The sequence below is a fragment of the Equus przewalskii genome, chromosome 1 (assembly GCF_037783145.1).
Source record: "Equus przewalskii isolate Varuska chromosome 1, EquPr2, whole genome shotgun sequence".
Classification (NCBI taxonomy): Eukaryota; Metazoa; Chordata; class Mammalia; order Perissodactyla; family Equidae; genus Equus; species Equus przewalskii.
The window spans coordinates 1,809,216-1,870,163 of record NC_091831.1 but is presented as its reverse complement, the minus strand read 5'-3'; the positions used below and the strand labels follow the sequence as shown (position 1 = coordinate 1,870,163).

General features: G+C 49.0%; 1 protein-coding gene, 2 long non-coding RNA genes and 1 pseudogene across 3 annotated transcripts; 2 read left to right on the top strand and 2 right to left on the bottom strand.

The window, feature by feature from the left end:
- Positions 1-7,334: 7,334 nt before the first annotated feature.
- BNIP3 (BCL2 interacting protein 3) lies at positions 7,335-21,556 on the bottom strand. Its single transcript, XM_070560543.1, has 6 exons — positions 21,272-21,556; positions 13,270-13,420; positions 12,556-12,640; positions 10,591-10,697; positions 10,368-10,517; positions 7,335-8,366 (listed from the first exon to the last, which is right to left on the bottom strand). The coding sequence occupies exons 1-6, from the start codon at positions 21,462-21,464 to the stop codon at positions 8,321-8,323; spliced, it is 732 nt and encodes a 243-aa protein (XP_070416644.1). The 5' UTR covers positions 21,465-21,556; the 3' UTR covers positions 7,335-8,320.
- LOC103548631 (uncharacterized) lies at positions 8,273-11,182 on the top strand. Its single transcript, XR_544317.2, has 3 exons — positions 8,273-8,413; positions 8,555-8,743; positions 9,682-11,182. It is a non-coding gene; the product is annotated as an uncharacterized lncRNA (long non-coding RNA).
- A 3,417-nt stretch (positions 21,557-24,973) lies between the features above and the next one.
- On the top strand, positions 24,974-25,512 carry LOC103548633 (bublin coiled-coil protein pseudogene; annotated as a pseudogene).
- Positions 25,513-26,144: 632 nt separating this feature from the next.
- On the bottom strand, positions 26,145-30,670 carry LOC139073932 (uncharacterized). The gene is made up of 2 exons (XR_011523148.1): positions 30,491-30,670; positions 26,145-29,211 (listed from the first exon to the last, which is right to left on the bottom strand). It is a non-coding gene; the product is annotated as an uncharacterized lncRNA (long non-coding RNA).
- Positions 30,671-60,948: the final 30,278 nt, after the last annotated feature.

Sequence of the window (60,948 nt, the reverse complement as noted above, 5' to 3'; positions counted from 1 at the left end):
CACGGACCGGCAGCATTGCAGTCACCAGGGGAATGTTGGAAGTGAGTGAGGTCAGAGGACGGGAGCCCAGACTGGGGAGGGCCTGGGTGATGGCATCTCCGTGGCCACTGTAGGTGAAGGAGAGTCGGTGCCCGCTGTGCAGGCCCTCATTCTGTGCTGAGCCCTGGTCTGACACTGGGCTCTGCCCTGGCATGATGGCAGGGATGTTGGCCGGGGGTGGAAGTCAGCTCCCTTATGAAGTGCCCCGTAGGTGCTGTGTCAGGGGAGCCTGGGGGCCAGATGCGAGTTCTCATGTGAGCTGCTGTGATGGATAACCAGGACTCCAATCCTTGGGTGCTCCAGGTGGAGAGCAGATGCAGCTCAGAGGGAGAGACTGGTAATGGCCCACAGACACCAGCCTTTGGGCATCTGCCTGCTGACCTCAGGCCCCTTAACTCACTCCAAAGGCCTGTTGGTGTGGGCAGCACAGACCTGCCTGGCCGGGCTCAACTGTGTTCCCTTGGGTCCCATCCTCTGCTGCAAAGGGGCTCACTTGTGCCCACAGCAGGGGCTGCCTGAGAAGGCTGAGCACGTTACCCCACAAGGGCCTTCTGTACACAGGTGGTGCTGGAGGCCACATGTGGGTGCGGTGTAGACCAGCTTTGCCTTCACATGTGTACGCAGGCCTGTCACTTGCCTGGCCGTAGGGAGTGGTGGGGTTTGACTGGTGTGGGTGATAAGGAGATGGTAACAGTAATGGTGACCACCCCCTTCTGGGTGTGTGCTGTGTGCAGGCACTGGGCTGAGTCTCTGTAACACCAATCTGGTGGTGGCTAACAGGAGGACACACTGCTGCCCACGGTCACCGGGGTGGGGTCGGGTTGTGGTTCGGTGCTGCACAGTGGACTGCTGGCGAGCGCTGGTGCTGGGCAGGGCGCCGCTCGCACACCATGGAGCTTGACTTGGATGTTTTAGGAGCTGCAGTGCCCCTCAGGTTGCGAGGAGGGAATCATCGACTGAAGGACGTGCGTGGTTGGTGTTTTCTGGGCCTGGAGTCTGCTTCAGTTGTCCGGACCTCTTGTCCGGCAGTCAGACCTCTACACACGACCTGAGGTAGGTGCACCAACTGTGTCCCTGAATTCCACATCCACGTCCAGGGCAGGTGGCAGTCACACTGGTGGAGGCTGGACGGGTAGCTGTTTGACGTCACACAGGAACCCGCATTTGGCCGTCCTGCTTTCTGGCTCTTCTGAAGTTAGTGGGGCTGCTGGACCCCGGGCCAGTGCGACCTCCCTGTCCGGTTTCGTCTCGCGCCTCTGCCTCAGAACTCACGCTCTCAGGACTGTTAGGGCACTGTTCTAAGAAAGCGTTTCTTCACCTCGAACTCCACGCTGTTTCAAGACCTTGTGAACAAATAAAACTTGCGGTTGCTCGATGATGACAGTCAGTGTCTGCTAAGTCACTGCAGGTGACTTGTTCAGTTGTCATTTTCCATTTGGTGGTTTGAAAATAATTTTGATAGTGATACAGTTTTCAGTTTTGCAGATCTCATCTCAGGCTTTGTAGCTCTCCTTTACTTAATGTCTCTGAGATGTCACTGACATTGCTAACAGGCTCTGCTCCTGGACCAGGAACTCCAATGGAGACTGGGGCCCTTGCACATTTGCAGGCCCCCCCTCCGTCAGAATGGATGCACCCTGGTGCATGGAGGCACCCCACCATGGCCTGCCCCGGGCCCACTCGAGCTACCCACTGGGCCACAGCCACAGAGGAGTGCAGCTGAGGCCCAGAGGTTCATATAGGACTCCTCGTGGAGTCCTCATTATGTGACATCCAATCCCTAGTGAACCTGTCGGATGTTTCTTTTGGGTTTACTGTAGCTTTCAAGATGACCATGCCCAGAGAGAAATCACTTGTCTGCCTGAGAGTTAATTGTTATTAGGAAATTATCTTTGGGAATCTTGAGACACCTCTAAAAAATGTGTTCCCTAGGAAGAAAAACATTGATTTGTTATTAAGAACTTTCAGGGAGGGGCCGGCCCCGTGGCCGAGTGGTTTCGGTGGCCCAGGGTTTCGCTGGTTCAGATCCTGGGTGCGGACATGGCACCACTCATCAGGCCAGGGTGAGGCGGCATCCCACATAGCACAACTAGAAGGACCCACAATTAAAATATACAGCTATGTACTGGGGGGATTTGGGGAGAAAAAGCAGGAAAAAAAAGATTAGCAACAGTTGTTAGCTCAGGTGCCAATCTTTAAAGGAAAAATAAAACTTTCAGGGAAAAATTTTTTCTCTAAAACCTAAATATCTGAATGCACTATAACTCTGGTTCTTTTTAGAGATGTTTTTATTTTTTTTTAATTGAGGTCTAATTGACATAACTACATTAGTTTCAGGTGTACAACACCTGATTCCTATTTGTATATATTGTGAAGTGATCACCACAATAAGTCTAGCTAACATCTGTCACCACACACAGTCACAAAATTTCTTTTTCTTGTGATGAGAACTTTGAAGATCGATGCTCTTAGCAACTTTCAAATATGCCGTACAATATTCACTATAGTCACCATGCTGGACATTGCATACCCAGGACTGACTTGTTTTATAACTGGAAGTTTGTACCTTTGGACCCCCTTTACCCATTTCACCACCCCCCCCCCGCCCCCCGCCTCTTGCAACCACCAATCCGTTCTCTGCATCTATGAACTTGTTTGTGTTTTGTTTTTAGATTCCACATGTGAGATCATACAGTGTTTGTCTTTCTCTGACTCATGCACATAGCATAATGCGCTCGAGGTCCATCCATGTTGTCACACATGGCAAGGTTTCATGCTTTTTTATGGCTGAATAATATACTATTCTCTCTCTATCTATACACACCACATCTTAATCCATTCATCTGTCAGTGGACACTTAGGTTGTTTCCCAGATCTTGGTGGTTATAAATAATGCTGCAGTGAACATGGGGTTGCATGTATCTTTTCAAGTTAGTATTTTCATTTTCTTTGGATAAATACCCAGAAGTGGGATTGCTGTATCATAGAATAGTTGTATTTTTAATTTTTCAAGGAACCTCCATACTGTTTTGTTTTGTTTTGTTTGCAGGGAAGGATTCGCCCTGCACTACCATCTGTTGCCAATCTTCCTTTTTTTTTTTTTTCCTCCCCAAGTTCCCAGTGCATGGTTGTATATTGTAGTTGTAGGTCTTTCTAGTTCTGTGTGAGCCACTGCCACAGCCTGGCTACCAACAGATGGGTGGTGTGGTTCCACGACCTGGGAGTGAACCCAGGCTGCTGAAGCGGTGAGAGCACTGAACCGTAACCACTAGATCAGGGCTGGCTCTCATACTGTCTTCCATAGTGGCTGCACCAGTTTACATTCCCGCCAACAATGCACGAGGTTCCCTTTTCTCCACATCTTCTCCAACACTTGTTGTCTTTTTGAGAAACAAATTTTTTTCCTTAATGAATGTAAGTTTTGAACTGGTAATGCCTGTACAAATTTCAAAAATCTTTAGAAGAATCACAGGAAAGTCTTGCCCCTGCCCCTGACCCCCGTGGGTAGTTTTTGTTACTCTTCTCTCAGGCATACTTTGTTTTTCTTACAGAAACGCTTTCTCATTTCTTTGGTGCACACAGGGTAGCACACGTGCACACTGCTGCATCTCTCCCTTTCCACCACAGTCGTCTTGGCCATCTCCCCACTGCAGTTCATGGGGAGCTTCCTCTGCTGTTGGGAGGAAGCATCCAGCACCAAGAAGTAGGCTCAAGGGCTGGCCAGGCTGATGCTGATGCCGCTAGTCCAGGGACCGCGCTTGGAGCAAAGGTATCAACTGTTTATCTTACTTTCTCAATATGTTTTATTTGAAATGATTTTAAACCAGTTGGAAAACTCAGAGAGAGTTCCTGCATAACCTTCATCCACTTTCCCTTATGTTAACATCTTACGTAGCGTGTTGATGTATGGAAACCTGGAAAGTAACATCAACACAGTCTATGAGCTCATCTACAAGCCTTTGGATTTTCCTGGTTTTCTTAGTGACGTCTTTTTCTTGCCCGGGGTCCAGTCAAGGATCCGCATTGCATTTAGCTGCCATCTCTCTCCATCTTCCGATCTCCAGCAGTTCTTCAGTCTTTCATGACCTTCACCCTGGACACTGATTTTGTAGATTCTTCCCCAATTTAGGTTTTCTTGATATTTTCTTTTGATTAACCTGCAGTTACATATTTTGGTTAGAATAATACAGAAGAGATGTTGTGGCTTCCCCACACATCATCGGGAGGTAGATAGTGTCTGCTAAGTTTCTTCATTGTGAAGCTACTAGTTTTGTTTCCGTAATTCCTGTTTCGTGGGGAGACAGTGAAACTACTATTTTTCATCAGACCTTCGCCCACTAACTTTAGCATCCACTGATGGTTCAGTAGTTGTGGTGTTTGCCTAATGAGGACTCCTGCTGTCACCCCTTCTGTATGTATTAGCTGGAGTTCTTTAAGGAAGAACTGTCCCTTCTCCCACTTGCTCGGTGTGTCTGTCATTGTGGACCTGTGAATACCTGCCTTAGTCTATGGGTAAAAACCCATTACCGCCACGATTTTGGTACTCATCTGGCCCAGACAGTCTGGGCTGTTGGGAGTTCCTTCACCTTGGCTCCTTAGCCCTTTCAATGTGCCATCATCTTTTGAGCACATCCTTAACTTTCTGGCATCACAAATGTTCCAGACTCATATTGCCCTGGAATCAACCACTTTTCCAAGGAGCTCTGGAGAGTGTTACTAGAAACCAGGATGAGGGGGTTGGCCCAGCTCATGCTGTTGAAGTGTCGTTACTCCTAAGCCTTTTCACTGAAGAGCTAGTAGACGTATACTCACACACACTTCTCTATTTCTGTATGTCTCTGTACATGTGAAACCATGAGTTAATACGAACACCTCCAATTCACAACCTCCCCCCGCTTATGTTAACTCCTCTGTCCCAGTGAGACCTCCTGGCTCTCACTGCCCATGAGACTCACATGCTCTCTATTAGCATACACGCAAAGCGGCTTCAGAACTGCTAGCCCACAGCTTCATGACAATCAAGCTTACTGGCCAGAGAACAGTATGTGCATTCACTTTTCCTTTCGAGAATGCAGTCCAGATTTGTTCCCAAGGCACTCAGGCTAGTGCTTTCCTTCCCACCCCTTCCATGTGGCTTCACTCATGTCTCACTCATGTGTCACAGCTAGGCCCCCTTCCTGTTTGTGTTCCATTTTTGGATTCCCCCCAAATGTTGGCTGATCTATGGATTTGGGCATGAGTCAGTCATACAAAGAGCACCCTAGTGCCTCCCCATTTCCCCCCTCGTCCTACTGTCACCACCCACCCCTGGAGGTAGCCAGTGTCTTTCATTTCTGGCAAATGACCCCATATTTCTTTTGCACAAATGAGCAGATGCGTAAACGGCAGCATACCACATAGGTTCTTTTTTTTCCAAACACTTTATTTTGTTCACCAGTCTACAGTTTGGGCTCAACAAGTTCAGCTCCTCTCTCCTCCAAACGGTATCAGCTGGGCTGCCTCATCTGAAGCCAGAGGATCCGTGTCAAGCATGGATCACCCACATGGCTGGTGTCTTCCCCAGGTGGGCTGCCTTCCTCACAGCATGGTGGATGGGTTCTAAGAGACAGGCTGTAGCTGCCAGTTTAAGATTGGGCCCAGAGAGAGGCCAGCATCACTGCTTCCTGCTGTTGGCCAAGCAGTCCGGAGTCCAGGGGAGGGCACAGAGAGGGGGCCTCTGATCATAGGGCTGACCATCAGAGAGCTCACCATTAGAAAGCCCCCCATTGCCAACTCTGTTTCCTGTGTGTTGGGGATACGTAGACACTTTGACACCATGTTTTTTGGGTTTTGCTTTTGCTGAGTAAGATTCACCTGCGCTAACATCTGCTGCCAGTCTTCCCCTTTTTGTGGGTGGGCCACCACCACAGCATGACGACTGAGAGGGGAGTGGTGTAGGTCCATGCCTGGGAATGGAACCCAAGCACGCCAGACTCAACCACTAGGCCACAGGGGCCGGCGTGGTACTCCGTTTTGTTGAATTACCACAGCTTATTCAACCCGTCTCCTATTACAGGCACTACAGTTGTTTCAAATATCTTAATGTTATATTTAGTTACGTCCTTGTGTGTATCCATTTTCAGATCTTTAGAGATTTGTCTTCAGGGTAGATTCCTAGAAGTGAGTTGTACATCAAAAGGAACTTGAGGGGCTGGCCTGGTGGCGCAGCGGTTAAGTTCGCACATTCCGCTTCAGCGGCCCGGGGTTCACCGGTTCAGATCCCGGGTGCGGACATGGCACCACTTGGCACGCCATGCTGTGACAGGCGTCCCACGTATAAAGTGGAGGAAGATGGGCATGGATGTTAGCTCAGGGCCAGTCTTCCTCAGCAAAAAGAGGACTGGCAGCAGATGTTAGCTCAGGGCTAATCTTCCTCAAAAAAAAAAAAAAAAAAGGAACTTGAAGGGATAGTTTTTGGCCCAGTTTCCCACCAGAGAGCTGTGTCCATTTGCATTCCTTCTAGCAACGTACAGGTGTCACACTACAGTCTGCAGACTCAGACTCGGGTTAGTGCAAACATCAGGATCAGGAAACTGTGTCTAAAAATAGCAGCCAAGTATTCAAATTTTTTTAACCCAAAATTGGGATTATGTTAAGTATTTTGTAAACCTGCTATTCAGTGAATAAAATGATTAAGGTGCTGTTTGTAAAACAGCAGAAAGAAAGGCTATTTGAAAAGCTCAATTATATACACCCATTTTCCTGAAAGATAAAATACACATACATACATAACAAATATACATACATGTTTTAAGTGGACCATTTTAAATGAATAAGATGTCTGATGTAATGCTGGCATCTGAAAAAAGCCTCTTGAAAACCAGAGTTGTGATCCCCCAGCTCATTTGTGTGAAGCGCTTTTGTAACCACCACTGATACCTCCAGCCAGTCTCCCTCAGGGCTCAGCTGACGCCATCGATGAGAGGGACAGATGTGACTTTGTCAAGGGCCCCAAGTCGCCTGAGTCATGGGTTCAGACGGTGATAGGGGACTCACTGAGCTCACTTTAAGGGGTGCTAATTCTGAGGACACTCGAGAGAAGCAGAGGAATGGAACCCCTTTGTTTCTGATGAAAGACACATTTACTGTACCAAAAGGGAATTTGCTTGGCCAGAGAGATTCACTGTGACCTCCCAGGCTTTCTCTTTTTTAGAGGATAAACTACATAAAGAATTCAGATGCCATCCAACCAGCTGTCTCCAAATGAAAGAGCTATAAGCTACTACTTCCAAGGTAACTTTAAATATCAACAAAGATTTAAAAAATTAAAATGTTATTTATTTTAACACAACTAATTTAGTGTGGAAAAGTGAAACAAATACCCAACAGCATATATACAGTACATGAAAGACGCAGCCTTTTAAAAATCATGCTGTAGAAAAGATAAAGAATGTAACAAGGGAATAAGCCTGGTTTCCTCAAAAAGCTTATGACGTTTCATTTTAAGCCATGTGTAAGTAATCTCAGAAGGGTTTGGCAAAGGTTTATTTTTTTCTATTTCCAGTCTTTTGTAGACAGATTTGCTAGAATGAAGCCGATGCTAAGAGCACGCAAATACTGAACACAAAGGATGAGACTAAATTCAGCAACGTAGAGTGATAGAGTAACCGTGGCTACTGACCACGTGGGGTGGTTACTGACAGCTGGAGACTGAAGTCATCACCCTGTGAAGCAAGCAGTCCAGTGTCCGACGACAGGGAGTCTGTGCACCTTGGCTTCTCTGCACAGCCAACAGCAAGCAGAGCTGAGCATTCTGTGCTAGACAGCCTGCACCCCTCGAACACAGTCTTTCCTACAGTAGTGTGAGTATAAGGCCACAATATTTATTTGGGATAAATCCCTTATGTAGTCATTTTAATATCAACATTGTTCATTCTTCCAAAATATAAAGTGTTCTAACTAAGGTTGCAGATAATTTTTGTTAAAACACTACATACATCACAACTAGTATGTTAAAGTTATTTATACTTAGATACGGAAAATATCCAAAGAAAATTTACTACCAAATTATTACAGTAGGAATTAATGACATGCTTATTAATTGATCCCATAGGTATGACTATAGATTAGCATGGTTTTAGTGTCTATTCTTTCATTTTACTAAATTAGGAACTCAGCATTTACAGAACAAAAACACACAAATGGTGCAGCCACTCAAGGCCTGAGATCGCTCTTCAGTTAGCTATGCTGCGAGCTCCGATACACATCCTGCTATGTGGAAAAAGCCGCGTTCAGTGCTTCATCAGAAGGTGCTGGTGGAGGTCGTCAGACGCCTTCCAATGTAGATCCTGAACAGAAAAAGCAATGGGCAGTTACCGCAGCCTCTCGCGCTCAGGTGATTTCGACAGGGCAGCTGACGATGGTTACAGCTCGTGCGAGGGGAATGGCTACCTCACACCTATTTTTAAAAATCTTGTGATGAATCTATCTGCAATCTTACCAAGCGTTTTCTTCTTCATTGGTATGCATTTTATAGTCATCTAGCGTAGAAAACATCCAACTGTGCTCTACCAGTGCAGCACACTCGGTACTAGGACCACAGAGCCTGCTAACCCGCCTGAATCGCTCTCGCTCCACACAACGCCTGCTGCCTTCCCTCTGCTGTGTGTAACGTGACCCAGGACCACACTGCTGGAGGAAGTCCCCTGGGGCCAGGTGACACACTGTAAGTTTAGCCCCAGCCTCAAAGAGGCTGTCACTGAGAATGAAGCCCCTGCCCTCACACAGTCTAAGTCTGGAGGTGGAAGAGGTGCCCGGACCTAAGGGCCATGGGCGTCAGAAGGCTTTCCTGGGAAGACAGGCTCAAGCTGATGCCTGCAGAGCAGGCACTCGGGGAGGGAGGGTGCAGGAGGACATGCCTCCTGGAGAGGGGGCAGAAGTAGAGGAGCCTGGCAGGCTCGTGGGCAGTGGTGAGAAACAGCCTGCAGGCCCTGCTGCGGGAGCTTCTCAAGACCAAGTGAAGAGGGTGGGAAGCCCTGAGGTGTCTGGGGCAGGGAATGACACCACCAGGCCTTGGGAGGATAAAGGGCAGGGACACTAGCTGGAAGCCGGCTGCAGAAAGCCACCCTGAAACCAAGACCTAAACTAGGTATTTAAGACACAGGTTACTGGCCCTGCCCCGCAGAATCTGACCTGCTAGTTCTGGGGGAAGCTGCAGAGAAATCAGGATCTATAAACTCCCTGGGTAAGACATGCACTGCTGTGCATCTGACTCCAAAAGGCAGTGGCCAGAATCCAGACAGTGGGGCTGTGCTGAGAGAACAGCTGAGACAGAACCCCCAAGAGAGGGGAGCGAGATGCTGGGCTCAGGCCCAGGACACTGGGTGAATTTCATTTTGGTTATGCTGACTTGAGCAGCCACCGGCTCATCTAGGAAGCCATTTCCACAGGCTGGGCGAACTGTGGTCTGGGCTCAGGTCAGGAAGCTGACTCCACTCCTACATCCCACGGGTGGGAGGGCTGGGGTAACGTGCAAGACCCACAAGCTCCTATCTGCCCCAAGACTTAGGACAGACCTGGTCTCATCTGCCACACTCAGGGAATCTGGGAAAAGGGTGACTGTGCTACAGCGGCTTTTTCATCCTATTTCCCTCTGTGCCCTAGACGTGAGCCCTGCAGCCAAGTAGCACCCACAAAATCAGAAGCCCATCTTGACAATCCAGTCTGTCCAACGAGCTGCAGCCACAGAATGCTGTCACACACCAAGACTAGTGAGACCACCACCCACCTGGACAGAGAGTGAGGATGAGCCAAGAAAAAAGAGCAGCCATGGCTTCCCCAAGCAGCGTGCTCTGGCTCCTCAACACCGTTCGGGCTGAACGGCGTTAGGATCCATGGCCGCACCTGATGGTCTCTGCACAGTCAGTGCAAGAAGCCTGAGAACTGAAGACCTCGCCTGTGTCACTGCTGAGAGTGAACTACAGCAGTCCTGTCCCAGAGGAGGTACAGGAGCTGAGCCCACCCATCTGCAGAGAAAGGGACGGTTAGAGCACCCGCACAGCGCGAGGAGGAAGGAAGGTGGCCGACTGCAGCACACAACAGACACAGCCCCATCTGCGGAAGGGGAAACACGGGCTAACTAGTCTCCAGAGTCAGAGGTCAGCCCGGGGCTGCCCCATGGTAGGGCTCAGTGACTGGTGGGGGGACTTGCTTCTGTCCCTTGACCTGGGCAGGTTTGTTTACACACTTACATTAGCTGTGACTTACGATCTGTACTTCAGTAAATGTTTAAAAATAAACTACCGAGACCCAGAATTTTCCCAATGCGTGTCATGCAGGGAGTCACTTACCCCAATCCGATGGCCAGCAGATGAGACAGCAGCAGAGACGGAAGAAAAACTTTCAGAAACTCTGCTGAGAAAATGCCCCCTTTCTTCATAACACTCGTGTTTCTCATGCTGAGTGTGGCCGTGCGCTTCGGGTGTCTGAAGAGGAACTCCCTGGGGAAGAAGGAGCGAGGATGAGTCGAGTGCTGAGTCAGAGACGACCCCGTGATACTGAAAATAGACTCACTTGGGGGGGACATTTTCTGGCCGACTTGACCAATCCCATATCCAGTCTGAATTTTTCTTCAAGATGCTTTCAACTTCTTTCCTTCTCTCAATATAATCTTCCTCAGACTAAGAAAAAGGAAACGTTGAAGGTATATTAACCTACCGCATCCAGGCCAGAAAGCACCCAAGCCCAGAGCCCATGGCCACTGAGCCGAGCCACTCCAAGGGCTGCACAGAGCAGGGCGGGCAGCTGCCCTCCTCTAGGGACAGGGAGACCACTCCAGTGACATCCCAACTGTGAGATCCCGGTCCACTATGAAAAGCAAACACTGTCCTTGGGAAGCAGTGTCAGGCGAGCACGAAGATGTCCACACACAGATGCTGCCCTGCCTGCAGCATTAGAACAGAAGAAAATGAAAACCACCTAAAATGGCCCCAGACTGGGGGGCAGCTCAGTAAATGGACACCGTAGAGCAAACGAGTCGAAAAGAAAGATACTCTCATGTTACGTAAGAGGGTAACAACCAAAACCTATACAGACCTATGATTTCAGCTATGTTTTAAAAATTCTGTAACACTAATTAAAGCAGACTTTAAAAATTAGGATTATACATGTTGTTCTCTACTTTTTTTGTTGTTGTTAGGGAGACTGGCTCTGAACTAATGTCTGTTGCCAATCTTCCTCTATTTTATGTGGGACGCCGCCACAGTATGGCTTGACAAGTGGTGCTAGGTCCGTGCCCAGGATCTGAACCTGCGAACCCCAAGCCACCAATGCAGAGCATGCGAACTTAACCACTGCGTCACTGGTGGCCGGGCCCTACTTTTTTGTATTTTAAAAATTCTGTACCTGAGCATATAAATCCTTTTTAAAGGAATTATATAAACAGTATAAACAGGAAAAAAGCTGTTTAAACTTTTGGAAATACTCCAGAATGTTGCACCAAAGCTGGACGTGGAGCCGAATATCTGGGAGCAGCCAGCTGCCCTGGGGCACACCCCGTCCCCGTCAGGGCTCCTCCTGAGCTCTGGAAGCCTCGGAGTCTGGCTGGGGCCAGAAGCCTTCCTTGAGAGAGCCTGGGGTAGCAGACTCCAGATTCCTTGGCGAGGGAGGCTGAGGGGAGACTAGCCTGGGAGAGCGTGTGACTCAGTGGTACTGGCTGTAAGACATGCTCTGTAAGACACACAAGTAAATTCAACTGTCATGTCACCATGACTAAAGTCACCCAAGGAGACACTTCTTGGGCATCACTGTGTGCCCAAGACGCAGCACCACCAGACAGAACACTGCCTCCAGGTCCTCTGGTGGGTGGACCAGAACGGCAGCAGGACACTCGGGCCACAACGTGGGGGGCACTTGTTCTCACAGACGGAAGCCTCCAGGTTTTGTGGCCTCACAACAAAGCTTAGTGCCTGACATGTAAGACCCCTTAAATATCTGTGGGGCAGATGTTACAAGCGACCTCGGGCTGAAGGACCAGCCTGGCTAGCTCCTACACTGAACTACCCAGGCACCAGCTGCACGGCCTGAGGCAGTTTCTGGAAGCAACTACAGCGCCCAGTGAGGGAGGAGCGTCAGCACTACAACGATGATGGCAGAGGGTCCTGAAGGGCCCCGCAGGTAATGCCAGGCCCCCAAGCAGCTAGATGTTAAAACCCACTCACTGCCCGACCGACGGCCACAGAGACTGCTCCCACCTGGCTCCCTCCTGGCCTTCCCACTGCCACTCCCGCCCTCCCCGGGCAGAGGACCCTCCCACTCCGTCGATCCCCTTGTGTCCTTGGATGGGGGCCTGTGCTACACACCCTAATCCGAGCCTGAACCTCCTCTGGTCGGCTCAGTGTGAAACCCAAGTGCTGGGGACGCCCCGACCCCACATGGTTTGAAAAAAGGCAAGAGACAGTCTGAAAGCTGGACTTTACTCAGTTGCACTGAAAACTTCCTGTATAAATAGATCACAAACACTGCAACTGCTCCTCTTACCTGAGAGCTATTTTTCTCTCCAATGCTATGGGTGTCTGTTTCAAAAGCTCTGTTAGTATCTTGTGGGGTCTGTGAGCGAGGCGGGCTGGGTGACAACGTGAATAAAAACAGGAAGAACAGAATGTCATGTTAACATTCACTTCATGAGAAGCAGACCCCAGGCAGGGGAGCATCTCCTCAGTGAGGAGGAAGCCCTCAGCAGTGCCCACCTCTTCCCTCCCACCCTGCAGATCAGGGCCAAACTGGTCCTCCATCTTTCAGCTGAGCTCAACAGGCATCAGCTAGGCCAGTCCTCTGGCGGGAGGGGGACATGGACAGCCAGCGGGTGGCGGGCTTTGTCACCCACTGGCTTTGTGGTCTGTTACACAGCCCTCAGGAGCACCTGACCTTTGATCTCTGACCCAGCCGTGCTGCCTGTTTCACTGGCAGTACTGAGACATGGGCCCATGATGACCAGCCTGACAAAGCTAATCCATGCAATGGGGCAGAAGCATAGGGACCGAGTTCCGATCTGCCCCTGGCTTTAACATGGCCCCTCCATAGAGCAAGCCTCAGTCACTTCCTCCCACAAGAGGGCAAGGGGCCCACTGTCTAAAGAGGGCTGGCGAAGCCACGCCCCATGCGGCCTGGGCTGAGCTGAAGCAGGCGTTTACAACTGGGACTGCTCGCCTACTTACAGTCAGCACTGTAAGACACACGCTTATTTATACCCACCTGTCACAGTGAGAACTCTTGGAGCTACTCCGTCCAGACTCATGCTGGGCATCCAGCAGTATTTTTTCCATTTCACCATTATAAATAGAAACTGAGGCTGGAACGCTGCTCCCGTTCCCGTTATTGCTGAAGTGCAATTCTACCCAGGAGCCTGAGGGGGACAAAAAAGGGCACAGTTGGAATTTTCTACCCACTTTGGAGTCTGATCCTAACGTATAACCAGCCCACCCCTCCGCTCCCAAGAGGTCCTGGGGACACCACCTCCCTGAACCACATCCCCTCGCGCCCATTTCCAGCACTTGGGTTCCAGCAGCTAGTCTAGCCTTGCCCTCCCCGGGAGCTGCACACCTGCCCTCCCGGACGCCAGGCAGATGCCTGGGAACCCGCTGAGGGAGCAGGTCCAGCTGACCACAGTGCTTCCTGCATTCAATTTTTAGAAGCAAAATGTCAAAAGTGTCAACAAAAGTTTAAGGGACTTGAAAATTTTAAAAAGGTTTAAATTATCTCATAAACCTATTTGAACTAGAATCACATTCTGACCCTGAGGCCCCACAAAATTCTTTTCTGACTGCTGTTCTGTATTTATTTACATCCGAAGCCAGGTGAATATACTTTGAATAGAACAAAGGATTTCCAACGAACCCTGATGAGTCAGAGGCAAGCCATCCCTCCAGTGCCCACTTAGCCAAGTCTCCATGGGGAGGGAGCCCAGCATTCTCTCACATGACCCCACATCTGACGTGTTCCACATCCCCAGCAAATGCATTCCATCCAGACAGATTCTATAGACGCAGAGAGCTGTCCTAGCACCAGGTCATCTGCTTACAAAACAGAGCACATGAGCAGCTACCACACCCCACACCCCCAAACCCTGCAAGGAAAGCCATTACCATAAGCTAGGCTGTCTCTTGCTACCCCCACTATCTGGAGTTAGCTCGATAATTCACTCCAGTCCAACAACTGATCTGGGTACACTGCACAAATTTGTGCTCAGAGCTGTGAATCCAGAATGAGTGGGCAGAGCCCCCACCTGGAGGGGCCTGCTCAGGAGCGTCCTCAGTGGACGCACAGCCACAATACAGGGCAGTAAGGTGCTGGGCGAGCGCAGGCTGAGGAGGCAGGGCTGCTGGTTTTGCCTGTGTGTGTTTGTACTGGGGCGCTGTAGGTGGGAGAGACCTGAAAGATGAAAATGATTTTGGCACATCCCACATGTCCCACAAAAGGACACGTGTGAACCCCAAACACAGAGCTGTCCTCACAGTGCTGCCAGTGGCAGGTCCAGTGCAGCTGGAGTGGAGATGCCCACAGGTGGGGGCAGTGAGACTGGGGAGGTGGGTCAGGACCAAGAGCACAGCCTGGGGGTTTGGAGTTGAGGGGGCTACCAAGTGTTTGTAGACTCATGCATGTGGCTGAGCAGTTTTGTTGTTGTCGCACAGCTTCCGCTGTAGGGCTGTGCCATGATTTATCCATTCTGTTAGATGTGTGGCTTGCTTCCAGTTGGGGGCAGTTACGAATAATGCTTCTGTAAACATTCGTCTAATGTTTCATGGTGTCCACGTGCTCCTGTTTCTGTTGGATGTGTACCTAGGAGTGGGATTACCGGGTTAAAGGTAATACATAAATGATGTCAATGTTAGTAGAAAACACCACTGCTTTCCGATGCAGGTGAACCCATCCGTGTACCATTCTCCCAATATGAGTGTTTTTGTTGCTTCACACTTGGTATCATCAGTCTTTAAACTCAGCCATTCTGAGGTGTTTGGTGGTATCTTGTGTGGTTTATTTTGCATTTCTCTAATTTCTAATGAGGTTGAACATTTTTTTCATACATTTACTGGCCATTGGATAGCATCTTTTTAAATTACTGGTTCAAAATTCTCTTACTCGTTTCTATTGCATTGTCCATCTTTCTCTTATCTGTACAAGGTCAACATTCAAGATACAGGCCTTTATTCATGTGAATGTGTTGTAACTAACTTTCACTGTGGCTTGCCTTTTCAATCTTAAAAACATCTTCTAGGGGCCAGCCTGGTGGTGTAGTGATTAAGTTTGCATGCTCCGCTTTGGTGGCCCAGGGTTCGCAGGCTTGGATCCTGGGTACAGACCTAGCACGACTTGTCAAGCCACGCTGTGGTGGCATCTCACATAAAACAGAGGAAGACTGGCACAGTTGTTGGCTTAGTGCCAGTCATCCTCAAGCAAAAAGAGAAAGACTGGCGACAGACAGTTCAGGGCCAGTCTTCCTCACACACACGCGTCTTCTGATGAACATGAGCTCTTGATTTTAATTCAGTACAATTTTCACTCTCTCCCTAATCTGAGGTCATGAAGATATTCTACTGTGTCGTTTCAAAAAGCTGTATCGTTGCACACTCACTCAGATGTGGGTGTAATGCACCTGGATTTAGCCTGTGATCTGAGACGGCTTAGCTTTCCCAGACGGCCTTCACCTGCCCAGCATCATCCATGAGCCTGCCTCTGCCGGGCCCTCTGCTCCGTGCCGGCGCCTCGGTCAGAAATCAACTTGCAACATGCACAGGGCTGCTTCCAGCCCAGGACAGTCTCTGTTGTCGGAGGTGTCTGTAGCTCCAGCACGTCTACCTGCACGGCAGCTCTGGTGGCACCCGGAGGACAGTACAGTAAGGAGAGGATGAAGGCAGACCACCCAAGAGCGAACAATTCATGTACTAGAAAAACCTCAGTGAACCAGGTTTGTAGTCACTCTCATTTTATTACAATAAACGTCACCCAGAGCTGCTACTCTGTGCTCAAACCAAGCCGGCACTGGCACTACACAGCACCGCGCAGGGGGGACGGAGCCCACTCATCACTCCGCTGGGTTAGCGGAAGCACCAGAGGCTGCACAGCTTTCCAACACACGAAACAGGCTCTCTTCTGAAAGAGTCCTGGCCACCTCTCAATAGCTGCTTGTTGCAGAACACATCCTACTAATCAGAGAACAGCAAATCAAAGACCCAGAAAACAATGTGAACTTGCAGCTGACACCAGCCTCCCAGTTAGCTGCTAACAAAAGGATCGATCACATGACGTTTCCAAATTAATGCACAACTTTTCTCTTTTAGCTCCAAGTTGCTTTACGTTGGCCTGGCCGGCACAAGCACCTCTCTAATGCACAGGACGGCCAGGGTCTGTCTGGGAGCCCCGGCCCCTCAGCCTATGCCTGTCAGCAGAGGCTGCAGTGACTTCAGAGCTGCCCACACACCCCCTTCCTGAGACCGCTCGTCTGACTACATCTTCATCAAGGTTGCTGACCATACTTCCGAGTACTCCAACGCCTTCTAACGCCGAAGTATCACTCTAAAAGCTCCTGCATGAGTCCTCAACTAGCCCCCCTTCCTTCCCTGGGACTCAAGGTGACACTCAGCCTGCTCTGGCCCTGTGGCAGGAAACAGTACATGGGCCCCTGCTTTGGGCATGGTTCTCTTTCTCTAGGCTCAATCTACATTATTCAGATTCTGGGCCTGGCTCAGTTTCCCTGAGGAGGCCAAAGTGCTGCCCAGGTCACCTGCAGGGTCTGACATACTGGAGTCTAAGGGGGTGCTTTTTTCTGACATGAAATGGGAGGGAGTTTCCACACCAATAACTAATTCTCCAACACCCACTGGCCATCCAACTGTCCATGTCAGCTTCGAGGGCAGGTCCCACGAGACAAAGGGCTCAGTCCCACGAGGCTGCCCCTACGTTAGACACCAGCCACAAATCTGTGGGACATCTACACTACCCACACTTCTGCCTGGCCTGGCAGCCTACAGATTCCGAGGTTCCTACAACGTCCCCCCCCCCCCCCCGAAAAAACAACTCCCACTTTACTTCCTCTGTTTACCCACTTACTAGAAAGGCTACAACTCAGGGAGAGCCAGCTGGAAGAGACCACAGGGCAAGGGGGGGGGGGGGCAGGGCTTCCCTGTTCCCTGCTCTCTCTGCTCCCAGCGGCCCCGCCCAGCACGCACAGGAACCTCGAGGTCCAGGCCTCAAAATCTAACTTCCAGCCCCTCCCCTCCCTGGAGGGGGTGGGTGCCAAGTTTCCACCCTCTAATCACAGGGTTGGTCTTTCCCAGCCCATCCTATCTATGTTAATGGTCTATGCTAATGAGGCTATCTAGGGCCCAGTCACAAGTGTGTTCCAAAGGGGCTCCTACAAGGAATAAAGAAAGGCGCTATCACTCCAGGAACTCCAAGGGGTTTGAGGTCTGTCAGGAGCCAGGGACAAAGACCAAATGTGTACGTATGTATATTTTTTCTTAATTGAAATATAATTGACATATAACACTATATTAGTTTCAGGTATATATTTTTTAATTATACCACAAGGGCCAACTCAAGACTCCATGGAGACAAGTATACCCTTTTTTAAATCATCTCATAAAAAGTCCTAAGCATCCTACAAAAGAAAAGAATCCCATTCTGGACTGTTGGAGCAAAAGCTTTGAGTCCAAAAGCTGTTTCCAAAGAATGATTTACTAAAGGACAAGAGTTTTATTATTAACCTGCAACAACTGGATCAGGAAAGCATACTTCCTGGAAAATAGGAAAACGTACGCTGTTTACCTACTTACATCATGCAATTAAGGTCACTCATCTTTTTAAGCAAGAAAAATAGGGATTACGGTTGCTTCGCAACCTTAGAAAACTTCCTCAGAACCACAAATAAGCCATGGAATAACGTAGCAGAACAAGCCTCAGAAAGGCGTTGAGACTGCCCACGGCAGGCCTCATCCCTAACTTCACTCCCTCTCCCTGCTCTCCCCACACCCACCGAGAACACTGCCAACAGGACCACAAGTCCATCTGGAATGGGGAGGAACTAAGTGCTCGCCGCGGTACCTGCCTCTACTCTGACAGAGGCCGGGGACGCCCTAGCCCCGCTGCCCCCCATTTAGCCCAGGGCAGACCTTTCTCTCCACCTTTGCACAATACCCCCCACTCCCCCCCCACCGGCCTCCAGCCTAGCCTGGGGTAGCAGGTCTCAACCCTGGCTGTGGAGAATCACCTGTATGCTTTTGTTTTTTCACTTTCTCCACTGCCCTTGGAAAAACTCTGATTTGGAATGCTGGGTGGAAGCCTGGCATTGTGGCAGGGTTGAAACTGACTGGTTAGGGGAATGACAGGCATCCAAACAAATAACCTACCAGACAGCAGGATGCAGAGGGATGCTGGAGAAGGTGTGGCATCCCAGCAGGCAAGCCTGAGGCACAGAGCCGCCAAGCCTGGAGGGCGCCACAGCCCTGTCACTGAGGGCTTCTTCCCTGGGAGGGGCGGGCTGTAAGAAACCACTGCTCTCAAAAGCTTCTCAAGTCCGGTGGGGCGGGAACAAGAGACCTGATTGACAGGTGATTTTAAACGTTAAGTCAAAGGGGTAGATTATTCAGTTCCTGGTTCCTCAAAGGAGCTGGTGATCTCTCCCTTCCTCTTGCCAGGCCGGGCCACAGGATGCTGCCTGTCTCATGCCTGCTGTCACTGTGGCTCCAGTGCCCCACATCAAGAGCCCCGGGTTCTTCCTGAACTGTCGCCTGCCTGACTTATTCCTCACTTAGCCTCTAGGCCTCACTGTACCCATCTGTGAAACATAGGGGTTGGGCTATGATCTAGACGTCTGAAACCCTAAACTCAGACTGCATGACACTACAGTTCCCCTCCAAAAGAAATGACTTATTTTTCTCTCCAGACACCTCTATCCACGGGTGGCTGCTTACAACATCTCAGCAGCTGCCGATGCAGCAGCAAGTGAAGAGGTGGGACCGTCTCAGAGTACGCGGGCACGGACCTTACTGCACTGATGACTCAGGAGCAGCTCTGCTCAGAACACAGGGGTCCTTCTGGGAAGTGGATCATGCCTCCCCCCCATGATACTGTGGCACAGTATCATCACAAACTTCCGCCTCCCTCCTGAATTTCAGCAGTTGTCTGTCTAAGGGAAAAAAGAAAAGCATATACAACACCTTGCTAGTCAACAGACGGAGGTAAGGAGAGAAGCACCAATCAATTTGTGCTGTTACCTCCTGGGCAACATTTGGTCCCAGAGGATTCCAGCGCAGCGGGGGGTGTCTGCTGTAGCCTGAGGGCCAGCCTACCAGGGCTTTCTCCTGCTCAGTGCAGAGGTAATCACATCACAACAGAGCCAAGGGGACAAGGGCTGCCTAGGCCAGGAATCCTTGCCCAGATTCACATTTCTCAGGGCGGCTGTGAGGCCCTGTGGGACTCAAGTGACGCCTCCCACAGCAGGCTGGCCCGTGAGCCAGTGCCCAGTCGCACGTCGTGCACTCAGGAGAATGCCCTAAAGAACCCTGAACAGGAGTTTCCACTCAGTGTATAAACATCTTTTTACAGAATACGGAAAACAGAAAAACAAATCTTTTATCTCACGAGCTGGCGATTCTGCATTGCCAGTGACTCAGCAGTCTACTGTCAGTCACGGAAGGGAGATCCAGCCCCCAGGAGCATCAGCAGGCTTCCACACTACAGCTGGACCCATAAGGCAAACACAACGTCAGAAGTTGTCGTTTGATAACTAGGAAAATGATGATTTTAAGGCAGTTTATGAAACACCCTTGGATCTTTTGAGAGACAAGACAGAAAATATTTAATCCTTTAATCTATTTCAAAGAATCAATGTCTAAATAAAAGGAGCAAATTACAGGATTTTTTAAATGTGGCTATCACTTTTTAAACACGTGTTACTCAATGCATTAGATGGTCTTCCCTAGTAAAATCTTATTTTAAGGAGTAAGGAATGTAATTAGCAGCTCACTAAATTTATCTGAATAAGGGTTTTCAAAGTCTTTTTTTATTTTTCCTTTCTCTCCCCAAAGCCCCCCGGTACACTGTTGTGTATTTTTAGTTGTGGGTCCCTCTAGTTGTGGCATGTGGGATGCCGCCTCAGCGTGGCTTGACAAGCGGTGCCATGTCCGCGCCCAGGATGCGAACCGAACCGGCGAGACCCCGGGCAGCCACAGCAGAGCGCACGAACTTCACCACTCGGCCAGGGGGCCGGCCCCTAAAAGTCTTAACGAAGTTTACCAATCCACTCTCAAAGGGTTAAACAGCCCTCTCCAGCGCTATTTACATGTTGGTTTTGCCCAGTGAACTCCTGCTTCAGAGAAGACAAAGGTCGACGGCCAGCGGCTCCTGCTCCGCCTCCCGGGCCGGGGTCACTCACTGAGCCGGAAGGAGCGGGCCCGGGGGGCGGCTCTACTGAGGCAAGACCACAGGGCGGACCACCCGGCTGCCACCCGCTTAGCGGTGCGAGATGCAGTGGCGCCCGGAGCCCTGGCTTTCCGCGATGCAGGGGTGGTCGGAGACCCGGGCCCGGGGCGCAGCGTCCACCCAGCACGGCCCCGTCTGCAGCAGGGCGCTGCACGGGACAGGCAGCGGGCAGCTCCTGCACCGTCAAGCCAACTCGGAGCTCTGTTTTGGAGCGACCCACTAGTACTGCTGGAACACGAGCCTAAAAATAAAACTGACTCCACGTCTGCACCATTTCTGCGCGCTGCCCATCTGTTCCCCGAGCAGAGCGGCTGGCGCCCATGCGCCCCGCGTCACGGAGCCCCTCCGTCCTTCCCCCGCCCCGAGAAAGTGCCGCCCGTCACCGGGGCACAGCCGGCGACGGCCTCACGCGAAGGCCGCACCGCTGACCTCGCCAGGCTTGTGGCCTTTTCTCGCTAAAACCAGCACTGGGCTCGACGACAGAACACGGAGTAAAACACGACCGAAACAGCACTCGGGCTCCGGGAGACGCGACGCGGTGGAGGCTGGGCTCGCCGGCGGAGCCAGCCGGGCCCGGGCGCGCGAGCGAGGGGAGGGAGGCGCCGGCGGCCCGGGGCGAGCCCGCCGCGCAGACCCCGCGGCGGCGCACCGTCGGCTCCCACGCCCGCCGCCCGCACCACCGGCCCTGGCGACGGCGCCCCGCAGGCTCTGCCCCGCCGGCCTCGTCCCCACCCCGGCCCCGGCCTCCGCTCGGTCTCCCGGGCCCGGCGCAGCTCACCCTGCAGGTTCTCCTCCTGCAGTCCGGGGGTCCCGCTCTGCGACATGGCGCGCGCGAGGGCGCTGCGGCCGGCGGGCCGCGGTCGGGCGGGGGAGCAGGAGCGCCGGCCCAGGGGCTCGGGCTGCGTCAGCCCAGGGCCGCGACTGATGGATGCGCCGGCGACGCACGCCAGATAAGCGGCGGCGTCGCCCATTGGCCGCGGGGCGGGGCCTGCGGGGGAACGCGTGCGGCGCGTGCGGCGCGTGCGCGGGGTGAGACGTGCGGCGCGGGGCGCGCGTGCGCAGGCGTGGCGAGGGGCGGGGTCCGGGGCGAGGAGAGGTGGACGCCCTGGGCACGCTTCAGGGGGCGGGAAACTGAGGCACGGAGCGCGTCCTGGGGCGCGCCTGGGAGGGGTGTAGTGCGCGCGGAACGTGCGGCGGCGCAGGCACGGCTGGGAGACAGGCCCGAGGCGCTGGCCGGGCCCGGCGGGGTCAATCGCTGTTCTTTTAATGTTGCCGGAAAATGTACTGCTCTCCCTCCAACAGTGAAGGAAATGCGACAGCGGAACGTCCTAGGGCCCCGGGGACTTGCTAGAGAGACTGCAGGTGGAAACAGACCAGGGCCAGGCCACCTGTAAGGATGGACCTGTACCCACGCCCTGCGGCCGCCCCCTACCCGCGACCGCCAGCGCACGAGCCCGGCCCCCCACCTGCAGCGACCGGCCGGGAAGCCAGCGTGCCACAAGTCAGAGTTGCAGGAAGTCAGACCAGCATCTCCAGCAACTGGTCCAGGAGGCCGCACAACCACCCCGTGACACTCAGCCCCAGATGGCCAGAACGTGATCAATAACTGACAGCTTCCCCAATTTCTGTCCTTCCTTCCAACTTGGGACCAACCAGAGAAAGCCAAAATGCTCCCCTAACCAATCGCGAGGACACCCCGCTTCCAGATCCCCACCTCCAGCATCCTCGGGACCCCATCCGCCATGGCCCCATCCGGGCAACCCTGAGCCCCCGTTTCTTTCCGCTGAAGTCTCTGCTCCTCCGCCTACCTTTGGGTTTCTGCCATCACAAGTGTCGACCCCGCCTGCTACAGTGCGCCCTGAGTAGCAGCCTCTGCTGTTTTCACCTGGGGGTCCTTGTTTCCATTCTAGGTAAGGATGCTCTTGAGAGGGGCATTAGTCTCCTTAGCTCTCTTTCTGGCTATAGAGGGGCTAGCCTTTCAGTTTGATCATTAGTTCTCATTCTCGTTTATTCACCAAGCGTCTGCTCAACACCGTCCGTGTTGCAGCCGTGTTCTAGATGGATACAACAGGGAACAAACAGAAACCGTTTCCCCACAGGGACGCAAATCACAAAACCCCCATAGCATGGTCCCACCGGCACCTCTCCTCGCTGGTGCCTCTCCCGGCGCCTCAGGCCCCTTGCTGGGAAAGCTGCCTTCCCTGAAGAAGCCAACGACATCAAGTCTTCCAACCCATGAGACAGTGTATTTCTCCATTATTTAGATATTCTGATTTCTCTCAGCAGGGTTTTGTAGTTTTCAGTGTACAGGGCTTGCACATCTTTTGTCAGATGTATCCCTAAATATTCGTATTTTTAATGTTATTGTGATTACTTTTATTACATTTCATTTGATTGTTTTTGTGTATTTTGGGGGGTTTGTGTATTGTTGCATCCTGCCATTTGCTAAGCTCACCAAAACTCATAAATTTTATAAACCCTCTGAAGTCTCTGTGGGCAATTACCTGGAAAGGCTTACACGGAAATATTTCTCATTGCAGCCTGGTTTTCCCTCCCCACGTGGACCCCTCTCCAACTCCCAGCAAGTTCCATCACTCAGAGGACCCCATGCAAGGGAGGCCTGACTTCCTGCAGCATCCGTGTAAACCCGCCTTTGAGAAGGTTATCACGTTGGGGGAGGGGGGCAGGTACATCTGCCGGGGAAGCGCGAGGAGCCCCAGGTCAGAGCTGGAGGGGCAGGTGGGAAGGAAAGCTCCGTGACTTGAAGATCTGCTCCGCTTGGCCCAGCCGAGCTCAGGTGCCCCGCCCTGAGAGCACAGCACCGGTATCGGGACAGTGGGCAGCACACTTGTTTGCTGCTGTAGCCCCTGAAAGAATTTTGAAAACTACTCCTTCCACATTTCAAGTAGACACCTAAGTTTCTCCTCGTAAATGTAAACAGTTGCAAAGGATGCTATTTCTGGCATACTCTTGTTACGGAACCAGGTTTGTTTTGCCCACCACCCGGTAGGTCAATCACTAAAACAAGTTTACAGCAGAGAAGGGGTTTATTCATAAGGCAGCCAAGCAAGGAGTCTCAAATCCTCCTCCCCGAAAATAGGGATTAGGGATATTTAGGGGCTGAAGGGCGGGCGGTCTGAAGCGTGGAGATAGATGATTGGAAGGATGAGAAGTGAGGTAATCGATGATCTGCGCAGGCGCAGTCAGACTCCACGCCTCTTCATAGGACGCATGTTCTCACAATGGTGGCGTAGGCTGATCTGAGATTCGGCCCCCTGACGTCAAAGGGGCACCTATCAGACATTCTCTGGGGCCCAGTTGACGAGTCAGTGGTCCTAATTGGCTTGAACTGGACAAGGAGTCCACGCAGTTCCTGAAAAACAGCTTAAGCACCCGTTGCCGTGGGGACCCAAGCATCAGAGATGTCATCTATAGGGTGGGCTTTTTTTTTTTGAGGAAGACTGGCCCTGAGTTAACATCCATGCCCATCTTTCTCTACTTTAAATGTGGGACGCCTGCCACAGCATGGCGTGCCAAGCGGTGCCATGTCTGCACCCAGGATCTGAACCGGCGAACCCCTGGCCACTGAAGCAGAATGTGCGCACTTAACCGCTGCACCACCAGGCCGGCCCCAGGGTGGGCTTTATAGGGCATTCTCTGACTGCTTTTGCAAACGGACAACTGACTGAATCTAGTTAAAGCAGGTTGGCTCCCGTTTCACTGTACGTATTATTTTAATCAAACTTTTCATAACGCTTTGAAATGTATACAATGGCTGCTAAGTACCAAAGTAATTTGATATTACCATGACCCAATTAAAATATACATTCATAATTGTCCTCTTTAGCAGGAACTTTTGTATCTTTCAATTTTCTTCTTGAAACTGTATGTCAATTTTACTTTCTCCTTATAAATTTATCGTAAGATGATGTCTTTTCTTTTTTTCTTTAAGATTTTATTTATTTATTTATTTTTCCTTCTTCTCCTCAAAGCCCTTAGTACATAGTTGTATATTTTAGTTGTGGGTCCTTCCAGTTGTGGCACATGGGACGCCACCTCAGCATGGCTTGATGAGCAGTGGTTGGTGCGTGCCCAGGATTAGAACCAGTGAAAGCCTGGGCCGCTGAATCGGAGGGCTCAAACTTAACCACTCGGCCACGGGGCCGGCCCCTCTTTTCATTTTTGAAAGTCTTTTATTTTATTTTATTTTATTTTTTGAGGAAGATCAGCCCTGAGCTAACATCTGCTGCCGATCCTCCTCTTTTTGCTGAGGAAGACTGGCCCTGAGCTAACATCTGTGCCCATCTTCCTCTACTTTCTATGTGCAACGCCTGCCACAGCATGGCTTGGCAAGCGGTGCCATGTCCACAACCAGGATCCGAAGTGACGAACCCTGGGCCACCAAAGCAGAATGTGTGCACTTAACCACTGTGCCACCAGGCCGGCCCCTCAAAGTCTTTTATTGATCACCCTGTCTTATATCTATTTATAAAAATTCCATTTGAGGGACATTCTACAGAATACCTGTCCTGTACCCTCAAACTGTCAAGGTCATCAGAGGAAAAGGAGACCAGCTCTCTGCCAGGTACTGTTCCATCGTCGCACAGCCCTTGCAGCACCTGAACCCAAAATGTGGGACCCCAAAGGGGACCTGGGCAGGCCAGCCTAGGCAGGCAGGGAAGGAGAAGAAAATGGCTTGGGGCAAACAGAATACACTGCCGTCAGCTCCACATTGGACCAGATTGACTCCTGCTTGGACCACCTGGAGAACAGCCACCTCCATGCCCACCTCCAGAGTTGCTGAAGTCCAACTGGCAGACATGCCTTGAGTCCAGCAGCAGCCTGGGGAGGCCCCCAGTGATGCCAGCCCCTAGGATCCTGGAGCCCCCGGCCAGGCTCCAGCCCTGCCTCCCTGGCCAGGCTCTAGCCTGGGCACTCACTGCCTGGCTTACATACCTTCTCAAGACCAGGCCTGCAGGTGCCCTGGTGGATCTGCCTGCCTGGGCCACCCTTCTGGTATTCTCATACTCCCTTTGGGTGCCTGGGCCAGCCCCCACTGCTCTGCATCCCCTCATGGGGCCGGGGGTGTACCTGCCCAATTCCTGAGCACTCCCCACCCTGCCCAGGCCTTGAGTGTCCACAGTAAATCGGCCTCCAACACCAAAAACGTAAATAAATAAAGGGAAGTCACAGCCAAGAGGGGCCTAAGACGTGAGACTGTCATGTAGTGTCCTGGATGAGATCCTGGGATAGAAAAAGGACATTAGGTAAATACTAAGGAAATCTGAATAAAGTATGGACTTTAGATAATAATATATCAATATTGATTCATTAATTATAGCGAATATACCATACTAATGTAAGATGTTAACAATAGGGGAAACGGGGTGTGAGAGTATATGGGGACTCTGTGCTGTCTTCATAATTTTTCTGTGGATCTAAAATAGTTCTACGAAATAAAGTTTATCAAAGATAATATGCTAGATGCTACTCGTATGAAAATGTGCAGTAGTAAATACATTTTAAGAAAAGGTATAGAGTAAATTAACTAGGTACTAATTGAAAAAGCTAGGAAAAAACCTTAAAAGAAATAAATAAATTTATAACATTTTTTAAAAAGTTAAAGCAAAATGAACAAGTGAGAAAACAGATTTGTCTTAATAAATTCGAATTTTATTTTAGTGATAAATGACATTTTGGACAATAAATGAGGACGTTATTAAAAAGTCAGAGGAAATTTAGAACAGGATGCAAACATCATGTACACGTTTATACTAACAAAAACTAAATAAAATGATTTTCCAGGAAAATATAAATTACAAAAACTGACTCATAAGGAGGTAGAAATTCTGAAGAGGTAGCAAAAATTGGAAAGGTGATTGACGACCCATGTTCCCCAAGGATGTCAGGCTCAACCGGTTTATGGATGAGTTCTGCCAAACCTTCAGAGTATGGATGGCTTCTGTGTTATTTCCAGGGTGTGGTCATGTAACAGCTAGATCTTTAATTAGCATGAGGGCAGCCATCTTAGGGAAAGGAAGCAACATTGTAACTATATATGACCCTGACTCACTGGTCCCTGTGGATACATTCTAGCCTGCACGTAGCCCGGGATGATTAATTGCAAAATGATCTGCTAGTTCTTACTCTTGCTTACGTATATCTCCCGGCTGTGAGAAGATGACAACTTTGTTCTCCCAGTTCCCCAAGAACATGACAACCTCCAGAAAGAAAAAAATCTGCATTGGTACCCATCAGAAATGACAGAAGAAAGAGGTAATGTGGCGCCTTGAAGTTTGTCACACCAGATGGTCACCTCCCTAACCCCTCCTTCCCTGCCCATTTCCCCTGTATAACTGCCTCGAGATTCTGGGTGACTTTAAGATGGTTCTTCAGGACGCTAGTCTGCCATCTTCCGATTATGCTGGCTAATCGTATAAATTTTCCTTTCCCATCCACCGGCTTGTTTGCAATTGATTGGCACCAGGTTGCGGCTAGCGGAGCGAGCCTCTTTTTTGCTCAGTTAGTTAGGTAGTGAGACTTTACCGGGTCATTCTATGAGGTTGGTACAACTCTGAGACTGACAGCAGGTCAGGGTACCAGAGGGAGATATAACACTGGGCTATTTTCTCTTAGGAATACACATGCAAAAATACTGGATAAAATGCCATCAAATTGAATTCTAAAGAAGATTAATACATCACAACCAAGTAGGGTCTTTCCTGGGAATGTAAGGATGGTTTAATAGATATATTTTTTTTTCTGCTTTTTCTCCCCAAATCCCCCCAGGACATAGTTGTATATTTTACTTGTGGGTCCTTCCAGTCGTGGCATGTGGGACGCCGCCCCAGCATGGACTGATGAGTGGTGCCATGTCCACGCCCACGATCCGAACTGACGAACCCCTGGGCCGCTGAAGTGGAGCACGCAAACTTAACCACTCGGCCACAGGGCTGTCCCCTATTTTTTAAAATATTAAAGAAGAAGAATATTTTGAACATCCTAACAATCAGAAATACCTGAAAGTTCAAAGACTAAGAATATTATAGGGGCTGACCCAGGGGCTGAGTGGTTAAGTTCACGGACTCTGCTTCAGAGGCCCGGGATTCACAGGTTCAGATCCCAGGCACAGACCTACACACTGCTCTTCAAGCCATGCTGTGGCAACATTCCATATAGAAAATAGCGGGAGATCAGCACTGGTGTTAGCTCAGGGACAATCTTCCTAAAGTAAAAAGAGGAAGATTGGCAACAGATGTTAGCTTAGTGTTACCGAACCAGGTTCATTTTTGCCTGCCACCCAGAAAGCCAAACACCGAGACGACGAGATTGCAGCAGAGAGAGTTTACTCACAAGGCAGCCACGTGAGGAAGTGAGAGCATGAGCCTCAAATCTGCCTCCCTGAAAATGGGGACTCAGGGATAGTCATGGGATGGGGGCAAGGCGGTCTGAAGTGTGGAGAGAGGTGACTGGAGGTGAGGAGCGGGAGGGAATTGATCTGCGCAAGCATAGTCAGACTCCACACCTCTTCATAGGACCCGTGTTCACAAAATGGCAGCATTAGCATGATCTGAGGGTGGTGTTTTTAGCCTCTTGGTGTCAAAAAGTCGCCTCTCGGACTGCTGAATGGGCCCAGTTGGGTTGGTGGTCTCAATTGGCCTGGAGTGGACAAGGAGTTCTAATTCCTGAAGAACACCTCACACACCCATTACCATGGAGACCCAGGCTCCAGGGAGATGCTATCTATAGGAGCCTAGCGAGAGTCAGAGAACATATTGCCTAAACAGCACAGTTGACAGTGGGTGGGTGGGTTAAACAGCTAAAAGCTATAATCAGTAACTGCAAAAGGAAAAAACTTTAGTGCCTAGCTACCTGATCATCAATGGCTGTTTGCTGGTTTCAATCTCTGCTATTCTTTAGTCATTCCTCATTTTTGAGGGATTTGGGGCAACAACCAATCTAGCTGCTTCCTGCTGAATTGGGGCCTAGATCCGGGCTAAAGAAATGAAACTGTTTAGCACTTATTTGGAAATACTCTCGTTTCCAGCTTCATGTTGATGTTTTTGTATTATGAGAATTTTGTATCTTGTTCCACATCTAAAACATCTGAAAAGCACATTTTATAATCATGTGTCCAACCAGAAGGATAAGAAGTATAGACAACCCAAATTTTAACAATCCCTGAAAAATAGACCTAATCCCAGTGGGGGCTCCATCTGGTCTCTGGGTGGGGCAGACATCTGGTCTCAGGTCCTGATAGTCTTTTGTTTTACTGGATATGCATCAGAGACCAGAGCAATGGCCTATACGCTGATCTTTCCGTTGTCATTGATGATGGCCATCAGCACAGACTCTCTTCCTGAGGGTCATCACATTCCTAAGGAACTCAGAAGAACAAAGTTACCAACTCATAGCAGCTGGGAGGGTCCATTAACTCTACAAAGCATGTCTGGGTTAGTTAATCAGAGGTCATTCAAGGTTACAATGTGGTTTCTTTTTTACAATATGGCTTCCCTTATGTCAACCTTGTGTTGACTGGTATCAATCCCCCCTTTTGTTGTTCATCTTCAATCTTGAGAGATTATCCTGCTGATCAGGGGCATAGGTTGTTTCCATCTCATTGAACCAGTCTCTTAGTAAGATGGTGATGCAGGTGGGCTCCCAAAGTTCAGCCTATATTGTGTTAGCAAGTAACCAGGTAGTTAATAAGGAGTGTTTCTAGAGAGACAAAAAGAAAAGCAAGGTTAACAGTGGGAGCAAAACCAGCAAATTATTTCTGAGCCCAGGCAGCAGTCAAAAGATTTCTAGGTGTCAGAGTCAAAGAATTTTTTTTAAAGATTTTATTTTTCCTTTTTCTCCCCAAAGTGCCCCCAGTACAGAGTTGTATATTTTTAGTTGTGGGTCCTTCTAGTTGTGCCATGTGGGATGCCACCTCAGCATGGCCTGATGAGCGGTGCCATGTCCGTGCCCAGGATCCAAACCAGCGAAACCCCGGGCCACCAAAGTGGAGCGCACGAACTTAACCACTCGGCCATGGGGCCAGCCCCCTCAAAGCATCTTTTACAGTTTGAAGTGTCTCTGATGATGTCATCAGGTGTTCAGGTATCTTAGACAGCAAGAGACATGAATCTCTCAAGTTTCTATCAAGTTGTCCTGCTGCAGTGTGCAGGGCTTCAGGAGAAAGGGTGGGTTCAGTTCTCAAGGACTTCAAATGAAAATGATGGGAAAAGATTGAAAATGTTAGTTTGAAGATTTGTAGCCAGATATTTCAAGAGACTAGAAGAATTCAGGATCCAGTCCAGTTAACAGATATAAAATAAAAACCTCAAAGACAATTATCAGAACTAGAACCTAATATCCATGAATGTGTACTATAGTTTTTACTGAAACATAATTTTTCTCCCTAAAATTACCCTCATTTTTACCAAAGATTGCCCAAATTAAGAGTAACTGGTTTGCAAAATAAGCCTAGTTTCAATAAAACTTAATTCAATTATTTGCATAAGTACAGCAAGAATAGCCATTGATCATATAGGCTTTTTAAAATCTGCTTTGCAGGCGTCGGCCCCATGGCCAAGTGGTTAAGTTCACGCACTCCGCTGTGGTGGCCCGGGGTTTCTTCGGTTAAAACCCTGGGTGAGGTCATGGTGCTCCTCCTTGAGCCATGCTGAGGTGGCGTCCCACATGCCACAACTAGAAAGACCCACAACTAAGAATATACAACTATGTACTAGGGGGCTTTGGGGAGAAAAAGGAAAAAAAATAAAATCTTCAAAAAAATAAAATAAAATAAAATCTGCTTTGCTGGAACTTTTAATAAGGAATCTAAGGTTGAACTTTAAAGGCCTCTCAGGGCCAGAAAAGCCAAGCCTCTGATTTGTCATCAGGTTTCACCTGTAATACCCTAGATTTGGGTGAATTCCTCTCTTCTCTTTAGGTTCCCAAAAGTATTTCGAGGTTCTAGGCACCTCCCAGATAAGTGACCTTCCTTACTTACTCAGGTTACTGGAATCCTTGTAAACAGGGTACCAGGCCAATACTTCCAAGTGGCTTCATTCCAGGAAGTCAACCTTTATTCCTCAAAAGCTGTCTTGTCCTATCTGAGTCTGTATGTTTCTCTCAAATATGACATTCCAGTCAAAGCCTTGGTTTTACAGCCAAAGTTTCCAAATGTGTCCTGTTATAAGGAGAACAGATTCTTATTGAATTTATGCAAATAACTATACTGCCATGAAATAACCATACTCACTCACTAAGAGTTTCAAATTCTGGAGAGATCAGGTAGGGAGAAAAAGATAAATGTTTCAATTCTGCTGACAAAGTATAATTTCACCAAATTGCTGTAAGTCATAGTTAGCATAAGAGAAAAGAGAAAAAGATTTCCTTAAATCTGAGAAACAAAACAAAACATTAAAAAGTCAACAACGTTGCAAACAAAAGTCATAAAAATTATAATCATCCTCATCAGTTCACATGGTCTTGTGTAATCAATTCTTGATCTTAATTTTCCCCTGCCTTTTCCCCCCCAAGTTCCCCCAGTACATAGTTGTATATTTTACTTGTGGGTCCTTCCAGTTGGGGCATGTGGGACACTGCCTCAGCATGGCCTGATGAGCGGTGCCATGTCTGCGCCCAGGATCTGAACCAGTGAGAACCTGGACTGCTAAAGTGGAGCGTGCGAACTCAACCACTCAGCTGTGGGGCCGGCCCTCTTGATCTTAATCTTCTGTCAGCACTTTCCTGAGGTCATCAGTTTCTCTTTTAGAGTTCTGTAATTTCTGAAAGTTTGTCAGAAAACTGTAGTCTAGAGTGTCGGAGTCCTTTCCATGAATTTCTCTGAAGACAAAACGTATTTTAAAAAAGCATCAGAGTAAAACAATAACTGTAAATAACAGGATCCCAAAATGGCAACTGACGAAGAAATTTGGTTAATTTTGTGACATACAATACTTTAAAATAATAACCAGAATTATGACTGACAACCAGGACTGATCATAATTTTAGGAATGTTATATAATTTTTAAAACATTTATATCAATAACATTAACCCAGATAATACCACCCTAGAAAGTTTATGATCACTTATCTGACAATGCTTCCCATGTAATTTAACATACCAAATAAGCCTAATTCACTCAGTGTCTCCCTCCTTATAGGAAGAGAGAGCAAATTTCTTTGAGGAGTCTCAGGGGCCCTCTGAAAATCCTCCGAGAAATTCTCTTGCTTCTTCCAGGCCAAAAGAAAGCCTTTATTCAGGATTTGAATACTTCAGTGTGTGGGGGGGGTACCTTGTCAAAAATATCAAAAGGTTTCAAAACATTTAGTCAAATAGGAAACAACACTCACTCTATTCAATCAGAGTGACAACAGAAACAAACAGTTAAAACAGTCAAAAATCTTAATAGAGAGACCTCAGTCTTTCTGAACATAGGAAATTATTTTAACAATACATAGATTTTCTGTCTTTTAGGTAGACTTACTCAAAAATAAAGAAAAAAATCTTTTATAGCCTCTTTATCAAGAGCAGATCAGGTGGCCAGCCCTGTGGCCAAGTGGTTAAGTTCGCTCGCTCCACTTCAGTGGCCTGGGGTTTCACCAGTTCGGATCCTGGGCGCAGACATGGCACCGCTCATCAGGCCACGCTGAGGTGGCATCCCACATGCCACAACTAGAATATACAACTATGTACTCAGGGGATTTGGGGAGAAAAAGCAAAAATTAAAAAAAAAGGAAGATTGGCAGCAGTTGTTAGCTCAGGTGCCAATCTTTAAAAAAAAAAAAAAAAAGGAGCAGACCAAAAGTTCAAGAAAATTATCCTCTTGAGAGAGAAAAACAAATGCTAATTTTTGCACCAGCTCATTTTTTTTTTACATTAAAACTTATTTACTTAATTGGAATTACTTTAATCTTAGCCAACTTGACCAGGCATAAAACTCCTTTCAGAATTTCTCTTTCATAAAACTTCCATAATTTTCTTTTTACATTCATGCTTCCTTGTCCCATGCTTCCTTTTTTACCTTGTAGTACTTTAGGACAAATTTATCTTTCTTAACCTAACAAACAAAAATATTTCCATTCTTTATACCTTCTTTACTGAAAACATACATTTTACTTTCCTTAGATATGAAGATGTTTGCCTTATTAATTTTTAGTAGCTTTAAGTACTTGTATTAATTAGAATTTTTAACCCTTACACACCCTAGCAAAAACTAAAATCTAAGCAATTATGAAGTGTCTTTTCCATTAGCATACTGTGGCTTGGCAAATTTATAAATAGTTTTTATAATTTCTAGAAACATGCTACTTCGCAGTGCAATCTTAATAAAATATAAAACATGTTTATTCATAGACCCAAATACCTTTTAGTTTATTTGTAAGTCAAACATAGATAAAGCTAGACACGTCTAACAATGTTTCAGTATTTTATCTTATTTGAAAAATGACCCAGATGTTCAGTGAGGATTTTTTCTCTTTTTTTTTCTGCTTTTTCTCCCCAAAGTCCCCCAGAACATAGTTGTATATTTTAGTTGTGGGTCCTTCTAGTTGTGGCATGTGGCCTGATGAGCCGTGCCACGTCTGCGCCCAGGACCCGAACTGGTGAAACCCTGGGCCATGGAAGCGGAGCGCTGGAACCCAACCACTTGGCCACGGGGCCAGCCCCTCAGTGAATTTTTTTATCACTCAATTTTATCTAGCAACACTTCAAAGTTTCAAGTCACCAGAAAGATTTTGGAAGTTATTTTAAATATGCATGTCGTAAGACATAATTATTTTTGAAAGTTTACCCAACACTTTTATTTTCACATCTATTTAGTTTACTCATTTCCAATAATTATTTAGATTGCCTATAATACTTCATGAGACATTAGACAAAGTTAGTCATCATTTTAAGTTATTATTTTTGCTAACCAGTTTTGTAATAGAGATAACATCAGCTTATTTGACCAATAAACCCAGACATGTCTGCATCATATCCAGCACTAACTCTGGGGGACATGTCCATTTTAATCAAACCAACAAATTTGAATAAGTTTTCAGTTACCAAAGGTTAATTTATATCATGTTAACTTGAAAGACATTTGGGTTAGTTTCTATTATATCTACAATTTACGTAAGTGCTTACTTTTAGCCAATTAAGCAGAGCTCTTAATTTTGGCCATACCATCCGGAGGTAAAAATACCACACACATCTGACACACATACAGACACACCTGCACCGTGTCCACAGCTATTGCTTTACAAATTACTGCCATGAATCAGGTACAGTAAGACAAAGCTCCCTAGGTATGAATCCAAATTTTGTTCTAAGCCTTTTTACTAATATTTGTGAAGACACTCAAGATGCTAGATTTTTGGCAAGGGTGCTCTTCTGGCTGTTTTTCGGCCTTTTTCCTTTTTTTTTCTTCACTCTTAGGTATCAGTGATGGGTTAGGTAGTCCCCTGAGGATTTGCAAGCTCTCTGAGATGAGGGAATTGGGTGGAACCTGAATGGCTCTACAGCTGCCTTTCCAGTCTTACAAGGATTTCCTAGGACAGTAGCTCTTGATTTCTCAGAAATTGTGTTGTAACTCAAACGACATTACGGGTTGATCCACCTGTCCAGCTACATCACGAAGGCACAGAGGAACCACTCAAGTTTTCTCCAAGACAGAGTTTCTGGGGCATAACCCACCGAAGTTGAAATCGTTTCCAATTATTTAAAATGCACCCGAGGGGTGAGTCTCCGGGGATGCTTGGGGCCTTCCCCGTGCTGGTAAAGCACCGTCAGTGCCTGGCTGACAGCGGGCGGAGAATGGGGCAGAGCCCCACTGCAGGTGTCAACATAGTTATAAGATTGGGTCAAGTCCTGTTCAGCCCAGGCACTTAGTCCCTGAGCCAGCACAAGGCAAGCCAGGTGGGCAAGAGGCCAAGGCCTGGAGCAGGCCGGGGCGGGCTCCCAATGCCAGGGGTGAGAGCTAAGTCCCTGACAGAACGTTTTTCAAGTTTTGGTGTTACAGAAGGTGTAGGCTCTGCTCAGGTCCAGCCTGAACTGAATCCCAACTTGGTGACAACGAGACAAAGAAGGGAAAGAGGTCATCAGGCCTCACCCTCCCAGCCTCTTCCCAAGAGATATCAAGATGAGGGTCACACAAACGACAGTTCCAGGGAAAGACAGTTTAGAGAATAAATTACAGATCTGTCCCCATACCTGACTCAGTAGGCGCCTAAAATCCTCAACAAGCTCGTGACAGGAGGCAAAACAGGGTTCCAGGGGCCGGGCCCGTGGCCGAATGATTTGTGCGCTCTGCTTCGGCGGCCCAGGGTTTCACTGGTTTGGATCCTGGGTGTGGACATGGCACCGCTCGTCAGGCCACGCTGAGGCAGCATCCCACATGCCACAACTAGAAGGACTCACAACTAAAAATACACAACTATGTACTGGGGGGCTTTGGGGAGAAAAAGGAAAAAAATAAAATCTTTCAGAAAAAAAAAAAACGGGGTTCCAGATTGTCAGTCAAAGGATTGACCAAGGGGCCAACCTGAGATCACTCCAGGTGCCCAAAAACCAGGCAGAGAGCTCCCGGGGTCGGGGGGGGGGGAGTGTGGAGGTTACATTAGCGTCTATAAAACTGAGAGAGGAAGCTGAGATCCCAAATTTGATTAAGTTCTTTTTTTTTTTTTGAAAGTTTACCCAACACTTTTATTTTCACATCTATTTAGTTTAGTTTAGTTTAGTTCACATCTATTTGGTTTGATGAGCAGTGCCATGTCCGCACCCAGGATTTGAACCAATGAAACACTGGGCTGCCTGCAGCGGGGTGCGCTAACTTAACCACTCGGCCACCGGGCCAGCCCCTGATTAAGTTCTTAAGACGAGTCATTGCAAGAGCTCTCTGATTGTGGCCACGTGGTATTACAGAAAAATACCATCATTTTCTTTTTCATGGACTCATAACTGAAAGTTGCCCAATTTTGAAGAATGCAGCCTCGGAGCCTGCAGGTGGGAATCGAGCTAGCATTACCCATTGTTTCAGAATGCAGACGCGGGCGGTCACAGTATACGCATGCTGCAGCGAGAACCAGATCTCAACACCAAACCAAACCCAGCGCACTCTTGTGAGCGGATCCCCTAATTCTTCCTTAATATCGAGAGTCCCCGAAACCAAGACCCTCACGATGAAGGCCAGACCGAGGCTTCCTTTCAGAAGTCAGACTTAAAGCAAGAAGAAATAAAAATGCTGACAAATAAAAATGGCAAGTAATAGGATATATTGGAGTATATGAGGAAGCCATTTTGTGTAAACCTAATTCGGCCTGACCTTGTCTTTCCAAAAGGGCCTAACTGAGGCCGTTGAGCATGCATTGTATATCTGCTTTAGAGATTCCCTATGGCAAGAGCGAAGGTCCTTGAGATAAAGGTGCAACTTCCCTCCCCCTCCCAATGTTGGCATTTCCTTAAGGATTAAGCATTTTTCCTTAGGCTAGAAACTGATTGCTGTGCTTACCTGTAACCACCCAGCTCGAGACAATAGACTTGCCTCCTGCTACGCCCACCAAGATAGCAGACCCACTACCTGCTGTGTCCATCAAGTGCTGTACCGACAGGGCAATCTTGTGTCTATTGTGGGAGGGACATTTCAATCATATGTGAAAGACCCTGTTTGGGGGTATATAACCACTCTATATACCTCACTTCCTTGGTGCCCTTTCTTCCTTCGGGAAGAAAGGCCCTGGGTCATGGTCCTCAGATTTCAGCTCAGAATAAACTCACCCAAATTTTCATTTATAGATTGGTTATGCATTATTTTCGTCGACAATGCAGTCACTTGTACGAAACATACTCACCAAAAAGACGTCTTCCAAACCCAGAAACCGTCTCTCTACTGAAAGTGAAAATAGGCGTCATGGAGTCAGCTGCGCTAAGCAGGGAAAGGATCCTGGAACAGTCCCAGAGAAACACTGCTGGCAGCTGCTGGCCTCGCCCACAGCCTCTCCACCCTGGCAGGGGGCTGATGGGTCTCAGGCAAAAAGGTCTGTCTGGACTGAGCTCCTGGCTGGCTCTCCATCTGTTACCAAACCAGGTTCGTTTCTGCACGCCACCTGGAAAGCCGAACACTGAGACAAGGATATTGCAGCAGAGAGGGGGTTTACTCACAGGGCAGCCACGTGCGGAAGCGAGAGCAAGAGCCTCAAATTTGCTTCCCAAAAATAGGGACTCAGGGATATTTATGGGCTGAGGACAAGGCGGTCTGAAGTGTGGAGGTAGGTGACTGGAGGTGAGGAGCAGTAAGGGAATTGATGATCTGTGCAAGAGTAGGCAGACTTAATGCCTCTTCATAGGACCCGTCCGTGTTCATGTAGGGGAAGAAGACATTTCCTCTACCCACTCTGGTTTCTTCTGGCTGAACGTAAACAAGAGGCTGTGGCAGCAGGGGCTCTGGTGGCAGGTGGGGCAGTGACACGTGTTCCCGTGTCCTGCAGCAGTTTATGCCCTGGACCAGCAGGGCAGTCTGACCCCAGGTCCTCTGGCTGTGTCTCTGCCCTGTGTTCCTGCCATTTTCCAAGGCGAGTACTCAGGCTGTACTGGTGTCGACACAAATAATCCATAACTTACCTACAAATCAAAATTGGGGTGAGTTTATTATGAGCCAGAGTGAGAATTATAACCCGAGAAGGGTTTAGAAGGCATTCCAGAGAAGCACGGGTCTCAGTACAGTGTTCTATCTTTTTAGAACACAGAACATACATTAAACACACCCAGGAGACATTTTCAAACAGGTGTTCAGTTGCAGATTAGCAGGGACTAATCCAGGCCTTAGCAATGGGGCGTTGTTACTAATAGGGCGTAAGAGGGAAATCTGCATTCTTTATCTCAAGAGAGATTCCTTGGGGCTGGCCTGGTGGCACAGAAGTTAAGTGCACTTGTTCTGCTTCGCCGCCCCAGGGTTCCCTGGTTCAGATCTCGGGTTCAGACATGGCACCGCTTGGCACGCCATGCTGTGGTAGGCGTCCCACAAGAAAGTAGAGGAAGATGGACACAGATGTTAGCTCAGGGCCAGTCTTCCTCAGCAAAAAGAGGAGGATTAGCAGCAGTTAGCTCAGGGCTAATCTTCCTCAAAAAAAAAAAAAAAAAGAGAGAGAGAGATTCCTTGCTTTAACGATTAAGCAGATGTACAATGTGTGCTTGATAGGCCATAAGTCAGGCTCTCTAGTTCAAGCCGAATCAGTTTTGAACTCGAATAGTTACACCATGTGCCTCAATATGTGCAAATCTCTTGTCACCTGCAAGTCTGTGAGCCCTCCAGTATTCCTTCCTTAAATTAGTTTTCCGCTGACATCAGCCAGAGCTGGCTTCTATGACTTGCAGCTAAGAAGCCTTCCACTGAAAGTATTCGCCTGAAACCTACGGTAAACATCACACTTAACTGGAACCCTGCTGCCTTCCCCCAAAGTCGGGAGGGAGCCAGCACGCCTGGCGCTGTCAGCGGTCTAAGGTGCTGCAGGAAGACAGGAAAGAGCAATGGGATTTTTAAAGTACCAAAAAGGAAGAGGCAAAACTGTCCTTATTGACACACTCTCCTCCCCACCCCGTGTCAGTTCCATGAGGGCAGGCGTCGACTTTTAGGCTCACTGACGGATGTTGAACACCCAGAACCAGGCCTGGCACTTGTTATGTTGACGCAAAATAACCAATAACCATTCTATTTACTTTTTTTTTTTTTTTGAGGAAGATTAGCCCTGAGCTAACATCTGCTGCCAAGCCTCCTCTTTTTGCTGAGGTAGACTGGCCCTGAGCTAACATCCGTGCCCATCTTCCTCTACTTTATATGTGGGACATCTACCACAGCATGGCTTTTTGCCACATGGTGCCATGTCCACATCCAGGATCCGAACCAGTGAACACTGGGCTGCTGAACCTGAATGTGTGGACTTAACTGCTGCACCACCTGGCTCGCCCCACCAATAACCATTCTGATGTTGGGTCGGTGAGCCGAGGAGTCGAAAGAAAGATTTCTTGGACTCTCAAGATCTGGCAGTAGTGCTCTTTTTATTTAGAGAATAGTGTGGAATAGCATGGGGACAGGACCCATGGGCAGTCAGAGCTCCTGCCGCTGCCGCATGGGGAGAGGGCCCACGGACAGTCAGAGCTCCTGCTGCTGCCGCATGGGGACAGGACCCACGGGCAGTCAGAGCTCCTGCCGCTGCTGCTTGGGGACAGGACCCGTGGGCAGTCAGAGCTCCTGCTGCTGCCCTGAGTTGAGGGTTAGGGCTAATTTTATAAGGCATGGGTACATGACTTATTTTTACTGGTGAAAGAAAAGATGATGTAAAAAGTCATTAAATGATTTCAGTGCAGATGGGGTCTGGTTATTGTGCGGTCATATAACTTTAGATACGAATCTGGCCATATAGATCGGCATGTAGGTGAGGATGCCCTGGGCTTCTCTCCCTGGGGCAGCCCTAATTCATACCATAAAAAAATCCACCGGGTCATATAGTTTGGCATGTAGGCCAGGTCACCTTGGGCTTCTCTAGCTGGGGCAGCCTTAATCCACATCACATTCTATAGAGAAGAGAAATAAGGTGAGTTTTACTTGAGCCAGAGTGAGGATTATAACCTGGGAAGGCATCAGAAGGTGTTCCAGAGAAGCATGGGTTTCAGTGCAGTCTTATATCTTTTTAGAACAAAGAACATACATTAAATACACCCAGGAGACATTCCCATCAAAGTTTCAAAGAGGTATTTAGTTGCAAATTAGCAGGTCAACAGGACCCTGATGTCTGAAAGGGACTAATCCAGGCGTCACCAATAGGGTTTAGGAGGGGAAGTCTGCGTTCTTATCTTGACAGAGGGCATTCTTTCCTTTAATGGTTAAGCAGACGGACAACTGTGTGTTTGATAGGCCATAAGTCAGGCTTTCTAGTTCAAGCCGAATCAGTTTTGAACCTGAATAGTCCCATATACCTCAGTATGTGCAAATCTCTTGTCAGGTAGGTGTTCAGTTGATATTTGTTAATTAAGTCAACAAATTAACAAAGAATGATAAAGTCATTTACCTAGATAATTCAAGAGACCAGTGGAGAAAGTCTTTAAACAAATAAGAATTCAGTAAAATGTGTGTAAGAATATGAAAATCAATCACTTTCTTAAATACTGGCAGTGACCAGTTTGAACATGGGGAAAATCTCATAAGAGCAACAACCAAAATATCTAAGAATAAACTTAATAAGAAATGTTCAAGATGCAAAGAGATGTTGCAGGAAGACGTGAAAAGACGTTACCAATGATTGTGACAAATAGAAATGGCAAGCAATAGGATATATTGGAGAATATGAGGAAGCCATTTTGTGTAAACCTAATTCAGCCTGACATTGTCTTTCCAAAAGGGCCTGACTGAGGCCGTTGAGCATGCATTGTATATCTGCTTTAGAGATTCCCTATAGCAAGAACAAAGGCCCTTGAGATAAAGGTGCAACTTCCCTCCCCCTCCCAATGTTGGCATTTCCTTAAGGATTAAGCATCTTTCCTTAGGCTAGGAACTGATTGCTCTGCTCACCTGTGACCGCCCAGCTCGAGACAATAGACTTGCCTCCTGCTATGCCCTCCAAGAGAGCAGACCCACTACCTGCTGTGTCCATCAAGCGCTGTGCCGACAGGGCAGTCTTGTGACTATTGTGGGAGGGACATTTCAATCATATGTGAAACAGCCTGTTTGGGGGTATATAACCACTCTGTACACCTCACTTCTTTGGCGTCCTTTCTTCCTTCGGGAAGAAAGGCCCCGGGCCACGGTCCTCAGATTTCAGCTCAGAATAAACTCACCCAAATTCTCATTTATAGATTGGTTATGGATTATTTTCGTCAACAATTGTAAAGACATAGCATGTCCTTAAAGGACAAGATTGGTAATAATGACTGGCCTCAGGACAGCTAAGACCACTGTGACCTCATTGTGGGCCCCACCAAGTTCCGTGCGCTGCCCTCTGTGACCCCATGTCACCCTCGCAAGGATGCAGTCAGGTAGGCGGGATTACTGTTCTCTTTATACAAGAGGAGGACACATTTTACTGAAGTGAAGCGCATTGTGTACGCAAAGTGACTCAGCCTGGCAGAAGGCATCGCAATCCCCAGGACAGCAAAGGATCAGCACAGAATACACAAATGGCCCAATAAAACTCAACTAACGTACAAACAACCCAGTGATCAGTGGACGAAGAACTGACTTTGTGAAAGACAAAGCTCAAATGGCCAATGAGCACGTGGGAAGATGCTCGGGCTTACAGTCATGGGGGGTTCTAGTCGAAACAATGGACACCATCTCCCGTCATCATCTGTCATCAACAGTGGCCAGCTCTCTAGGCTCCAGTTCAGCATCCTATTCTCAGACCACTCATCTCTACCCTCACTGCCCCTCACTGCCTTTATCTTCTTGCTTTGGTCACCTGGTCATCCCTGTAAATGCCCTCAGTGCCCTAGTCTCCTCTCCCTGCACAGTATCTACCCTTCTGACCCCGACTGGGCACCATGCCTGCATCCAAGCTCCCAGAAGTGGAAGAGAAAAGACACAACTGTGCTGACTGGTCTCACTTTAAGCTCATGACCACTCACTCCAAGTGGGCTCCTGGTGCCCGGGAGCACTCTTCCCTCCCCAGCCCTATGCACCCAAGCTTGCTTTCAGGCCGTGGCACACAGAGGAGACAGTTGGGGCGATGCTGCCTGCCCAGCTCTCGATAAAGAGGGCTGAGCTGGAGAAGGAGGCACACTCCCATTGCCAGCAGGCCAGAGGTGCATGCTGCCCATGGCCCAGATGGGCTGTGGTGGGTGGGGAGTGGGCCTGGGGTTCTCCAGGATCCAAATGAGGATCAAGCAGCCAGGTCCAGGGACTGCAGGTGGGAGAGGCCCAGTATTTATTGGAGCCTCCAAGACCCCTGACAAGAGATGTTCACATATTGGGGTAGATGGGGTAACTATTCAAATTCAAAACTGACCCAGGGGCCAGCCCCGTGGCCAAGTGGTTAAGTTTGAGCGCTCCGCTTTGGTGGCCCAGGGTTTCACGGGTTCGGATCCTGGGTGTGGACATGGCACCGCTTATCAGGCCATGCTGAGGCGGCGTCCCACATGCCACAACCAGAGGCACTCACAACTAGAATGCACAACGATGTACTGGGGGGCTTCTGGGAGAAAAAGCCAAAAAAAAAGATTGCTAACAGTCGTCAGCTCAGCTGCCAATCTTTAAAAAAAAAACCCAAAACTGATTCGGCTTGAAGTAGAAAGCCTGATTTATGGCTTTTCAAACATACTTTGTACATCTACTCATCCATTAAAGTAAGAAACGCACTCTCTTGAGATAAAGAATGCCTACCTCCCCTCCTTCGCCCTATTGGTAACAACAGCCTATTGGTAACGCCCTATTGGTAAGGCCCGGATTAGTCCCTTTCCTGGCATCCTGGTCATGTTCACCTGCTAATCTGCAACTGAACACCTCTTTGAAAATGTCTCCTGGGTGTGTTTAATGTATCTTCTGTGTTCTAAAAAGATATAAGACTGTACTGAAACCCGTGCTTCTCTGGAACGCCTTCCAAACCCTTCTCGGGTTATAATCCTCACTCTGGCTCATAATAAACTCACCCCAATTTTGATTTATAGGTTGGTTATGGATTACCCCAGAGAAGCAGCAGCCCGCCGAGGGGCACGGTCAGGTTTGATCCCCTCCCCCCAGGCAGAGCACAGGCGGCCGAGACCTTCCTGGGCTCCCGCTTGCCTGGCGCCTGCCCAGGGGCTGTGCAGGAGGCAGGGGCAGCAGCCTCCTCCAGTTCACAGGCAGCTTTCCTAGGCACGCACCCGAGCTGGAGGAGGGTCTGACGGTTACTCTGGCCAGGGTACAACTGTTATTGCACCAAGACTGAAGCGCAAAGGAGGGCAGTTTGTGTGATCTAGAAGTGACTAGAAAGGTCTGGGGCATGGTTTTGCCTGGGGGGCAGGAAAGTTGCCCTGGGGAAAGGAATCCTGCTATAAGTCATTTGTTTCCCTGGACTGTGGCGCTGTAGGAGAGGGTGGGGTGAGTATTCAAACGCACTTGGTGCTTCTAGTTCTCCTCCAACGGAGGGCTGCACAGCGCCCAGCGGCCGCAGGCCGAGGTCATCTTCCACCTTTCCAGGGCGAGCGAGTCCTCGAGGAAACGCGTCCTGCGAAGGAGCCGCTGCACTGGCTGCGCTGTTCTGTTTCCCTCCTCTTCCAGGAAAACATGAACTTTTCCACGACTTCCCAATGGTGTCTGCACTACGCCGGGGCTATTTTTAGGAGTCGGTGTGATGAAATATTTAGAGTCGTAAACAATGTGCCCTCACTGTGTGTCTCCAGTTGTGCTTGTTTACGTCCCCGTCCCCAGTGGTTAAGGAACAGGATCCTTTCCAAAGGCAACTGCGTTCTTTGATAAGAGCCTGGCCTGCACTTGCCTGAAACTGTTCAAAACAGGAAAGAGCTCCCACGGCAGAGGCACATTCCTGCCGGGCCCTGGGCTGGACAGGTGTCCCCGAGGGCTGGGCGGTGCTGTTTATTTGCCATTGGATACGTGGCTCAGCTGCTCTCTGCAAGGCTGCAGAACGCACTGTGATCACAAGCCGGGTGGCATGGGACCCAGGCGCAGAGGGCACATTGTCATGCGGCCCCTCACAGGATGGCCGAGGGGCAGGCTGGCTGGCGGGAGAGGAGGAGAAGCCGAGCCAGCAGGCCTGCTCAGCGGCTCGGCCAGGGTGGCAGGTCCAGGGGCGCAGCTCCAGTGCCCACCGCACCTCAGGGGCCCTGGGGAAAGAGGCTCCGGGGCTGGGCTGGCCCTGCAAGGGGCGGAGCTGGCTCTTGAAGGCCCGAGCACCTCCTGCAGGCTCACTGTCCTGCGGCCCTGCAGCGAGCAGGGCGCAGGGACGGGCCCTCACGGGACGAGGCGGTGCACTTGGCCTGTGCTCAGGGGACGCTGCAGGAGGCCATGCCCTCTGGCAGCAGTGGAGGGCAAAGCCCCCTGTGAGGTGTCCTCATTTTGCAAGGAAGAGACTGAGGTCCAGAGAGGTCCGGCGACCAGCTGGGGTTTGAAAGCAGGCCTCCCTGGCGCCAAGGCCCGTCTCAGCCCGTGCTGTTGCACCACTAGAAAGACAGGGTGGGTGATGAGCCGGGGGCCGGGGGTGGAAGGCAGTGGTCCAGCTGAGGGGACCTGCACTGGGCCAGTCTTCTTACTGAACCAGGTTCGGTTTGGCCGGTGGCCTGGAAAGCCGAGACGACGAGGTTGCAGCAGAGAGAGGGTCTAACCACAAGGCAGCCTGGCAAGCAAGTGGCGACCCTGCAGAGCCTTCTCTCTGCCTCTGGCCTCACGTTCACTCCTCCACACAGACACCTGAGAAGGAGGGAACGCAGCTGTGGGGGCTCCCACCCTGCACAGAATTGCTGCTGTGCAATTTCTGTCCTCTCTTCAAGCGAGCACCTCTCCTGATGGCCCACCTCCTGTCACCCTCCTGTCCCAGGCCCTCGCATTCCTGTCTAATTCCCCCATGGTCCTCTAGAAACCTCGCTCTTGTCTATGACAACTGGATCTCTTCCTGAGCCCCCTTTGCATCAGCTGCTGGGAGCAAAGGGCACCCCAGTGCTCCCCGAGACGCAGGATCCATGTGCTGCAGACACCGCATGTTCCCAGGGTGACAGGCCCTCCCTCCCAGACCACAGCCTTCGCCCTGCCCCCTCCCCCGCCCCCCCCCCCCCCCCCCCCCCCGCAACGCACACACGGAGAGTTCCAGGCCCTCTCCTGTCCCTGAGGCCACTTGCTTGGCAAACCTCTGTCCCCGTCTGGCAGCCTCCTGATGGTGCCCTGTGCACGGGGAGGCTGCCAACACTGTGGCCCCGCCTCTGCCCCATCAGACCACAGACTCCTTATGGTTGACCCCGCCCCTTCCCAAGCGAGGCGTCCACGACGTACCGCCAGCCTGGAGAGGGGGACGCAGAAGCTGATGGCGGAGGAAACGCGTTCGCACTTCTAATGTTTCTTCCCTGAGGAGGGAGTCGCTCTCTCTCGTAATTTCTGCCCTTACTCCATTTCCTGGGGGCTGAGACGGGGCTGGCAAGCGGAGGGACTCGTCCGATTGCCAGCATCCGAAAGAAGACGCGGTCCTGCACAGCCCGCCGCGCTCTGCCCGCCGTCCCGGGAGAATGGCTCTGCGTGGGACAGCTGTGCGGGGGGAGGCGGCGGCAGCGGTGGGGCGTCCTCCGTCAGCATGGCCTGCGGCAGGCTGGGCAGTGGCCTCCTCCTGGGCCTTGGTTAGCTGACCTGCTTAACCTTTGAACTGCCCCCTCAACTAGCCATCACCAGTAACGAGGGCAATGTTTGGTCTCTCCTGCCGCAGCCCGGCTCCCCCATCTCTGAGCCACGCTCCCCACGTCCTACTAAGCCCCATCCCGGGCACTGTCCCCGGCTCGCTCTCTCCTCTGGGCCCTATGACACTCGGTCTTGTTGCTCATTTGGCACCTGTCCTCTGTGCTCACTTACATTTCAGGTGTGGGCCTGTGTGTTTTTTCAAATGGACTGCAGGACAGACTTCTTTCCATCCCCCATGAAGCTTGTCCCAGAGCTGGGCAACTTGTAACTGAGGAGCAGCCTGTGATGATCGAGCATGCACAGCAGTGTGTGCTGCTGGGCACTTCTGGCGGCTCCTGCAGCTGATAATGAAAATAATATAAAAATGCCCAATTTGGCTTCACCCCAATCCACCCCACTGGATGCCCTTTGTCTGCTGTGGCACCGAGGGGGCCACCGCGTCGCTGTCGGGCCGTGGCTGCCGTTGCCGCTGTTTCATGTGGATTTAGATGAGGGAAGGAGAAAGGAGAGACTCAGAGGAGCCCGCTGTTCAGGGTCCTGTGGATGGTGGGGAGAGATGGCCCAGGCCCCTCGTGTGTGAGCACAGCGGTCCTCATCATTCGGGAGGTAGGAGGGGTGTGAAGCAGGAGGGGACCAGAAGCAAGGGCAGCCCCGACTGCCATGACGTGCAGCCTGGCCCCTCGCTGCACAATGGCCCCGGACACCTTCTCAGGGCAGAGCCAACAGCACTCGGGAAGCACCAGCCGGCGCCTTTCCTGACTGGCCTCTGTGGGAACAGGGTCTCAGAGCCCACTTGGCACTCCTTGCCTGCTCCTGTGCCCTTGGAGATCATAAGGACCTTATAAGGTCATAAGGTCGCTCAGGACCTTATACTGCACCCCTGCCCCCACTCCCACCAGCTGCCCTGACCAACCGTTTCCGAACCTGGCTGCACAGCAGCCTCTTCTGGGAGCTCGTTCAAGTGATTAATTCCCAGGTCCCACCCTAGACCCAGGGATTCTTGGGGATGGGGACCAGGACTCAGAATTTTAAGCAGTGTTCCTAGTGATTCTGGAAACCACACTGTGATTTTGCATCATAATCAGCCTTTCTGGGTCCAGCCTGGTGGCACAGCGGTTAAGTTCGCATGTTCCGCTTTGGCAGAACAGGTACACCCGGGACATAACACCCCGAGTGAGACCTGGTGTGAGAAATACAGAGGTCACAACAGCATAAAGTGGCAGTACTGGGGGGCCCAAATAATGACTGTCTGAGGACTTCCATCGCAGAGCAGGCCAGGAAGGACGCATGTCACGAAGGACACGTGTCACAGGGCCTCGAGGTGACACCATGTGGAGTGACATCTGCGTAATACCCTAGGGGGAAGGTGCCCGCTGGAGTCTATTGGCAGTGCGGGTGAGGCCTGAGGGGCGGGGGGCCTCCGTCCATCTCTCCTCCTCCACCCCTTCCCTTGTCCAGTTGTCCTGTGCGGCCTTCCCTGCCAAGGAGGAAACCCACCAGGCCCGCACACTAGTGATAGCTAAGGCTTGTCCCTCTGACAAATTCATTAATATGCGGCGTGATGACTTTCTTCCTGAGCCCTGCTGATGTGAAGGTGGTAAGGGTGACGCTTCCTCCCTCGGGGGAAATCTGGCATTTCCATCCACTGGCTCACTGCTGCCTCCTGCTGTCCAAGACTCAGAAACCTGAAAGAGCCTGAGACGCAAGCTGTGCAGGGACGTTGACCACAGTTTTATTGCTAACAGACCCAACTGGAAAGAGCCCAGGTGGCCCTCACCAGGAGAAGAGAGAAACAAACCAGGGAAAATTCACACAACACAAGAATTTCCAGCAGGAAAAAGGAACAAAATACCAGTATACGTCCTTGTGTGGAAGTCTCGCTCACAGCAGCACACTGTATGCTTCCACTGATGTGGACTTCAGGAAATGGTTGCCCCTGGGAGTGTGGGGCAGGATGACCAGGAAGGGGCACCAGGAGTGCTCTGGGAGGTGGCCACGTTCTGTGTGGTGACAGGGGTTTGGGTTACACAGGTGTGCCCCATCGGCAAAACTCACTGAGCGGTACACTTGAGATCTGTGCCTTTCGTTGAATCTTAACTTCCTCTCTCCTTCCCAAGAAAGCAGCTAGAAACAAACGTGGAACTCCAGGGAATGACTGGGAAGTCAGTGTTCAGGGGGAACTCAGTCTGCACCTCACTTTGAGATGCTTCAAAAGGTAAGATGGATTGAGGGATGGACAGACAGTGATAAAGGAAATATTGCATTATATTAATCAAAGAATCTAGACAGTGCATATATATATATATATGTTCACCTGCAATTCTTTCAACTTTCCTATATGTTTGGAAATTTTCATAATAAAATATTGAGAAAAACGAGTTAGGGAAAATGCAGAATTTTATAAAGTGTTTAACTTTGCTTTAAAAGAAAAGACAGGGGCCGGCCTGGTGGTGCAGTGGTTAAGTTCGCACATTCTACTTCGGTGGCCCCGGGTTCGCAGGTTCAGATGCTGGGCGTGGACCTACCCACTGCTTGTCAAGGCATGCTGAGGCAGGTGTCCCACGCAAAGTAGAGGAAGATAGGCATGATGTTAGCTCAGGGCCAGTCTTCCTCAGCAAAAAGAGGAGGATTGGCGGCAGATGTTAGTTCAGGGCTAATCTTCTTCTTCAAAAAAGGAAAGACAAGGAGGTTGTCTCTTTGGCGCACGTACTAGTGAGATGCTATGAATGACCACACAAAGTGTACAAACCGAGCTGAGCTGTTCTGGAGACAAAGAAACAGCGTGCATGTGTGTGGGCTGCTGAGAGGTGCGAGGAGCCCGCCGCGTGGGTGGTGCTGCCAGGCCTGGGGCTGACGCTGGGAACACTTTCCCAGATAAGACTCGTCTTTTGCCTGGAGACAGCGACATGTTTACTCGTTGGTCTGTTTACTCCCCCCTCTGTTTCAGTCATTTATTCAGAACATTTTTGAGCATCCACTATTTATTAGCCTCCCACCCTAGCTGAGCTCTGGCTTTGCGAAGGGGAGGATTCCAAGTGGATCAAACCTAGAGCCCGGAGGAGCCGTGAGCTGAGTGAAACTGCAGTATCAATGAAGAATTGCACAGCGTTCAGCCACAGTGTATAAAGCGCATAAGCTGTGGATACAGGGGGTGTGCGAAGTGCCTCGGGGGGCGGCAGGGAGAGTCCCTCCAGACCTGGCCGAGCTGTGGACTTTGAGCCGGGTCTGTGAAGCGAGTCGAAGTGGACTGGGAGGCACGGGGTGGGGTTTGCATCTTAATCAGATATATATGCCATCATGTTGGGGTGTGGGCCTGGAATGAGGAGGCACCCATAAGCGTTTTGAATGAACTGAGCAGAAGGCACGTGTCTGTGTGGAACGGCAGACCATCGGTGGCCTAGCCTGAGCTGCTATAACAAATTATCATCGGGCTGGGCGGCGTAAGCGGCTAACACAATTTCTCACAGTCCTTGAGGCTGGAAGTCCACTTGGGTTCTGGTGGGAGCCTTCTTCCAGGCTGCAGATGGCTGACTTCTTGCTGTGTCCTCATGTGGGGGAGAGAGGGACAGGAATAAGCTCTCTCATGACTCTTACAAGGGCCCTGATCCCATCCTGAGGGCCCCACCCTCACACCCCATCTAACCCCAATGACCTCCCAAAGACCCCTGATGCCATCGCATTGGGGGGTAGGGTTTCAACATATGAACTTTGGGGGCACACAGACTTTTACTCCATAACAAGAGGCTAGAAAGGTAGGCTGGGACCAGTTTATTCAAGTCCTGATTTTTATGCCAAAGAGGTTTGGTGTTGCCCACGTGATAACAGGAGCACAAGATCCTGTGTGGTTACTTCCCAGGAAGACAGTTAATCCTCATTTTACAGATGAGGGGTCCGAGACACAGTGGGGTTAGTATCTTGGTCACCAAGAGTAAATAGCAGAACTGGAAGTTGAACTCAGGCAATGTGGCTGCTGAGTGTGTGCTCTTTACTATCAAGCTGCGCTGGTGACGACTGCTGAGTTCAGGCGCCCGGGAGAGTGGAGCTCATCCTCAATAGGTGCCATCACGGGATGTCAGGAGGGGCAAAGTTGTGCCAGTGTGTCTATGCTACTTGGCCAGGCTAAGATGGTTGCTTGGGGCTGAGTCACCTCTGTGAACATTTCTCATTACCTGACTTACAGAGATTGTTTATCTCTCTAAGACCTGATCCAGAAACAATGCCTGCATTTCCAAGAAACAGTGCAATTAAGTGCAGCTTTATTCATTTATTCACCTGTCAACAATCCATCCATCCATCCATCCCTCCACCCAGCCATCCCTCACTTCATCCATCCATCTCTCCCTGCCTCCATCCATCCATCTCTCCATCCCTCTCTCCTTCCCTTCCTCCCTCCATCATTTCATCCCTCACTTCACCCATCCATCCATCCATCCATCCATCCATCCCTCACTTCATCCATTCCTCCTTTCTCCCCCCGCCTCCCTCCCTGCCTCCATCCCTGCATCCATCCATCCAAAGTTCCCTGAAGAAGTGACATTAAGTTGAAGCAAAAATGTAGGAGAAAAAGTGTTCCTCTTCATATGAAGAACACATTAAAAAATCCTGAGGCTACAGAAAGTAGGAAGATTTAAGGGAAAGAAGCCTGTTCATCATGGAGCACACTGAGCAAACAGAGAGGGTGGTCTAAGAGGAGTCTGGAGAGACAGGAAGAGGCCAGACTGTGGAGGGCCTCAGAGGCCACGCGAAACATTTCGGACTTAGCCTGAGGATTGTGAGATGGTTACAATGCTTAATGAAGGCTTACCAGCAGGGGATGGGCATGCTCACATTTGGGTTTTTAGGAGATCCTGCTAAAGGACTAAGATGGCATCCAGAGTGGTAATGGAGAAAGAAAGTGGCAGGTATTTGCTGTAATCCTTGCATGCATTTGAGTGGAGTCCTGAGATGCGACAGGCACTGTTCTAGGCTCTGGGAAGACGGCATGGACAGGAGCCACAAGGACAGTCTGTGTCCTTGTGAATTTTACATTATAGTGGGGAGAGACATATAAACAGTTAGTGCTCAGATGAACACGTGGCATTTCGGAGGTTAGTTCGTATAACGAAAAAAATACCGTGGAGTACGGACCCAGACTGGGGACACAGGAGGGTTGCTACCTTACCTGGGCTGTCTAGGGAGGGCTGTTTCAAGGGGTGACATCTTCTTGGAGTCTTTTTTTTTGAGGAAGATTGGCCCTGAGCTAACATCCGTGCCCATCTTCCTCTACTTTCTATGTGGGCTGCCTATCACAGCATGGTGTGCCAAGTGGTGCCATGTCCACACCGGGGATCCGAACTGGCGAATCCCAGGCCACCAAAGTGGATGTGCAAACTTAACTGCTGCGCCACCAGGCCGGCCCCTTCTTGGAGTCTTGAAGGAAGTGAGGGAGGAAGTCATGGAGGCACCTTGGGGAAGAGTGTTCTCCAAAGAGGAACAGCCAATACGGAGGCCCAGAGGAAGCCAGCAAAGATCCAGTGTGGCTGGGGCAGAAGAGGGAGGGGACAGGGGAGGAGACAGGCAGAGAGTGGGGAGGAGGCCTGAACATGGGGGACTTTGCAGGCCAGCAGGACACCATTGGGTGGGGCTCGGGCAGAGGCGTGGAATGAACTGCCGTTGGACAAGGCGGGGAACAGGGGCATCACTTAGGGGATAGCAAGAATCCAGAGTGGTGGTCTGGTCCTGGGATTGGGGTTGAAAAAGGTGGAAGCTGGTCAGATTTGGAGGTATAGCCGCTTTAAGATAGAACCAACAGGAGTTGTTGATGGATTAGACAGGGAGTGAGGAAAGAAAGGAATTCGGGAGGACTGCCAGCTTGAGGTCCGAACATCTGGCATGTGCTGTGCTGCGGTGGGGGGGGGAGGACCACAGAGGAAGCGGCCTGGGGGAGGGAGCAGCACGGTGGAGCCAGGTTGGACGGGCAGGCTGGGCGGCTCAGGCTACGGGGCCTTAGGCTGGGCGGCTCAGGCTACGGGGCCTTCAGGAGGGGTTGGAGAGAAGTGATGGGATGGGAAGGGTTGTGGGGATTTGCTGGCAGATGGGGCGGGGTAAAGACTGAGGAGTGTGGGCTTGCGGGGCGGGGGGGTGAGGCGGGGGGGTGGGTGGCAGAAAGGGAGGCAGAAGCATATTGCAGAGTGGGACTCGAGGAAGCGCAGAGAGCTGGGGCCCAGAGACGGCTCTGACAGCTGCGCTGGGAAGACGAGGGGGCCCTAAGGCAGCGAGTCCACCTCTTGGGAGAGGAAATAGGAGACTAGGACAGCAGTAACTGGTCCGAGACGAAAAGCTGGAGAGCTGGGCCCAGATCCATGTCCAGCGGCTTGCAGCTCACACCTGTAAGGGCTGTTGCCTCCGTGTCTGTATCCGCCCTAGCGCTGGTGCCAGGAGGTGGAGTCGTCGACCCCAGCCTCTACCCAGTCCTGCCGTCCACCTGGGCCTGGGCTGTGGTAGCACGTGTTTGCTTCCTGGGTGGTTGTAACTTCGTCACAGCACACAGCACGCCCTCACTCGGGGCCCCTGCCTTTCCCTGGTTGGATGCTCTCCCTCCAGATACCTATATGGCTCCCTCTCCTTCTTCCTTCTCTCACAAATGTGACCTTCTCAGGTCACCTGACCCCTTACAGGAAGAGGAAAGACCCTCTCCCCACTGCAGTTGCTGGAATTTTCTAACCTGCTTTACCCTGCATTTACTTTTCTGCAAAGCACTTACCAGCTGACGTCTTAGAAATGCCTCACGGTCTGTCTGTCCCCACTGGAACGTCAGCTCCACCAGGAGAGTCTAGAACAGCGTCTGGTCTAACGGCTCCTCAGCAAGACTGGTCGGCTGCCTGAGTGACCAGACACGCAGGTGGTCTAGCTGTGGGAGGGGGTCTTGAGGGGACTGCCAAAATGGCTGATGTGGTTCGCCCTCCTGTGTTAATTACAGGGAGTCACACTGAAACAATGGATCGGCCAGAGCCACTGAGGTTTGGTTTTGGAACAGACACAAGAACATGTGCGCAGCTTTTCTTGCACGGCTGTCCCTGCGTGGACATCTGTCGTCTTGGCGTGCCCAGCATTCTCTCCCCGCCTTTGGGTGGCCTCCTCCCAGTTTTCCCGTGGAATGCTCTCTGCTCGCAGCCCACGGGATTCAGGAGTGGTTCACGGGTGTCGCCCGGGACCCGGGGAGAGGGGAGCGGTCTTTGTGCAGGTGTCACTGCATGGTGGGTGTCCAGGGCTGTGGGGGAGGGACGCGGGAGGGAGAGCGCCATGAGAGCACCTGAGCATCTGAACTCAGCCACAGTCCATCTTGCTTTTAGCAGGCCGCCAGCACAAGTGCTTTCAATGAGAGCCCAGCTGAACGCTCCTGACCCACACAGCTGCTCTGCCCAGCTGTTGGGTTCCCAGGTTCCTGCCGGAACTGGAGAGCTGGGATCATCTCCAGATTAATACCCAGTCCGCGTCAGCGCCTCTGCTGCTCTCCCCACGTCACAGTCGCAGTCGGTGCTGTGACTGGGCGTTTCTTGTCCCGGATGCGGCCTGTTTTCCATATCCCCCTGTGGTGCGGTTCGTGGTTTTAAAGACTCTGGCATCCCGTCTCTAACGGATGTGGGCAGGAACATCCTCCATAACAACAAATCAGTGCTTCCTGGGCGGAAAGGGGCTCTGGCCCGGGCTCCAGCGCTGTGCGGCTAGGGGCACTACCACCGTGCTCCTCGCTAGGGGCGACTCGCGCCCTCTGCCGGGCTCTGTTTCAACATCTGGAAAGTGTGAGAGGGGCTATTTCTAAAGTTCCCTCCTCTCTTCTGATTCTTTGCTAAAGCGGAAGGTTTCTGGTTTTCCATTGGCCTTAAAAAAAATTGAGATATTTAATGTAATATGGAAAAGGCTGGAGAACATATGTGTACAGCTTAAAGAATAATTATAAAATAAATGCCTGTGTGACCACCACCCGGGTCAGGAGGGACAGCGCTGGGCACCCAGAAGCCCTCTGTGCTCCATCCTGGTCCCCATGCCCTGCAAAGGCAGCGGGCATCCTGATTCCGACTGTAAACATTTCCCTGACTTTCTTTACGCTTTAGCACGCTATCTACCTAAACAGTTTAATTTGGCTTACTTTTGAATTTTGTATGATGTATTGTAAAAGGTGAAGGATTTATGTGATTATAAATGAAATAATATGATACGTGTTGGTTTGTGTCTTGCTTTCTAAAAGATTTTACTGGGTTATGAGTCACAAATAGGGAAATGCACAGATCTTCAGTGTGCAGTTCAATCGGTCTTGACAAAGGTGACACGCACGTAACCCACAGTCCCCTCAAGACACAGATGTTTCCACCAGAAATTGCCTCTTCCCTCTTCCCAGTTGTTCTGATGTGTTCCCACCATAGAGCTTTGCTCGTTCTAGACTTGGTATGCATGACCCCAGGCCTCCCCGGAGTCTGGCTTCTTCACTCAGCATACGGCATCTGAGAGTCATCAATGCTGTCACCTCTATCGGGGGTCCGTTCCTTTCCATTGCTGAGTAGAATTCCATCGTGTGAATGTGACACACAGTTTGGTTATTCCTTCTCCTGCGTGTGGACACCGGGGCTGTGTACAGTGATGGCTGTTAGGAACAAAGCTGATATGAACACTTTTTTTTAAAGATTGGCACCTGAGCTAACATCTGTTGCCAATCTTCGTCTTTTTTTTTTGAGGAAGATTAGCCCTGAGCTAACATTTGCCACCAATCCTCCTCTTTTTGCTGAGGAAGACTGGCCCTGAGCTAACATCCATGCCCATCTTCTTCTACTTTCTATGTGGGACGCCTACCACAGCATGGCTTGCCAAGTGGTGCCATGTCCACACCTGGGATCCAAACCGGTGAACCCTGGGCTGCTGAAGTGGAACGTGCGTACTTAACCGCTGCACCACCGGGCTGGCCCCTCACCTTACTTTTTAAGGATATTTTTGTTGCATATAGAATTCTAAGTTGACAGGATTTTCCCCCAGCATTTTGGAGCTGTTGCTCCATTGTCATCAATTCTCCATTGCTTCTAATGAAAAATAGGACATTGTTCTTTTCTTGTTCCTTTTTCTATATTGTGTTTATTTTCCTCTGGTTGCTTGCAGGATTTTTTCTTTATCTTTGATTTTCACCAGTTTGATTATGATATACCTAGGAATGCTTTTCTTTGTATTCATCCTACTTGGGGTTCTTTGAGCTTCTTGGCTCAGTGGTTAATATCTTTCATTAATTGGGAACATTCTTAGCTATTATTTCATCAAGTATTTATTCTGCTCTGTTCCTTATCTCTTCTCCTTCAAAGTCTCCAATTGTATGTATTGTGTGCCTTGTAGACTCTTGATATTTTCCCACAGATCTTGGGAACCATTTTCCATTTTCTTTTTCTTTTCTTTATTAATGAATTTTTATTTTATTTATTTATTTATTTTTTTAAAGATTTTATTTTTTCCTTTTTCTCCTCAAAGCCCCCCAGTACATAGTTGTATGTTCTTTGTTGTGGGTCCTCCTAGTTGTGGCATGTGGGACGCTGCCTCAGCGTGGTTTGATGAGCAGTGCCATATCCGCGCCCAGGATTCAAACCAACGAAACACTGGGCTGCCTGCAGCAGAGCGCGCGATCTTAACCACTCGGCCACGGGGCCGGCCCCTCCATTTTCTTTTTCATTTATTTTTCTCTTTGTGTTTCAGTGTGGATAATTTCTATTGATATGTCTTCAACTTTATAGATTTTTTCTTCTTTGTTTCATCTGCTGATAAGCCCATAAAATAATTAATTGTTGACATATTTTTCTTGTCTAGCATTTCTAGCAATTCCATTTAACTCAAATAAATGTATAGATTCCCTTGTGGAAACTCCCCTTGGGTTTGAGTTGGACCTAGTGACTTGTTTCTAATGAGCAAAACACAGGAAAACTGGTGGGATGTCACTTCTGAGGTGAGGCTGTGGAAGACTGTGACTCCATCTTGCTTGCTCTCTTCCCGTGAGCTTGCTCTGAGGAAGCAGACGGCCATGTTGTGAGCTGTCTCAAGGAGAATCCCGTTTGGCAAGGAAGTGAGAGAGGAGGCTCTCAGTCCAACCACCTGAGAAGAACTGAATTCTGCTAACAACTATGTGAGTGAGTTTGGAAGTGGATCTTTCCACAGCTGAGCCTTCAGAGGAGACCTCAGCCAACACCTTGGTTGCAGCCCTGTGAGAAAACCTGAAAAAGGGGACTCATCTAACCTGTGCCTGACTTCCTGACCACAGAGACTGTGAGATAACAAATGTGCGCTGTTTGCCCTCTCTAAATTTTGAGGTAATTTATTATGTAGTGATAAATAATAAATACACACACTATTGGGATTTTTATTGAAATTGTAGTAGGCTTATTGATCACTTTGAGGAGCGCTGACTTGTTTATCATAGTTCAATCCTCCAGGCAAAGAGCGTAGTAGAACTCTACGTTATTTAGGGGTTTTTTAACAATAAATTTTTATAATTTTGTAAAGATCTTGCACATTTATACTGAGATACTTCATTTTTTTATGCTTTTGTAAATGGTTTTTTTTCTTTTTTAAAAAAATTTACTTTCTAAATGATTTTTATAGCTAGATTTGAATTCAGCAATATTGCTGAACTCTTTTGTTAATTCTAATAATTTATCTGTAAAGTCTTTTAGATTTCCTACATATCCAATTATATCATCTGCAAATAATGATAGCTTTTTCTTTCTTTTTCAATGCTTATACTTCACCATTATTGCTGTTGCTGTTGTGATTGTCTTCCTGTGAAGTCTGGGGCCTCCAGTACGATGTAGAGTAGAAATTCTGGTTGTGGACATGCTGGTCTTATTTCTGGGCTCACGGAAATTTCTCTCACTTTGCTACGATGATCTGTCATTCCACTGTGATGACCCTTGGGGTAGTTTTGTTTTCCTTTCTTGATAGAGACCTTTCACCAGGTTCAAGAAGTTCCTTTCTCCTCCAAGTCCGCTTAGATTTATTTTTTTCTAAAAGATTGGCACCTGAGCTAACATCTGTTGCCAATCTTCTTTTTTTTTTCTGCGTTTTTCTCCCCAAATCCTCCCAGCACATAGTTGTATACATTTAGTCATGGGTTCTTCTAGTTGTGAGCTTAGAATTTTTAAACTCATGACTCAAAGTTGAATTTTATCCAATTATTTTTCCTGCGTTTATTTTCCCACTCACACTGACTAAAGTGAGTAAGATTGACCTCCGACTTTCCTTTCTTGTGCGGTTCCTATCAGTGCCACGTGAGCTGGGGCTTGTTGCCCTTTCCCCTGTTGTCTGGAAGAGTTCGTGTAAGATTGTATCTCTTGTTTCTTGTCCATCTGGTGGAAACTGCCAGGGAAGCTATCTGTGCTTAGAGTTTTATGGGAGGGAAGATTTTTTCATTATTGATTCAATGTCTTTAAAAATCCTTATTTTTTCTGAGTTAATTTTGCTACATTTCCAGGAACTGATCCATTTCATTAAAAACTTTCTAATTTATTGGCACAAAACTTACTTTTTTAAATATCTGAAGCATTTAAAAAAAACTTGTCAGAGGCTTAGGAATCATACGAGCATTTTCGAAGAACCACTTTGGGCTTAGTTCATCCTCTCTGTTGTGTGTTTTCCCGTTTCATCACGTTCTCCCTTGTATTTGTTGGCTCCTCTTGTTTCATTTGGGTTTGGCTGGCTATTTTTCCAAGTTCCTGAGATGGATGCTTTGCTCCCTACGCTTCAGCTGTTTCCCTCTGTGGTATACACTCAGGGATAAAAATGCTAGGCATAGCTTTAGCTGCATCCCACAAGTCTGATATTTAGTATTTTCATCATTGCTTATTTACAGGTATTTTTCTAATTTTTATTATGATTTATCCTTTGACCAAAATGAGTTATTTAGAAGTGTGTTTATTAATTTCCAAACATATGGCTATTTTCTAGTATCTTTTTGTTATTGATTTCAAGCTTAATTGCATTATGGTCAGAGAATAAGCTCTGTATGATTTTAATTCTTTGAAATTTTTTTGACTTTTAAAATTTTTTGAGTCTTGCCCAGAATATGGTTGATATTTATAAAAATTATGCTTGAGCTTGAAAATATTATGTGTTGTTGAATACAGTTTTCTATATGTCTATTAGATCAACTTTGTGGATGAGGTTGTTCATATCTTTTATATGCTTATGTTCTAATTTTCTGTTTATTCTAATAATCATTGAGGCAGGAGTGTTAATTTCTTCCACTACGATTATGGATTTTTCCAATACTTCTGTTGAATTATTTTTATATATTTTAAAGCAGTGTTATTATAGGCATACACATTTAAAATTCATGTATCTTCCTGATGAACTAAACCTTTTTTTAAACAATTTTTATTCATTTATTTATTTTTGAGGAAGTTTAGCCCTGAGCTAACTACTGCCAATCCTCCTCTTTTTGCTGAGGAAGACTGGCCCTGAGCTAACATGCATGCCCATCTTCCTCTACTTTATATGTGGGACACCTACCACATCATGGCTTTTTGCCAAGCGGTGCCATGTCCACACCCGGGATCTGAACCAGTGAACCCCGGTCCGCCAAGAAGCGGAAGGTGTGAATTTAACCGCTGCACCACCGGGCCAGCCCCAAACTAAACCTTTTATTAGACGTGGTCGTCTTTATTTCTAGTAGCAAATTTTGCCGTGGAGTCCATTTAATCAGATCTTAATAGCGCTGCCCCAGCTTTGCTGTGGGCTGGGGCGGTATTTACATGGTGTGCTTTTCTCTCCCTTTCGAGCTATCTCTACTTAGTTTTAGGATGTGCCTTTGTTCGTAAACAATTTCCCACATCCTAGATTCAGTCCATTGCTTCCTTGTGATGTCTCTCATCGACAAACGTCTGCTGTCAACAAATTCCGATAGTTTATCTTTATCTGAGAGCGTTTTATTTCACTTTCTGCCCTAATCTGTTCAGGCTCCTGTAACAGAATATCACAGACTGAGCAGAGAATAAACAGCAGACGTTTATTTCTTGCAGTTCTGGAGGCTGGGAAGGCCACAATCAAGGCACCCGCAGATTGGATGTCTGGTGAGAGCGTGTGTGCTGGTTGGTGGACGGCCGTCCTCTCACTGTGCCCTCACAGGGGGAAAGGAGTGAGGACTCAGTCCTGTGCCTCTTTTAAGAGGGCACCAATCCCATTCATGGGGGCTCCACCCTCACAGCCTAAACACCTCCCAAAGCCCCTCCTCCCATACCACCACATTGGGGGTGGGTTTCAACAGATGAACTGGGGGACACAGACATCTGGTCCACAGCACTTTCATTCTTCAAGGATATTTTCTCTGCATATAGAATTCTGACAGTTTTTCTTGCAGCACTTCAAAAATGTTGTCCCACTTCCTTCTCTGCTCCATGTTTTTGGCAGTAATTCAAACTATTTCCTTATGCATCATTTTCCTCTGGCTGCCTTCAGGATTTTTTCTTTGTCTCAGTTACCAGATTTGGCAAGTTTTCAGCCATTATTTCTTCAAATGGCTTTTCTTAAACATACTCTCCTCATTTTCCAGAGCTTTGATAACACAAATGTTAGATCTTCTGATATTGTCCCACAGCTCCCTGAGTCTCTGTTCCTTTTTCAATCTTTTTTTTTTTTTTTTTAGGAAGATTAGCCCTGAACTAACATCTGCTGCCAATCCTCCTTTTTTTGCTGAGGAAGACTGGCCCTGAGCTAACATCCGTGCCCATCTTCCTCTACTTTATATGTGGGATGCCTACCACAGCATGGCTTGCCAAGTGGTGCCATGACCACACCTGGGATCCGAACCCGTGAACCCCGGGCTGCCGAAGTGGAATGTGTGCACTTAACCGCTGCGCCACTGGGCCGGCCTCTGTTTTTCAATCTTTTTCCCTCTCTGTTGTACAGACTGGATCGTGTCTATCGATCTGTCTTCAGGTTCACTGCCTCTTCCCTCTGTCGTCTTCCTTCTACTTTTGAGTCCATCTAGTGAGGCTTTTATTTTGGTTATTATATTTTTAGTTCCAAAATATCCATTTGATTCCTCTTTATATTTTCTACTTCTTTGCTGAGATGTCCTCTTTCTGTTTTTTCAGGAGCGTTTCCTCTTACTTGTTGGAGCAGTCCTATCATGCTTACGTTGTCAGATAATCCCGACATGTCCGTCATCTCAGCATTGGTGGACTTTCTGCATTCTAGTTGAGATTGTCATGGTTCTTGGTTTGCTGGGTAATTGAAGGTTGTATCCTGGACACTTTGAATATTACGCTATGAGACTCTGGTATTGTTTAAGTCCTGTGGAGAATGTTGCTTAATGAACATTCTCTTGTATTCTGCTTTTTAAATTCAGTGTCTGAAGTAGTCATATGGTTGACTTCCCAACATTCGTTCCACCCAGACACAACAAAGCCAAACACGGTAATTCTATTTCCATTTTAATAGTGGCTTACAAGGGGGCATGTGGCCCAAGGGAAAGTCAGTTCCAGGATTCTGGGAAAAGAGACTAAGGAGGAAACTGATCATCCCTTCTCTTGGATGTTGTCAGTACTGGGTATGATGTGTGGAACCCCTACAGCCTTCTTGGTACCATGAGGCTAAACAGCCTTAGGATGAAGTTAATACTGAGGATGGAAGGAAAGAGGTAGAAGGACCTTGTATCCTTGATGAAGATATTGAGATGCTTAATCAACCAATCCTCATGTCTGTCTGTCCTACCTCTGGTTTTCTTGTTATGTGATGTAACATACTTAATTATTCTTTAAGTATATTTGAGGGTTTTAAAAATTTTGCTGCTAAAGACACTGAACTGATATGATTTTAATGTCATAAAATTTTGTCATGTTTCTATATAACCACAATATTTATATTTTTTGTTTTATTTTGAAATCATTTCAAATTTATAGAGAAGCTGTCACAATAGTGACTGTACTCATGCTGTGCCCTCATCCGTGATTGTCCTCTTTGCCTTCTCTGTCTTGCAGAAATCCTACTCGTTTGTCAGGGCTTAGCTGGAATATTTCTGACCCAGCCAGAATAAATGGTTTCCTCCTCTGCATTCTCGCGGCGTTTTCTTCCACTTCTCCGTAGAGCCTCTTTCATTCTGCCCATGAGTTAGACGCCATAGATTGTCTCGCTTTTCAGCTGTTTCGACTTCCTTCTGGTGCCTTCCTGTATGGTCGAGGCTGAAAGGTTAAGCCCCACGTTACTCTGACTCCCTCACAGCCAGGGTTGCAGCTGGTGATTCCGTTTCCACTAATTAAATGAACTTGCACAAGATTAGGTTCAGAATCAGGTTAAGTGGGGGGAGAGGCACTGTCATGAGTCACCTGTTTCACTGCTGTGGTCCAGCAGGTGTGGCAGAGGTTGTGGGGCTTCCTCCTGGCCCCTGGAGTGCAGCTGGGGTGGTAATCATGGAGCCGGCAGCGGGGACAGTGGCTTCCTGGGTCCCCAGTGTCCTGATCTTGTCAGAAGTAGCCATTCCCTTGCTGGGCTAGCTCTGGAAACGTTATTCTGGAAATAACCTCTGGAGACCCAGCCAAGAGCCCATTCTTCCAGTCCTTCAATTATTTTATAAACACTCAATTTCTTGTATTAAATTCATTTCTGCTAAAAATAGAGTTGTTTCTGTTATACACAACTGACCTGTGACAGTATTTATCTCAATAAGTGGTTGCAGGAGACAAATCCTCAAGGATGGGAGTCTGAGACTTGTGATCTGACTTGGTTGAGTCCGAAGATGGTGAGGATCTCACCACCTCGGGTTACCGGTGGTCTGCAGTATCTAGGGGGAAACAGCTACTTGAAGTCTCACCTGCGATGAGCTGGAATGAAGCATCGCCTGAAGGCACGGCTTCCGCAGACCACGCAGCACCTACCACAGCACGCAATCTAACAGGGAATGTGAGGCTCGTGAACGATGACTCGGCAGGATTTGGATAACCCTGAATACCCTGAGCCCCCGGGGCCTCACTGATTCTCCCATCACTTTATGGTTTGAAGAGATTGGTCCTGCTTGACTCGAAGGCTCGGTGAGGCAGTCACGGGTAGGTGATGGCAAAGCATCCCTGCTACCTTCTCCTGATCCTAGGCCCCGAGTGTGGTCAGATACCAGCACGCC

Coding starts and splice junctions, on each gene's coding strand:
- BNIP3 (XM_070560543.1), bottom strand. CDS start 21,464: ATGGGCGACGCCGCCGCTTATCTGGCGTGCGTCGCCGGCGCATCCATC. Junction 10,698..12,555: donor GAGAGAAAAATAGCTCTCAG/GTAAGAGGAGCA, acceptor CCTTTTTCTTAG/TCTGAGGAAGATTATATTGA. Junction 8,367..10,367: donor CTGCTGGCCATCGGATTGGG/GTAAGTGACTCC, acceptor TTTTCTGTTCAG/GATCTACATTGGAAGGCGTC.